The following is a 72,089-nucleotide window of genomic DNA, read 5'->3' on the forward strand; positions in this document are numbered from 1 at the left end:
CAAAGCTCACGGCGTGTCATGCCAGGTGCCGAAGAGGAGCTTATAGCTGGAGACGACAAACCTGAAACCTTTGAAGACTTTTGGCTATCTTAGGAAAGTTACAAAATTCCTTTTGATATTTTGTAAGACTCATATGAAGATTTAAGTTTCACTTGGGATGTAATGTAGTGGATCAAGCTTTTGAAATTAATGACATTCGAGGTTGTTATGTACTTATGTTCTATATATTTATATGTATGAACCTTATCGTTGCTTATGAGACCTTGTGTCAATACCTTTTAAGATCTGTCAAAAGGGTAGTGCGCTGCCTAAGAAAGCCGGACTTAGAAGGGAGGCTAATTTGACTCCTCCGGCAATCTGGGATCTTACTTGGTTATTGACCACAGGACTCACTAGTGACTCTCCCTTGACTGCAACCAATAGTGTAGATTCGGGGCGTCACAGTTTGACTTGCATCTGGGTGAGTCCGTTGATCTGTAGCCTTATTTTCAGTAGTTGTACAACCTATACTTGTGAACCGAGTGTTGGAAGCACATAGGGGTGATTTTGAGGTAGAATCCTTCCAAGAGAAGATTTCAAATGGGAAAGTAGAAAGAGGTTTGACCGTGTATCCTGACCTAAGTGTGAGATACCGTGACCGTTTGTTTGTACTGGAGTCTTGCCGAGAGGAAGTATTCCGAGAGTCTCACCATTTGCGCCTTGCAGTGCGTCCGGGAGGCATAAAGATGTATCATGACCTTAGTCGCCAGTTTTGGTGGAGAGGTATGAAAAAGGATGTAGTTGTGTTTGTATCAAAATGCCTTCCTTGTCAACAAGTGAAGGCCGAGCATCAGAGGCCAGCGAGTTTGGTGATGACGGGCACGTGGCCTTAGGCAACGAGTCAGGGTTTCTTAAATTCTCCCAAAATAAATATTTAGGTGGCGACTCTGTGTCTAGCAAAGCAGCCCATGTTTGGCACTTCTTTCTTAAAAATTAGTTTTCCAAAATGATTTGCCGGATTTGGACTCTTTGGTGATTTATCGGTCTCACATTGCACTTTGCAGGATTAGATTCAGAACCGTGACATTTGAGTCTGAACTGTAGAAGCATAAAGCCCGAGGGCGCGTCTATAGTTTCTGGCGACTCTGCTGGGGATTTAGAGAACTTGACTAGAACTCATGATATCTTGTTTTGATTACACTTATGTGTTTCTTTGCATTGCATGTGCATTGGTGCGCCTAGGACACCGTGTTTGCCGTATGCTATCCCTGAACGGTTTGCCGAAGGCTTGCTTTGAGAAGCGTGCTATAAGGCTGATCGGTTGCGGGCTCTGCCACGACGGGAACACAAACCCCGATTTTTGACCATTCGACCTAGTGCATATCGGAATCCATAGTGACTATTCCAAGTTAGGACATGTTGCTTACCCGATTACAGGTTGTTTGAAACCGCTGTATGCATAGTGAAACCCTAGCTCCTGACAAAATAGGACAGGGAAACCCTACCCAACATAGGGGTGTTTTGGCTCTCACTTGCTTGTTATGTGCTTTTAGAGTCGGCCTCTACAGGAATGCACGTATCAGTCTGCAGGTTTGGGTATCAGGCCTGCGGGTATCAGTACTTGGGAATCAGTGATATCTGTGGGTATCAGATTCAGATTTGGGGCAGTGATTTGGAACAGTGATCAGTGGTTGAGGACGATTCATTCAGCTTGTGTTTGCCAACTGTGTGTTGTCTTTATTTACGATGTTGTGCTGTCCGTTTTTTTTTTTTTTTTTTTCTGTTAATTGTTTCTTTATTATTGCTTTAATTATCTTTTTGCAAGGTAGTTTAGCACCATTGATTCCAACCAGGCAGATATCCCCCGAGCACTCTGGGTTAGAGGTCGTAGACTTAATCGATCTAGGAATCTGATAGACGGACAAGCAGTGTTCCTTTCTTTACCCCCGGTTACCAGGCGGAGGTCAACCAGGCGCAGTGTATCAGTACAGCGATTGCCAGATCAGTGGTCCACGCCATTAGTGAACAGTCAGATTGAGGTCTCAGTTTCTATTGCAGGGACAGATATACCGGTTATTCAGATAGATCCTTACCATATGGCAAGCTTAGAGGAGATGGTGCGTCACCTCCAAGAAAGCATGAAAACTATGCAGCAGGACGCGGCCCGTCAAGCAGAATCTGCCAAACAACAAGCTGCGGTCGTGACCAAACAGGCAGAATTAATCGCTAGGCTACAGCAGCAAACTGGGCATCTGCTTCATACCAAGTTCCTCCCCCACCAAGAGTTCCCATACTTGGGGAGACAACTAACGTCTAGGATGATACGGACATTCCAATCGGGCCAGTTCCGCCCCCGGTTCTACCCCAGCTATCCAAAACACCTACCAACCTACCGGATTCTCCCTTTGAGTTCGAGACGGACCCCACAGCACTGAAAGTAAGCAAGCTTGAAAAGCTGTTCAAGAAGTCTCGAGGGGTTCATTCCATTCCGGATATTGAGGATGGGTACACTGACTCGGCCGTGACGCTGTCGGACCGTTTTAAGATGCCACATATTGACCGCTTTGATGGGTCGGGGGACCCTATGGTGCATTTGCAGCTGTTTTCAGACATTCTAAGGCCGATGCGCCTCTCTAGATTACAGAAGCTTTCCTTGTTTGGCTGGACCTTGTTAGGTGTAGCGGCCATTTGGTATGCAAAATTGGAAGATTCCATCAAGAGGAGTTGGGCGGAGATGGCTGAGGCCTTCATAGCTCAATACTCATACAATACACAGATCAAGATTACGACCCGTGATCTTGAGACAACCAGGCAGGAGCCGAAGGAGAGCTTCTCCGATTTCGTGACCCGATGGCGGGCCAAGGCCTCGATAATGACCATCAGGCCTGTCGACAAAGATCAGATTCGGATGGTTGTGCTCAACCTCCAGCCCAAGCTTATGCAGAAGATGATCGCCCTCCCCCTTCCTACCTTTGCAGATTTACATGAGATAGGGGTGCAGATCGAGGACGCTATGAAGCAAGGCCTCATTGATCATGAGAGAGAACAGCCCATGAGGGCATTCAACCGCAGTACGAATGCAGGCACAAGCAGTGCTACAGCTGCTAGAGCTTCAGATGTGAGTATGGTCACCACCACCACCACCCCAAGAACCTTTTCAGCTACACCATTCACCGGTGCATTTGAAAGTAGTTCACAAACAACCAAGTTTCCACCTAGAGGCCAAAGAACCTTTACCCCACTATACATGCCATTGTCCAAGGCTCTGGGGGTTTTGATCAGGAAAGGGCACTTAAAGCCCCTAGAGTCGCGGCCACTACCAGACAGACTCCCTGCTTCCCATAACCCAGCCAAGTACTGCGCTTTTCATCAGTAACATGGTCATGACACTGATTAGTGCTTTCGGTTGCGTCATGAGATTCAGGATCTCATCGACAATAGGGTGATTGTGCCTTCAGAGAAACCGAATGTCACAACCAACCCTCTCCCACTACATAACCAAGCTCCACCTCCCAAACGCATCAATTTGATCCAAACAGGGGTTGTGTCACACGACCCTAGTATATATATCACCCCTTCTCACCTACCCATGCCGGAGGTGTTCATTCCTGACAGCACTGACTTGTGCGTGTTGGACATCTCCCAAACCCAACCTGAAATTGTGGTGGTAGCTATTGAAGATAGAAGTGGGTCGACTACGGAGGCAGATGGGAGTGCAAATACAGAGCCTGAGAGGTCTGCAAGCTTCATGTACAACCTGAGCGGTTACATTACATTAGCAGGCTAGGCTAGGCCGAATGTGGAATTGCCAGTGGAGGCAGAGTTTTGTGTAGTACGGAAGGATGGACTTAATCGGGGGCTGGATGACCTGGCAGAACTAGAAGAGGACATTGCTAACCTTCAGTTTTTTAACGAGCAAGATCCGAGAGACGTGGCAGTCAACTGGTTTGATTTGAATGGGGTAGCGGAGTCTATTGGGTGGCTTGACGACCAGCTAGATGTTGTTGAACAACCTTAGTTAGAACAGGGTCCATCAGGGACGGGGACATCAACTGTGGCCGGAAGCGCCGGGAATCTGGATGCATCATCGGAGAGCGCCAGTGTTAAGAATTTCGCTTGAGATCCGGACAATTTGAATATAGGAGGTGTTGGACAACAAGCTGTGCTGAAGTAGTCTGAGCGAGAAAGGATTGAGGATTCTGAGAGGGCTAGAAAGGCCAAGGCCCCTATGGGGACAGAACATGCTGTGTACACAGGAGCAGAGTGTGTTGCAAGCACAGGAACGGAAGGTGTTGTGGGCACAGGAATAGTTGTAACCGAGCCGGACAAGTGTCTGTCGGCTGCCGATGGCATGTGGTGGGAAGATGATGATCTATGTCTTGCCCACACAGATGAGGACTGGGGGAGTAACCAGCTGGATGATACTTGGTACATTGGCGAAATTGATCACATGACTAGGAGCGGGCAGTATTTCAAGCCCCCGCAATTAGATCAAGCAGAAGCGTCCGGAAAGGACAGGGAGGCAGACAAGCAGAAGGATAAATCGCTCAAAGAGGAGGCTGTGTTGAAACAACTGAAGAAGATACAGGCATACATCTCCATCTGGGGCTTTCTTATGGCTTCACGAGTCCATAGACAAGCTGTCCTTTCTGCTATGGACAAGGCCAAACTTTTAATAGATACCACGCCTGAGCAGCTGGTAGGACTAGTCTTTCCGGGAGGAGCTTCCCCAACATTGACCTTCACCGACAAGGAACTGCCGCTTGAGGGCGGAAACCATAACAAACCACTCTACATCTTTGTGGAGTGTAGAGACATGTGGGTACCGGTAGTTCTTGTCGACACGGGATCCGCCATTAACGTGTGCCCGTCGAGGACGGCATATGCAATTGGGTTGAAGCCCGTGGACTTTGTGCCAATTGCCCATGTGATAAGGGCTTATGACAATACTACCAGAGAAGTGATGGGGACTGTGCAGATTCAGACCAAGGTTGGTCCAGGACATCACGAGATTGACTTGCATGTCTTGGACGTTCCCGCGACCTTTAATCTACTCTTCGGGCGGCCGTGGCTGCACCAGGTAAAGGCGGTATCTTCCACTTTGTATCAGATGTTGAAATACCCCCATGGGAAGGGGGTGGCTATAGTTTTTGGGAATTCGTCAATCAATCCGCCACCAAAGGTGTCTACATCAGTTTTGGAAATCGAGCATGGCACGGAGGATGTGTTCCTATCAGGATTCACCCTAATCGAGACCCGGGTTATTCAAAATATCTTGGCTGTTGATGGGGGCTATATGTCAGTGCATAGTTAGTGTACCTCATGAACAAGCTCCAGCATATCCCTGGGATGGGATTAGGAAAGAGTGGCTGGAAAGGCATTGCAGTATCGGCCAAAGTGTCGCACAACCCACATACCTTTGGTCTAGGTTACCTGCCTACCAAGGAGGACTGGGTGAGGAAATGCAAAGAAATGGCCGGAAAGGCCAGAGCTAAGCAGGCGGGGAAGCATTTTGAGTTGATGCACCGACCTATTTAGGGTACCCTGAACAGACGCTTTGTCTGGGAGGGGGAAGACTTTTCATTTTGTAGCTTCCCAAAGCCATGGTTGAATGCCGAGAAGAAACGCCTACCGGGTTTTGAGATCTTCTTCGATTTACAATTGTCTGGGGATGATGTTGCCAAGGAGTAGACAGACCCATCAGCTGAGGTTGAGGAGTGTAAGGAAGTGGATTCTGAGAGCACCAAGATTGAAATGGGGGTAGCACTGGCTTGTCTACTATCAGATCCTTCGATCGTACATGAGTGCTTGGGGGATGACCTCTCAATGTCCATGATTGGGAATGAAACGGATGCGAGCCTATCTTCAAGCATTTTGGATGCGTCCATCGCACCCTCCCTCATCTGGCAATACGAGGAGGGATTCTTATCGAGCAGCACTGGGTCAGCTAGTGAGCTGAAATCTGATTCTACCGAGTCTTGTGAATTGGAATCAGATTCCAGCTCGTCTGAGTCTGAGTCCGGTATTCTTGGGGGTGACAACCCGGATACCACAGTCCTGTCTAGATCGTCTTTTTCTTTTTCCTTTGAGTCTGTTGTAACAGAGGAATCAGGCGACTTGGAAGTGATTAATGAGAATGGAATGGCTGTGGCCTTTGAGTATTTTTCTGTGCCTTTGATTTATTGCACTAATTCAGACTTTCAAAACTTCGATGAAAACGACGAGGAAGAAATTCCTCCGGTTTTGAAATATTTGCTAGATCAGGAGCAAGAGAGGTTTGTAAAACCGCTGGTTGATGAAATCATCCAAATTAATGTTGGTACTGAGAAGGACCCGCGACTGGTCCAGATCAGGTCCACGTTGTCTTCGGAAGAGCGCGAGCGCTTAGTCGCTTTATTAAAAGATTTCAAAGATGTTTTCGCGTGGTCCTACAAAGACATGCCTGGAATCGATCCTGAGATTCTACAGCACCGGATCCCTCTTGACCCAGAGGCCTGACCTGTTAAGTAGAAGCTCAGAAGGATTCCCTCGGACTGGGCTATCAAGATCAAAGAAGAGGTCACCAAGCAAAATTGACGCAGGGTTCTTACTGGTATCTGAATACCCAACTTGGTTGGCCAACATCGTTCCAGTGCCGAAGAAGGATGACAGAATCCGGATATGTGTGGATTTCAGAGATTTGAATGCCAGTCCGAAGGACGACTTTCCTCTGTCGCATATCGATGAGTTAGTGGACTTCACAGCGGGGCATGCATTGCTCTCATTTATGGATGGCTTTTCAGGCCCAGATTGTAATGGCACCCGAAGACCGGGAGAAGACTGCTTTTATCACCCCGTGGGGGACCTACTATTATAGAGTGATGCCGTTTGGGCTGAAGAATGCTGGAGCTACATATCAACGGGCTGCGACCACAATATTGCACGACATGATCCACAAAGAGGTTGAGGTGTACGTGGACGACATGATTGTCGAATCCAAGGAAAGAGAGGGCCACTGCATCGCCTTGCAAAAGTTTTTCCAAAGGATCAGAGAATTCCGGTTGCGGCTGAATCCTCAGAAATGTACGTTTGGTGTTACAGCAGGAAAAATGCTGGGGTTCTTGATTACACAGAGAGGTATCGAAGTCAACCCTTCCAAAATTAAGGCCATCTTAGAAATGCCACCACCACTACAACAAAAAAGGTCTATGGTGACGAAAATGCTTGACGAAAAAATATTTAGTCTCCAAATATGCACGTTTTAGTGATGAAAATAAGATTTCGCCTCCAATTATATTATTTTCAGAGACGAAAACCAAATTTCATCACCAAATGCTTAAAATCAAATAAAACAATAGGTGACGAAAATTTTATTCGTCTCTAAATTTTATTTTTTGTCACAAAACAATTTCCCGCCCTTGGAAAATTTGGTGGAAGATTTGGCGCCATTTTGGAGACGAAATTTGTCGTCACCATTGTAAAAAATTTTAGAGAGGAAATAATTTCGTCTCCAAATGTATTATTTTTAGAGAGGAAAACCAAATTTCGTCACCAAATGCTTAAAATCAATAAAAAAATACAAGAAATCTGGGCTATTGTGACAAAATTTGGTGACAAAATTTTTTTTGTCTTAAAATTTAACCCAAAGATGACGAAATATTAATTTTGTCGTTTGTTTTAATTTTTCTCAAAAGTATAGGAGACGAAAACAAAATTTCGTGTGCAAAAATGAGGCGCCAATTTCATTTGCATTGGCGCGAATTATTTTAGCTCATTGGAGACAAACATTTTTGTCACAAAATATAATTTTTTTTGTGACGAACGTAATTCGTCGCCAATAAATTCCATACCTATTAAACGATGTCTTTGCATATTTCCATTTATTAGGTGACAAATATATTTTTGTCTGCGAAGGATAAGTTATGGAAGACGAAAATATTTCGTCACCAATAAACACTCCATCATGTAGATAATGTCATTTCATCTTTCTATTAAATAGGTGACAAATATATTTTTGTTTCAGAAGAATAAGTTGTGGGAGACGAAAATATTTCGTCACTAATAAATTCTAATTGATTGCGTGACGAATATATTTTTCGTCTCATAAGGTTAAGTTGTGGAAGACAAAAATATTTCATCACCAATAATAAATTCTTTGTTCTGGTATTGAAGGATACAAAAATATTTTATCAGTAATTATTTCTCTTTATTAAAATGCCGTGGTTTTGTGTTTCAAAGCATTGGAACTGTGACCCCAAGAGATACACTCTGATGCTTATCACTCATTTTCATGTACACGGACCTTGAAGTCGTGACCCAAGAAAACACTTTCTACAAACCCTCATTTCTCTCTCGCACTTGAGTCTACTCCTCTCTCACAAGTATTGAAGTCGTGACTCAAGAAGACACTCTGCAAACCATTTCTTCTATTTCGCACTAAAGCCTATCTCTTCTGTCTCACACTTAAGCCCTTTGTGCATGCCAACATTGAAGCTATTATCCAAGAAGGCACCCTATGCAAACCCACTATTCTTTCTCACAGTGAAGGCCCCTCTTGCACGCAAGCACTTTTTCTCATTGTTTGAACCAACTCTACCCTTTCCGTCTAGAACACCCATTTCAGAAAAATCGAAGGTCAAAACCTCTCTCCAAAAAAAAAAAAAAAAAAGAAGATAATTAATGTAGCTATTTTTTTTTTGTGAGAAAAAATACAGAGAAACAAATAATAAAAAATTTGTAATTTTCAAAATTAATAGAAAACATTACCTTGTTTAGTATGGAGTTTTCAATAATTAATTTTTAAAATTTGGTGATAAAATTTATTTTCGTTTTAGAATGTAACCCAAACATGACCAATTATTACTTTTGTTGATTCTTTTAATTGTTTTCAAAACTATAGGAGACGAAAAAATAAATTTGTCAGAAAAAAAAAAGGGCACCAATTTTTTTTCTTGTTGGCACCAATTATTTTAGCTCATTGGAGACGAACATTTTTGTCACAAAATTTAAAGTTTTTTGCGACAAAAGGAATTCATCACCAATAAATTCCAAACTTATTAGACGATGTCGTTTCATTTTTTTATTTATTTGGTGACAAATATATTTTTTGTCTGGGAAGGATAAGTTATGGAAGACGAAAATATTTTATCACCAATAAACCCTTCATGCTCGTTTTATCTTTCTATTAATTAGGCGACAAATATATTTTTGTCTCGGAAGGATATGTTTTGGGAGACGAAAATATTTCGTTACTAATAATTCTCCATGTGTCGTGTTGCATTTTGATTGATTGTGGGACGAATATATTTTCGTCTCATAAGGTTAAGTTGAAGGAGACGAAAATATTTCATCACCAATAAATTCTCCATCCCCACACAACATTGTTTTTGTATTTTTGTTGATTAGGCAACGAACATATGAGTTTGAGACGAAAATATTTTCTCACTAATTATTTCTCTTTATTAAAATGTCGTCAGAAACTAAGAGACGCTCTTACCTTAATCACTTACTTTCACACACACACAAATACTAAAGTCGTGACCCGAAAAGACACCCTCTACAAATCCTCATTTCTCTCTCGCACTTGAGTCTTCTCTCTTACAAGTATTGAAGCTGTGACTCGAGAAAACAATCTCTATAAACCATCTCTTCTATTTCGCACTGAAGTTTCTCTATTCTCTCTCACATTTAAGCCGTTTGTGCATGCAAACATTGTTATCCAGGAAGACATTTTGTGCAAAGCTACTATTCTTTCTCACAGTAAATCCCTCTCCACAAAAAGAAAATAATAATAATAATAATTAAACAAGGAAACAAAATATAAGAAATCTAGGCTATTGTGACAAAATTTGGTGACTTAAAATTTAACCGAAAGATGACAAAATATTAATTTTGTCGTTTGTTTTAATTTTTCTCAAACGTATAGGAGACGAAAAAAAATTTCGTCTGCAAAATTCAGGCGCCAATTTCATTTGCATTGGCGCGAATTATTTTAGCTCATTGGAGACGAACATTTTGTCACAAAATATATATATTTTTTGCGACGAACGTAATTCGTCACCAATAAATTCCCTACCTATTAAACAATGTCGTTGCATATTTCCATTTATTAGGCGACAAATATATTTTTGTCTAGGAATGATAAGTTATGGAAGACGAAAATATTTCATCATCAATAAACACTCCATCATGCAAACGATGCCGTTTCATCTTTCTATTAAATGGGCGACAAATATATTTTTGTCTTGGAAGAATAAGCTGTGGGAGATGAAAATATTTCGTCACTAATAAATTCTGATTAATTGCGCGATGAATATATTTTTCATCTCATAAGGTTATGTTGTGGAAGACAAAAGTATTTCGTCACCAATAATAAATTCTCTGTTATTGTATTTAAGGAGACAAAAATATTTTATCACTAATTATTTCTCTTTATTAAAATGCTATGGTTTTGTGTTTCAGAGCACTGAAACCGTCACCCCAAGAGACACACTCTGACCCTTATCATTCATTTTCATGTGCACGGACACTCAAGTCGTGACCCAATAAGACACTTCCTAGAAACCCTCATTTCTCTCTCACACTTGAGCCTACTCCTCTCTCACAAGTATTGAAGTCGTGAAGCAAGAAGACACTCTGTAACCCATTTCTTTTATTTTCGCACTAAAGTCCCTCTCATATGTCTCACACTTAAGCCCTTCATGCATGCCAGTATTGAAGCTATTATCCAAGAAGGCACCCTATGCAAAACCGACTATTCTTTGTCATAGTGAAGGCGCCCCTTGCATAAGCACTTTTTCTCATTGTCTGAACCAATTCTACCCTTTCCGTCTTGAACACTCATTTTAAAAAAATCGCAGGTCAAAACCGCTCTCCACAAAAAAAAAAAAAAAAAAAAGCTTTTTTTTTTGTGAGAAAAAAAGAGAGGAAAATTAATAATAATTTTTTAATTTTCAAAATTAATAGAAAACATTATCTTGTTTAGTATAGAGTTTTCAATAATTAATTTTTAATTTTTAACCTATATTTTTTTAGTGAACATTTTTTAATATTATAATTTTTATTTTTTTTTTACTTTTTAAATCCCTTTAATTTAGATGAGGGCAAATTGCAGCAATTGTCCCGGTACTTTGGTCCTTGTATCATACAAATGGTATGTGCCATATCTATATCTATCTATCTATCTATCTATCTATATGTCTATATCTATCTATCTATCCTATATATTAAGCAAAAGGAGGTTTTTAACCCCAAGCCATGTGGGAGCTCCAATCTCCCAATGTAAATTTCTTGATTTTTTTTATTTAAAAAAAAAAACCTTAGCATTTATTAACTTCTCTCAACCCCCAAGTCTTACCCTCATAATAACTCTTTAATGCATTAAGAACAAACATAAAAAATTCTTTGAAATCCAACACAAGAATTCTTTGAAAAGTCTCAACACATATGATTATCATCCCTCATAATAGCACTTTAATGCATTAAGAACAAGCATAAAAAAAATTTCTTGAAAAGTCTAACACATATGATTATTATCAAAATATTAAACTTTAATATAATATAATAATAAAAAAAGACATTTAATTCCTTGAAAAGTCTAACACATATGATTATTATCAAAATATTAAACTTTAATATAATATAAAAAAGGAAAAAAAGAAGACATTTAAAAAAAAAAGAAAAAAAAAAGACATTTAAAAATCGCAATTCACATATATAGATAATTGTAAACACAATCCATGCATAGCACGGGTGATATGCTAGTCTATACTATATATTAAGCAAAAAGGGGTTTTAACCCCCAAGGCTTGTGAGAGCTCCAATATCCCAATCCTAATTTTCTAATTTTTTGATTTAAAAAAAAAAAAAAACCTCAGCATTTATTAATTTCTCCCAATCCCCATGCCTTTTGGGAGATTTGGTCAAAACCCCCTCATAATTAAACTTTAATGCATTAAAAACTAGCATAAACAAAATTCCTTGAAAATTTCAATACATCTTTCTATGTATATTATATTATCTATATCTATATCTATCTATCTATATCTATACTATATATTAAGTAAAAAGGGGTTTTTAACCCCCAAGGCCCGTGGGAGTTTCAATATCCGAGTCTGAATTTTTTATATTTTTTATTAAAAAAAGAAAAACTCAACATTTATTGATTTGGTCAAAATCCCCTGATCAACATTTATTAACTTTTTTCAATCCACATGTTTTTTCACATGCCTGCATTTATTGATACAATCCCCTAATCAGCATTTGAAATCCACTCATACAAATAATTATAGATACAATCCATGTATAGTTACTGCAGTACCCTTTTTAACTTCTCTCATACATTATGCTTAGTGATAAGATTGTTAAATTATTTTTATAAAAAATCTTAAAAAACATAATTTATATATTAAAAAAAATCTAATACAAATATAAATATTTATAATTATTTCGTGTTAAGCAAAAAGGGGGTTTTGACCTCTAAGGCCTGTGGGAGCTTCAATATTCCAATCTGAATTTTCTAAATTTTTTATTTTTTATTTAAAAAAAAAAACTCAGCATTTATTGATTTGGTCAAAATTCCCTGATCAGCATTTATTAACTTTTTTCAATCTACATATCTTTTCACATGCCTGCATTTATTGATTTGGTCAAAATCTCCTTATCAGCATTTAAAATCCCTTCATACAAATAATTATAGATACAATTCGTGTATAGTTACTGCAGTACCCTTTTCAACTTCTCACGTATATTATGGTTAGTGATCAAATTGTTAAATTATTTTTTATAAAAAATATTAAAAAACATAATTTATATATTAAAAAAAATCTAAAACAAATATAAATATCTAGCAATCCGCCACCACCTCTCAATGTGGAGCCTCAACTTGAGGTGACTGCTGGTAATACTCACTACAAGAAATTGCACTTTTGGTGACTACTTTTGGTGACGACATCAATTTTTCATCGCCAAAAGTATATTTTTGGCGACACAGGATCAATTTTGTTGGTAAAAGTATACCTTTACCAACGCAATTTGTTGCCGTCGCTAAAAAGGCATAACATTATTTTAGCGCCAAATTTTTTGGTTGGCGCCAAAATTTCAAAACTTTTACCTACGAGGCTTATGTTTTAGCAACACAATGAGCGTTGCTATTAGTATGCTTACTTTTGACGACGACAAGTTGGCGTGGGCAAAGAGTTAACCATTTAGCGATGATGACACTATTCGTCAGTAAAAGTTTTAATACTGGAATTTAGTGATTTGTGTTTTTTATTATAATTTTTGAAAGAGTTTTAAATATTTTAGTTACTAAATTGTAAAATTAAAATGATCATTGAATTAGATCACAAAATGAATCCATTAAGCCCAAACACACTCTTAAGTTGAGATGACTAATTTGAGATAATTTAAACTTTTTCAAAGAATGTGGTTAAATTATCAATTTCAATATGTTTGGTTTTATTTTAAAAAATTAGTTTCAAAATTTTTTTCCCTAAAAAACTAAAAAAGAAATTGGGTTTAAAAAAAAAAACTTATTATTTTTGTATAATTTTATCTTTTAAGTCATAAATACTTTTTAAAATTTTAAAAATATAATTTTGATTTTTATTGCTCTCAAATTATTTTTAATTTTTTTTTAAAAAAAAACCTAAAAATTGTATTGAATTGTTTTTTTTGTTTTGTTTTGTTTTGTTTGTTTGGTGACCTACCTCTACAAACATATGAGGCGGTGAAAATTTCCCTCCCAAAATTCCCTCTTTTTTTTCCAGGATAGGTAAATCCCCTCATCAATCTGCACGGTTTTCACTCTTGCACAGGTTTGTCTCACAATTCGTAGTTCTCTCCCCCAACCAAATCGCACACCCGCATTGTTGATCGTTGGGTTTGTGCTGTTTGTTGCTGTGTGCGAGACCATCGATGCTTCAGTCTGCCCCTATAGGTTTGTTCCCTTTTTGCTTTGTATCTCACTTCCCCTGCTTCTCTCTCTCAATTTCTGTTTCGAAAAATTGATACTTGCCTTCTTCCCCAAATTCTTCTACTTTTGGTTTGCTTTTCAATTATTCTTTTGATTTGGATTTCTTTCATAGATTATGTTCCATGATGGTGAGATTGGATTTTTGAGGCAATAAACATAACATCCAATAATACATGCTACAGAGGGAGCATTATTTTATTTTATTTTTTTTCCAGAAAGTTACATCAATTATTTCTTTGGGTTTTTTTTTTTTTTTTTTTTTTTTTTTTTTAAATATACCAATGATTTGGAACAGCTGATATTTGTAATATATTAAGGGATGAATAAGGGCAGTTTCCTATTTTTTATCATTAAAAAAAAAAAGAACAAGAAAATAAACCAACAACTATAGTTAATTGATTTTGTTGGAAAAAAACAGGTTGATAATTAGATGACTTCTATTGTTATAAATTTCAGTGTTTTCTTGGGAGTGATAACAAGATGATCTTCTGCATGTTTTCTTACATTTTACCTATAAAGATATAAAATGGAATCCACAATTTCCAATATGGTCCGTCATTTTTTGGACCTTCTAAAATCATAAACCTAGACTTTGCTTTTTATTTTTTATTTTTAGGATTTTTCACTATTCCTTGAGTCTAATAGTCTTATTCATTGCTATATCCAATCTTGGTTTTGAACTATATAAATTATGTAAATATTCATGAAGTGCTTATGAATTTTAAGTTTGAAGGTGAAAATCCAAAAACTTGGCCAAGTGAGATTACGAGTCCCTCTAGTTAGTAACCTATAAGGCCAGAATTTTACTCAAATTGTGCTGAAGTAAGGTCCAAGGAAGACACAAATCCTGGTTGTGTGAATGTTATTGTGTTGGGTGGTTTTGATGATGAAACTCAATTTGGGATATAAATTTCAAGGAATGGTGTAGGGCGTTACAAATTGGGAATAAGATTTGGAAATGCGAGAGGTTCGTTTAATCCTTGTCTATGTAGTTAAACGAGGTTTATAATTAAATAAATCATCCAGAAAACTTCCCCCCTTTCTCTTTCTCTATCTTCCCATGTTTAAGTAGGCAAAGCATATAGAGTAGTAAAATTGAAACAAAGGCATGGGAAGATTGTAACTGTCTTGGCATCTTATTATCAAAAATATTATTTTTGTTATCTCTGCATATGATTTAATTTTGTCTCACATCATCACTTGTTGGGTTAAGGGTTGTTAATGTCTCTAGTTCTCAACCTTTTATTTTCACTTATATCTGCTAGTTATTATTATTTTTTCCTTTGTTAACTGTAGTCTCCTACTCGATTGGAGAGCCAACTATGCTAAAATCCACTGAAGATGCTGACCAAGGTTTTTCTCATTTAAGGAGAGGTAATCTAGCTTAACATGGATACTAGTTATCATTTATTACTTTTTTGTTTTTACTCCTTAAGCTTCTATGTTTCAAAGTCTAGATGCCATTACTCATGGAGGGATGTAGAGGTTTCGAATGCATTATTTTGTGTACTTTCTAGAGGTTGTCTCGTCTGTGTAATTCCCATATAGTCTATACGTTTTTATTCCTCTGTACTTATTCTTGGTGGTTGGCAGCTGAGGCTTATTAGCTTGACAACGCTTTGAACATGTTAAATGTTTTCAAGAGAATGAATTTGTGATTGTGATCTCTACAGTGAATCCTTTTTTATATTGTTGACATAGCATTTTGTCTTTATGATTAGTTTCTCTTAATCCAATATAGTGTTATGTTACAAGCTTTGACCTCTCATTATAAGTTTTCTCTAATAGGTTTTCTTGGCTACTGATGGTGGTCATTTAGTGTACCTAGAAATTGGTGATGGGATATTGACAGAAGTGAAACATGCACAATTGGAGTATGATATATCATGCCTTGATATAAATCCCATTGGTGAAAATCCCAACTACAGTCAGTTAGCTGCGGTGGGAATGTGGACTGATATGTGTTAGAATATTTTCTCTACCTGACTTGAATCTCATTACAAAGGAAAATTTGGGGGGAGAGATTATACCATGCTCTGTTCTTTTATGTTCGTTTGAAGGGGTATGTTTTATTCGTAAGCTTTATGGGCCTGTGTTCTGTATTTATCTTAATTTGCATGCATGCAGATTGTTTGTGATAGGGAATGTAGGATTTTCTATTATAGATTCAGAATGCTCTACAACTGCAATATATGCAAATGGCACACGTTCTAGACTTGGTCTTCCATTATAAACCACTTAAATTTTTGAATCTTTGATCCCTTTTGTTTTAGCATTGTTTTGAACCATAATAATGTGGACCAATTTGGCATTTAGATTCCTGAAAAATGAAGCTGGATGGCTTTGGAACTGAGCGTGTGCCACTTTCGTTAACATGTTAATTGTAAAATATATCTATGCAGTTTATCCTTACTTCATGCCCCCAATGGTTGATTTCTTTTCAGATATCTTATTTGCTATGTGCACTTGGAGATGGTCATCACTTTTTATTGAACATGAGCACTGGGGAGTTGACAGATAGGAAAAAGGTGTCCCTTGGGACCCCGCCTATAACACTCCGCACTTTCTCATCAAAGATGAAATATCCTGCATTATGATCATTCTCGTGGCTTTCTTCAACTAAGATGCTCTGCTTTTGTTTCATCTGCATTAATCTGTTTTTCATGCTGACTTGGATTTATTTTTCCTTGAAAATTTATTTTGGTGTCAAGAAAGTAAAAACTCAAGTCGCATTGATTGCAAACAATTAGTATTCTGTCAAGTTGCTTTTTTTCTTTTGTTGCAATATTTTATATACCTTGTTCAGTAATACTCTCATTCATGTATTGGTAATACTCATGTATATATCCTAACATATACACTCGCAAATAGCTTTGAAGAGGTGTTTTCTATCGTCTATAATTTATATTAAAAATAACCCACTATAGTGTGCTCTCATTTCTATATGCTATGAAACACTCCATTTTTGTTGCCGTAGTAGTGTGCAACACATGTCGGACAAGACACCACTCAGACATGTGTCGGACATGCCATGTGGCATTTATATTAATTTTTTTAGTGGACATGTTGGAGGACACGTCAAGGACACATGTCCTATTTCTGGACACACCACAGGACATGTTTTGGGATTTATTATAATTCTGGAAAGGTGGTTTGGTAGAGTGATGTACCAATTTGAAAACAAGTGGGTGGGATATGAAAAAAGGAAAAGAAAAGAAAAGAATGATCATAAGGCTGGGCATTTCATCCTGTTCACTTCTTGTGTCTTTAATCTGACCCCTGTTTAGTTCATACTTATTTTTTTTCCCCTCATATATGCTTGTTCATACTTAGTTTTTGGGATGTAAAATCTGGGTGTTTTTTTCATGTTAAAGTAGTGTTATCAGTGTTTGTGTCTGTGCCCGTGCTTTTTAGTCAATGTGGTTATCTCATAAACAAATGCTTATCATTTCATTTTCATGCATTTGAATTGTTCCAGTCGAGAGAGTACACAACAACAGCAACATGTAGACCAGAACAATGCTTCCATGGAATTGATCAATAGTGTGATTGGCACTGATGAGGAGGGTCGGTCTCGGCAACGGATTCTTACATTTGCTGCCAGGAGGTAGTCATTGATTTTGAATTATGAATTATCAACTTGTTTGGCATTACTTGTACCTTTGTTTCTTTTCAAATTTTATAATAAGATATTGAGTTGTATGCTTCTAGAATATCACACAAAAATTATGGCAAAGAAGTAAATTATGACAAAAATACATGTTTATAAGCAAAGCCTATTGAACTCTCTGTACCGTGATAAAATATTTTTTCTACTTTTCAAGTGGTTGAAGGTTCATAAAATTCTGAACTCGTCAAAAATAGTGGATCTACTGTTATTGAAGGTGGTAAGCTTTTTACTTTTAAATTTTAAAATGTAGCTGTTCAGTGTTGATCTTTGCTTCCAAACATAATCTCAAACCTTAACCCGATTGTTTTTGTTGCACTGGATGTGTTTCACAGAGCCTCGTCTTCTGTTGAATTTTTTAATACGCCTTCAGTCATTGTCGTTTTCAAGATTAACGAGTGGGGGACTATTGCCCAACTATCTTTTTGCAAAGATACATCGGCATACCGTTTTCTTTCTTTTCGGCTTTTCTCTGTCGCTTCTTCTTCTTCTTCCTCTTTATAATATGAAACCTTAATTTGGTATATTACTTGGGCTTAAGCTTTTGGGCCATGTTGGTAACTTGGTATACCCATTCTGTTCAATTTGTTTGGCCAGTAGGTTACTTGGGGTGTGACATTAAAATTCTTCAAACTGGACTTGACATGTACAGTGGCAGCACTCTCTTCATTTTGGAGACAAAAAGTTAAATCTCTTCAATGGAAATATTGACTAATAAATTACTTTTGTTTTAAGCTCTATGTTCTTAGTGTTTATACTTACAACTTCGTAACCTATAAAGCCAGAATTTTTTCCTTTGTTAACTGTAGTCTATAGTTAGTAACCTATAGTTAGTAACCTATTAAGCCAGAATTTTTCCCTCTAGCTAGTAACCTATAAAGCCAGAATTTTACTCAAATTGTGCTGAAGTAAGGTTAGAGGAAGACACAAATCCTGGTTGTGTGAAGAATACATGATTTAGTTTAGTTGAACACCTGAATATGGGCACTTTTAGTTGCACACCTAAATAAGGGTACTTAAATTGGTTCCAATCTGTGGGAGAGTCCAATGAGTTATGTTACTTCTGTTAGTGATTTAAAATGAGAATTAACAATATGTCCCCCAATATATATTATATAAGTATATATATCCAAAATTGTTTTTTTTTTTTTTTTTTTTTGTTCCAGATATGTTAGCTACACTTTAAGAATGAAGGTACAGAGTATAATAGTTTCTCCATTTGCAGCAAGTGTAAAGATGTTTATAGAAGGATGCCTATATTGGTGATGGGCTGGTGTTGTTTTGGGTTATTATGGACAACCTTTGCAATATTTGAATGTGTAAGGATGAAGATAATTGTGCTTTGTGCTGAGAAGAACAAGATAATTGGCTATAGCTAATAGGTATCAAGAAGCTTTGATGTGTAAATACAATGAGAGATACATGTTTTTAAAATTAACATGATTTTATTTTCCAAAATCTAAAATTGTAATTCAACTATATATATATGCAGGTTTGTGAGTGAAACTGCACATGCCAAACCAAAAAAGAACTAATAAGGATATACACGTGTTTTTATGAATGTGATTTATCACAAGCTCATAGCTGCATGTCCACGTGAGGACATTTGGGGCAAAAACATTGTTGAATTTCTTTTAATCATTAGTATGCATAATATTAAACAGCAGTCTATGGATTTGCTTAAGCATGATTTATGGTTTTGTAGTTTGAGTCTCTTTATTGTTCTTTACTTATTTGAAGCTTTATGATGTATGGGGTTTCTTCAATTTTATTTACCATCACTTCAACGCATCTCCATTTCCATAACCTCTATTGCTTGCAGATTCGAACTTTAGGAATGCTAAGGTCCAAATTTCAATCATTGCCTGCTGCTTTTAATGCCTGTTTAATTCCGGAGGAAAAGAGTGAGCCAACAAAAAAGAAAGGACTGCTGAAGTCCACTTTTTCTCAGAACTTTGCTCAGGTTATTTCATTTGCTACTCTCTAGAAAATATGGAAATTCCTTTCCTTCAATTTTATTTATCTAATAAATTTTTTCAGATCCCATCAAGCAGTGAAAAAACAGCAGCAAGATTTGCTCAGTTATGGAACACAATAATCAGCAGTTTTAGAGAGAGGATCTTATAAGTGATAGGTAATCATGGGTCTGAAACTTTGCACAATAATACACACCTATTTTTTTTATGTTGTTTGACTCCTACGATCTAACCTTTTTTTGTGTCCTAACATGCGTTGAGAAATTTTTTATTTTTTTTTCTTCTGATTCTTATTGTATTCTGCTATAGTATGTATAACTTTGTATCATTTCCAGGGAAATGGACCTGTTGCTTGTTCCATATTGGGCTGACCATGAGTTGGACCACATACGATGGCCTCCATTTTTGCTTGCTAGCAAGGTTTGTCACATGGTTCAAATTTGTTTAAAATGGAAGTGTTGCGAAATTCCCAATTGGAAGTGTTGCGAAAATGGAAGTATTGTAATAGTATATAACATGATATCCAATTTTATTTATTTATTTATTTTTTCAATAAATTTGACCTAAGAGCAAATAGATATAAGTTAATATTCAAAGAATCAATTGAGAAAATGAAAGCTTGTCAATAAAAAAAAGTAATGAAAGTTTGAAAAAAGAAAAAGACAGAGAGAAGTAAGGTCATTTTAACCTTGAGAGCAACTCAAGTCTTGTAGAACTTGAAAATTGGACGTTCAAAACATGTCAATTTAAGACTTTTGCTAAAGTTTTATTTATTTATTTATTTTTGGGGTGCGAATTTAACAGCTAAAAAAAGAAAATAGAGAAAAATAGCCTAATACAAAATTTATAATATAAAAAAAAAAAACGCAACGGTTGTAATGGTTTTGTAACGGGGACTACGGCCTTTACATAACAGTGGTGGCTGTTACGGCTGTGAATTTCTATCACACCGCTATAGCGGCCATAAGGGGTGGTGGTAACCATTGAAACCATTATGTATGGTTACGGTTGCGTTTTAAAAACATGTTTGAGAATAATTTTGATCATTCGAAGTAGAGAAATTCTACCGGGACAGGCAAGTGTATCATTGGATTGGCTTGCAAAGATAGGGAATTTTTTGCAGAAGGTCTCGAGTAGCTGCTTTCTGATTCACTTAATAAACTTGTTCTCTGATGATCAGTGGGTGGAAGCAACGTGCAAGTCTCTGGTCATAGTAGTTGTGATGGAATCTTTGAGAACATACTAAACTTTGTCTCAAGGGTAACACGATTTAACATAATTTTCTGATGACTATATATGTCTTTTGGCTAGATCCCAATAGCGTTGGACATGGCTAAGGACAGCAATGGAAAGGATAGAGAGCTGAAAAAGAGGATTGAAGCTGACGACCATGTCTTGTGTTGTTCGTGAGTGCTATGCTTCATTTCAAAACATTATTAAGATTTTGGTTCAGGGTGGTTGCGAAAAAGAGTAAGTTTTATTACATTCTTATAATTTTGATTGAGAAATGGATATACATAGTACATATTGATGCTTTGTTATATCATAATGCTTTATTTGTCCAAATGGCCTTTCTAGGGTTATAGAATATATATTAACTGAGGTTGACAAACATATAGAAGAAGGCAAGCTATTAACTGAATACAATATGGGTGGTCTTCCTAGCCTCTATGACCACTTCGTCAAGCTTATCAAGTTCTTGGTATGCATTTGCAATATCATGGCAGTTGTTTTATGTGACTCGTTAATGGGATTTATGAAGTGTTCACACTGATTTAGTTTCATTTCTGCAGTTAGAGAATAAGTAGACAGACAGGGATCAGGTTGTGATTCTTTTCCAAGACATGCCGGAGGTTGTGACAAGAGACATAATGATGGAAGATCATATAAATAGGTGAAGCATTTTGATGTGATTGCTCCTGATTTTATACTAGTGACTTGATGCCATCTGATGTTGGTTACATTTTTTCTTCAACAGCTTGGTAGATTCTATCCATGGTGGATCAGGACATGAGGGGATGGTCCCCCTTGAATATCAATTATTTGCATCTGTTGGAGCAATAAATTTTTCGGTTCAAGAAACAGAAGCTTGGAAAAAGAAGTTGATTGGTGATATCATAATGAAAAATTTTAATTCCAAACTATTTACCTATTGATTCGTCCTCCTGTCTCCCCCCTCCCCCTCTCCAAAAAAAAATAAAATAAAAGTAGTACCTGTTAACTTTGATGCATTTCTGCAGATCAAACGGCTCGATCTATTGCTTACAGTGAAGGAGGCTGCAATGGACGTACCATCAAACCTAGAAGCTCGAAGGCGCATTTCATTTTTCTCAAATTCATTGTTTATGGACATGCCTTCAGCACCTAAAGTCCGCAATATGCTTTCCTTCTCGTAAGTTTTTCGAGTTCTTTTGCATGTGACCTTAGTTTTCCTTGAATGTGTGTGTTGTATATGCTTGATTTGTTGGTCATGTACTTGTTTGTATTTTGTACTCTTATTGTAATTTTCAAAACTAAGCACTGAGGGGTCGTTCGGGAAGTGACTTTTTGTCTAAAATATGTTTGGGAATGACTTTTTGACTTCTTACCAAAAGATATGCAAGAAGTGGAGTGAATTGAAAGAAATCTTTGACGTTTTTGTATGAGTTGAGATTTTTTTAGCTTTTGGGATTTTCTAGTGGCTTTTTTACTTTTAATCTAAAATATTAACTACCCAAACGAGGCCTAAATATTTTCTACAATGTGTGGCCTAGCAGTGAAACCTCTGAAGCCCCTGTAAGAATGCATGTTTCTTCTGTACAAAGACTAGGTGCTGTATGCTATTATCTGCTATTATGAATCTTTTTCTCGTATGTTATTGATAATCAATTTCTTTTGTATGTGTTGCGGTGATGTTTCTCCTAGTGTTTCGACGCCTTATTACTCGGAAGAGGTGCTATTCTCTCTGCATGAATTGGAAGTGCAAAATGAAGATGGGGTTTCCATCCCTTTTTACCTGCAGAAAATTTTTCCTGGTTAGATTTTCATATGGGCAACATTGGTGGATTGTGTTTTTTTAAGAGGCATTTCAAGCATTTTTTGTTTTTTTGGTGGTATCAAATTGATCATGCAGATGAATGGAACAACTTTCTTGAGCGAGTAAAGCACGACAATGAAGAAGAATTTAAAGGATCGGATGAACTTGAAGAAGACAAATTAGAAAAACTACGCCTTTGGGCATCATATAGAGGCCAAATATTGACTAGGACTGGTAAGCTGTTTGTTTTAGTGTGTGGACGTGCTCAGATGCATGTCTGCATGTGTTTTTTCATTGGTTGTGTGTGTATGTGGCGAGAGTGTTCTGTAGCACCAAGATCTTACTATTAGCACATCCTTTCATTTTTCATTGTACTGACACATTATTACAAATGCCAATAAGAGGCATGATGTATTACCGGAAAGCTTTGGAACTTCAGGCCTTCCTTGATATGGCCAAGGATGAAGGTACTTGCTCGTCCATTTGGAGAATTTGGGATCATTGATGTTACGCAGCTTTTCGCTTTGGTGTTAATAAAAATGCTAGTATTCTTTTTATTTGAATGAAAAAATTGTTATACATCAAGATACTCTGAATGCACGTTTGTTACTTGATGACTACCCATGATCAGATTTAATGGAAGGCTACAAGGCTGTTGAATTAGATTAAAGGAGAAAGGTCATTGTGGGCACAATGTCAAGCAGTGGCCGATATGAAGCTTACATACGTGGTCTCATGTCAGCAATATGGGATTGACAAACAATCTGGAAATCCTCGTGCACAAGACATTCTAAGGGTTATGACAACGTATGTGTTCCGGTATAGTCTTTTGTGGATATGGTGATTGTCATAATTTACCATTGTCATATTTCCTTGTCACAGGTATCCATCTCTTCGTGTAGCTTACATTGATGAGGTTGAAGAACCCAACAAAGATGCATCTAAAAAAATTAACCAGAAGGTTTACTATTCTAAGCTAGTGAAGGCTGCTTTGCCTAAGTCTGCTAATTCTTCAGAGGCAGTACAGAATTTGGATCAGGTAAAAAGTAAGGCTTTCTTTTAAAACAGACTTTGGATCAGTAGTTTTAAATTTAATAGGAGATAAGATAGTCTCAACCAAATACTACTCTACTTGATAGTGCTTAGATTGCTTACTAAGGTCATGAGATTTGCTGGAATTGATCGGAGGCATTGTCACCCCTGTAATTGATATTTTCCACATCATTCTTCAACCACACTCTTTGATGTGGTGAAAATGAATTACAAAGTAAATAAACCATGAATTTGTGACAAGTTATTTACTTGAAAGTGTTGCTACCCAAAATCGCTCGGAAGAATCTACTATTGCACATAAATAACTACTATGCTCTCATAAGGCACACTTGAAAATTATATAGATTTCCACATTTAATTAATTTGAGTCTCTTTCCAAAGAATAATGCTTCGTCATCTTTAATTCTGCTGGTTTGCTGCTGCCGCTGCTGCTAGTTTGCTAGTCTTTTGTATAATTGATGAGTTACTAATGTTTTTAATCTTTTGTATAATTGATTTATTACTAAAATTTTTAATTTATTTTTTTGCAGATTGGATTGGGGTGGCATTTTTGACGTGCAACAATGATGTAATTTGTTTGAATGTTCATTTTTGTTTGATAAGGATACACATACAGTTACACTAGTTATTGTTGGATTTTTGGTGGAATTGAACAAGTTATAACTTTTGAATATTTTGTGGATATTTCACTATTTTATTATATCAGGATGAAATTATTTGTAATGATGAATGCATATTTTCATTTTGTTAATTCGTAAATGTGTTGATAACAGGTTAGGTTAAGTTGTGATAGAATTGTTATATTCAACAGGTTTCAACATGAACAGGGTCATATTTGTTGAATTAAAATTTAGATTTTGATAAAATAGGTATATAATGTGGAAAAAAATATTATGAAATTATTGACAAAATTTTTCATCCTTAAAGAAGGTTTTTTTGTCTCTTGTTTGGCTTAGGTGGATGATTAATTTTGTCATAAATTCTTTATTTCGTCGCTAAATGAATTTGTCATGACAAAAAATATTGTCACATTTTGTCACTATTACCCTCAATGTGTGACAAATTTTTTTTGACATTATTTCATCATTTTTAATGATGAATTTGTTTTTATCTCTATTGGTAGCTTCTTTGACAAAAAATTTTCGTCTTCGTTTATATTAAACGTGGCAAAATTATTTTGTCTCCATTTCTTATATTTATGACAAAATACTTTTGTCTCTAATTTCTCCTTTAATGACAAAATATTTTGTCGCTAATTACTTATAAGTATGTTCCCAACAGAGTGTATTGGAGACAAAAAAAATTCGTCACAAATTTATCATTTTTAATGATGAATTTGTTTGTCTCTATTGGTAGCTTCTTTGACAATTTTTTTTTGTCTTCGTTTATATTAAACGTGACAAAATTATTTCGTCTCTATTTCTTATATTTATGACAAAATACTTTTGTCTCTAATGACAAAATATTTTGTCGCTAATTACTTGCAAGTATGTTCCCAACAGAGTATTGGAGACAAAAAAATTCGTCACAAATTTATCATTTTTAATGATGAATTTGTTTGTCTCTATTGGTAGCTTCTTTGACAAAAAATTTTCGTCTTCGTTTTTATTAAACGTGACAAAATTATTTCGTCTCTATTTCTTATATTTATGACGAAATACTTTTGTCTCTAATTTCTTCTTTAATGACAAAATATTTTGTCGCTAATTACTTACAAGTATGTTCCTAACAAAGTGTATTGGAGACAAAAAAATTCGTCACAAATTTATCATTTTCAATGACGAATTTTGTTTTTCGTCTCTAAGACCCTTTAGCGACGACCCTTTGGAGACAAAATGGGTGACGAAAAATGTTCGTCGTAATTAGTTTGGGTGACGAAATATATACATTTTGAGACAAATTTGTTTCGTCTTTAAATCCCAAATTTGTTGTAGTGCACCAAGGACTGAAAAGGAGGTGCGAGGCTTTCTGGGTAAAGTGCAAGTCATAAGACGGTTTATTTCTAAATTAACCTTGACTTGTGAACCACTCTTTGGCCTCCTGAAGAAAGGAAAGAAATTCCAATGGGACGGCTGATGCCAAGCTGCTTTTGAACAGATCAAGCAATATTTACAGAACCCACCCGTGTTGTCACCACCTGAGCCGGGGAAACCAATGATTTTGTACCTTTCAGTAACTGAAACTACAATGGACTACATACTTGCACAGGAGTCTGAGGATAAGATGGAGAAAGCTATCTATTACCTGAGCAAGAAGATGCTGGAATACGAGACCCGTTACACTCCGCTGGAAAAAGGATTGCTTAGCCTTGGCATGGGCTACCAGGAAGCTGCGGCACTACTTGTTAGCTCACTCTGTAATGTTAGTTTCAAGATTAGATCCCATCAAATATCTCTTCGAGAAACCGGCACTTACAGGTAGGCTAGCTCGTTGGTTGCTTCTGATTTCTGAATTCGATCTGAAGTATGTGACGGGCAAGTCAGCGAAGGGAAGAGCGGTAGCAGAATTCCTAGCCGATCACCCAGTTGAAGGGGATGAAGCAGTTGAGTACCTATTCCTAGACGAGGCCATTTTGCACGTCGAAGACGAGTTTTGGATGATGTACTTTGACAGAGCGTCAAACCAATACGGGTATGGGATAGGGGTGTTGTTGATAGCGCCCGACAATTCCCGTATCCCTCTAGCATTCAAACTCCGTTTCAAAGTCTCAAACAATGAAGTAGAATATGAGGCATGTATTGCTGGTTTAGAAGCTACCCTAGAACTAGGGGCAAAACGGTTAGACGTCATCGGGGACTCGAACCGTGTTGTATCTCAAGCTAAAGGAGATTGGAAAGGCAAAGAAGAAAAGATGAGAATATACCACCAGACCTTGGACTTGTTGATTCCTCGGTTTGAGAAGCTGAACTTCGCTCATCTGTTAAGAGAGAACAACAGGTTCGTAGATTCACTAGCAACTCTATTCCCTATGATAGAAATACCTTTTGGAGTCCGGATGCGTTCGATCATCATTGACCAGAAGTTTGTACCGGCTTACGAGCTGATTGCTACCATAGATGAGGTTCAAGATGAGAACCCCTAGTATTACGATGTTTGGAACTTCTTAGAGAAAGAGGCATACCCACCAGGGGCAAATGCCAAAGACAAGAGGGCAATCTGAAGAATGGTTGCTCAGTTCATCGTCTGTGGAGGGGAGCTATACAAGAGAGGTCATCTCGGGATGCATAAGATGTGTGTTGATACCGAAGAGTCCAAGCGCCTAATGGAGGCCATCCATGGAGGAGAGTGCGAAGCGCATATGAACGGGGTGATGCTAGCCCGGAAAATCCTTAGACAGGTTTATTACTGGTCCACCATGGAGGAGGATTGTATTGGCTTTGTTCGGCGATGCCACAAATGCCAGATCCATGCAAACCGCATGAACATTCCGCCGTCGAAGCTGTACAACATAACTTCGCCATGGCCATTTTCTGTCAAGGGGATTGATGTGATTGGGGCTGTCACTCCAAAAGGATCCAATGGGCATGAGTTCATTCTGGTCGCGATAGACTATTTCACAAAATGGGTTGAGGCCCAATCTTATGCGGTGTTGAAGGCTTCACATGTTGCGAAGTTCATCAGGAACAACATCATCTGTCGCTATGGGGTCCCGAACGAGATTATTTCAGATAATGGTTCCCACTTCAAGAAGGAAGTGATCGACTTGTTGGAAAAATACAATGTGGCTTTTTATAAGTCATCTACATATCGGCCACGGACCAACGGAGCAGTTGAGGCCGCCAACAAGAACATCAAGCATATATTACAGAAGATGGTGGAAACCTACCGGGACTGCCAGATAAGCTGCCATTTGCTCTGTGGGGCTACCGGACGTCAATTAGAACTTCTACTGGAGCGACTCCGTATTCATTGGTTTATGGGATGGAGGCCGTTCTACGTATTGAAATTGAAGTTCTGTCATTACGAGTACTGGCTGAGTGTCAGATAGCTGAGGCAGATTGGCAGCAGAGCAGATTCGAAGAACTCATGCTCTTTGATGAGAGAAGGTTGAAAGCATTGTACCATGTTCAAGGTTATCAACGACGAATTGCCAGGGCTTTCAACAAGAAAGTTAAGTCCAGGAATTTGAAGGAAGGAGATTTGGTGCTCAAAGACAACCGAGCTCCCATCCACGACCCTAGGGGTAAGTTTAGACCCAATTGGACTGGCCCTTACATCATCAAGTCTATCTGGTAAGGTAGAGCTGTCGTTCTGATGGACCTAGATGGCCCAGAGTTCTCCCAACCGATCAACATGGATAAGTTGAAGAAATATTTTCCCTGAGTGGCTCGCTAGGCCGAAAACCCGAAAGGGCGACCTAGGCAAAAGTTAGAGCACAGAAAATTTGCAATGATAAAAACTGAGCTCGCAAGGTTAAAAACCCGCAAAGGGCGGCCTTGGCAAAAGTTAGAGCGTAAAAGGTGAGGGTTAATACACGAGTGAACCTGAGCCGAACTACGTAAGGCTTGATTCCCATCTTTGGGATACGTAGGCAACTTCATCCTGAAGTCCAGCCATAAACACTTCCCTGATCAACTTTGTCCATGTGATTGCCTTGGTCATCTTTGTCTATTCAGCATTCAAGAGCTTGGTTGTGATCTCCGGTGCAGTGCTATTCAGACTAGGGGCAACTTTCCAGTTGCTGGGATCCGGGGTTGTGCATCTTAGTGACAGATCTCAGGCGTGTCCAGTTTTGATCCATATCGAAAATGGTTTTGAAAAGTTTTAATAAAAGTTGATTTTGCTCAAATTAATCTTTTTACAACTTAGATCATTTTTGGACCAAACGGAGAATTTTCAGTACCCACAACCTCCAATTTTATTGATTTCAATACAGAGTCCTCCTGCTCTTGAATAAAAAATTGAAATTGCTTTTCATTGCATTCATAAAAAAAAATTAAAAGTTTTGATTAAAAGCCAATAAATCCGGGGCATAGTCAGGTGTTCCTGCGTCCCTTCCCAGAGCCGGTCGAAGCCTCTGATGCCAAGCTGGGCCCGATCTGTGCCTCTTCATTGAGCCAATCTAAGCACTCATCAGAGAGGGTGTAGCTGAAAGTAGGAGCGGGGGCCAGAAGTTCTCTCGTCCTCCAGGCTGCGGCATACCGAGCTAGCTGCGTACCTCGGACCGAAAATGTAGCAGGGTACTCAATCCTCTCTTCTGGGCAAGTCTGATCATGCCCGAACTGGCGTCGAAATCAGAACGGAAAATAGAAGACACAGTGTGTCATGCCAATCAACTGAACCCCGGGCTGACGGGTCATGCTGTAACTCATTGCCGGCAGGTTAAGCCAATGGCAGTGCCAAGTGATGTGGTTTGCGAACAAATTGCACATCCAGCTGTACCACCATCTTTCATCCGGAGCATCGATTAGACGTCGTCAGGAGAAATAGCTGCAAGCTGAATATGCTGGACACGAGTCCACAACTCTCAACTTGTCCATCAACCATACCTGGGGAGGGATAAAAAATGAGAGAATAAAGAATAGAGAGATGTACGTTGAGAGAAAAAGTGAGCAGAAGGTTTTGAGAGAAAAATCGAGCCTGAGGGCCAAGTGATGTGAGCAATATATGTGAGATGGGATGGGAAACATTGCCTGCAATAGTAGTGGACTCCCCGCAAAACTAGCCGTCTCTCGACGATGAAAAGCGTCTAAGCCCATCAATGTCTCGGCCAATGTCATAGCAATGCAGCTTTTGCCCTCTTTCAAGCCCTCGATGGCCTCAATTAAACGAATGCTAAACCTGCCAGAGCCTGGGGCTAGCAAGAAATGAGATAGCATGCATAAGCAGAGCACATGTCGTTGGTAACCCTGCCAATGATGGTTGCCGCGGTTACCAGCATCAGAAAACTAACAAACCAAGCTCGGAATGTCCATCTCTCAGTTGTGAATCAATGACCGAGTGTCATGCACAGTAAAGCCGCACATCCGTCCTAAGGCTTGGACGTGGCCAAACCGGAACTGAGGCAAGATTTCCTTGTCATGCTCGGATTCCATTAAAGCTTGGAAATCCTTGAAAGTGGGACACATCTCTTGATCGCCAAAACTAAAGACGTGTGTTACCGGATTCCAAAACCTTGCCGCGGCATGGAGGAACGGAAAACGCAGCGGGGTGTGGCCCAGCGTGAATAGTGCATTTATGCCGAAATCCCAAAAATTCAGCCTTTCCGGGCTATCCAAGTTGGCAATCCAAGTTATGAGATTTTGGGCAAGAAACTCTTCCATTTTGGTGCAAATCAGTGTTGAAATGAGGAAAACTACGAAGCTGAGGCTTTTGTAGAAGATAAGGTGGTGAGTGGAAGACAGGTGTCAACATTCTGGAGGTGTTTGCCATTTTTGGCCGATCGGCCAAAAATAGTGCCGACCGACCATCTCTTTTGTCCGATTGGCTAAAACTGTAGGCTGATGGCCATTTCTTGTGGCCGATGGCTTTTCCCTTTGGCCGATGGCCTTCCTTCTTGTTCCCTGAGCTGATTATGTATGGAACATGCTGCGAACTTGTAATTGGTTCCACTTTTAATGCCTTTCGGTGATGATTTTGCGAAGTCACGCCTGTTACTGCAATTTGTTTATCGAGTTGTTGTACTCTTGCTTATCGAGTTGTATTTTACATTCTTTAAGTCTCTGCTTTCCTTATCGAGTTGTGTTTACACTTGGTTAGCTTATCTAGTTCTTTGTTTTGATTATCGAGTTGTTTTTGTCGTTACTCGGTTCACTACCTGATTATTACGATGCAAGTGCTTAATTTTCAAACAAAAGTTCAATCTCATTTACATTGTTATGTAATGCGATGCGATGTGATGCATAGAATATACAAATATAACACTTTTTGAACAAAATAGTTGTTTCATTTCATCATGTCTTTTGCAAAAAGTACATAGTTTTGAAGAAAGTAAAACCTGCCTGAGGCAGTACAATGTGCTCAAACTACCAGTAAAAAGAAAAATAAAGCAAAACAAAAAGAGGAGAAAAGCAACAAAGTGTCTGAACAGAGCAAAAAAGAAGAAAAGTAGCAAATGTCTGGATCAGTATTAGTCATCTCGAGCACGGGAGTCCGTCTTGGTCCTCTTCCTGGACGAGGGTCCAGGATCACCGCCGCCAGCTCCGTAGTCTGAATCTGAGCTATCTCTAGCCTCGCCTTGAGATGACTCTACCTCCTCATCTGACTCATCGTCATCTGGAGTAGGCTCTCGCGAACTGCTCTCAGCACGGGCGTGCCTGTGTCTACCTCGGCTGTGGAATGTCATCCCCTACCTGGCTCCCCCTCCTCCTCGAGTAGGAACAGATGGTCCAGCTGGAGCACCTCCCATAGCCGGAATCTGGAATGAGGACTGAAAAGGACAAATAGCGAACGCATCAGTCATGCTACGCAAAACAGTATATAAATGCTATGAGCAGTGTATCAGTACAGAATGCAGTGTATGTGTCCAGTGTATGAATACCGTGAGCAACGCTGTGAGCAGTATGTGGGTTACAGGGTATCAGTGCCGTGTTGATAGTGTGATGCATCAGATTATGTATGAAACAGATTAGGCAGGGTTTGAGACTGCGGTTGAAAGAACTTACCGGGATATTGTAGATGGTCAAAAAGTCAATGTACCGCTGCAGCATCCCTATCGCTGAGGTTGTCAACTCCAGGGACTGGAGAGTGTACTCGACGGAAGCCTGCAAAAGTGTTGAAGTCATTAGTTTTCTGCGGGATATCAAATGAATTGAAATGACTGTACAGAATGCAAAGTCTAGTAGTGCATACCGCGGTCGAGCCATAGACTCCGACAAGCTCATAATCAGCAGGAGAAGGAGCGAAAAGGATCTGATAAGTCTCCCCACCCTGCCCTCGACATGTGATCGTCGTGGGCAGTGCTGGCCACTCAGCACCCCGTCCCCTCCGAGATCCACTCCTACCACGGGCCTGAGTCACCCTTGGTGCCCCTGCTTTTGCTGCCAGGGTTGATGGTCTCTCTCTCTTGACTCGGTGAGCATCGGTCAGAGGCCGCATGAGATAAGCCTGAATGAACCCGGCGTAGTCACTCTCGTCTCTAAAGCGCTCCGAGTCCCAGCCGATCGTATAGTCCATCATCTCCTCAGAGGTATACCTCTCAGTATGCCTCATATGGGTGGGAGGCGGCCTCGGGACTACCTGCTCCGATAAGCCGAGGGTCTACCGCAAGAAGCGCTCACCCAAGTACCACGCTCGGCAGACTGGACCCTCCAGCAAGACCCTAAATCGGGCAGTCTCTCGAGCACCGGTATACTGCTCCCGAACTGCGTCAGGCAACGGGGCCCAAGGCTGCCAGGTGATCTGCAAATAATACACAGTTTGTTATTTACTGTTATTAAGAGTACGATATAAAGCGATGCTTAAATAAACTGTAATGTTTGACATACCTCGGCTGCGGTGATGGTGTCAAAATAGCGACAGAAAAACATGAAGGACTCCCGTGGTCTCCGCTCGCATCTCACATCGAAGCAGTAGGAAAACGAAACCATGGGGGGCATCTCCTCATCCGGCACTGGAGCAAGCCTAGGAAAGTAGGCATACACCCACAACTACAGAATGTAACAGAGCAGATATGAGTATGCTTATCAGATAAAGTAGTAAACAGATAAAGCAGATTGCATGTGTGCAGTGTGTGTGGTATACAGATAATGTAAAGCAGAATCATAAAACAGAAAGGGAAAGTGTACCTCCCAGGCTCGCTAGTAGCCTTCAAACAACTACCCGCTGAGGTGGGAGGATGAGCTCATATATCCGTAAAGGGTGGCCAAGCCCGCGCCACCCCAGTCGTAGCCACAGATCTGCGTCACATCCACAAGTGCGCTCAGTAGGTAGAGGGCGATAGTGTTCGCCCGGTCGGCGAAGAGCGTAGTCCCCAACAGGAACATGATGAAGCCACGGGCATACTGCTCCTCCTCCTCCCGAGTAGTAGGCGCCTGGATCCAGAAGTGATCCTTGAACCATGAATACCTCATAAATCCTAATCGGGCAAGAGGTGGCTGAGTACCAAGCAAGTATAGCTGAGCGGCGTCCCACTTGCCCATATCTGTGTCAAAGGGGATCGGATCACCCCCCACTCCGATGCCTGTGAGCATGGAGAAGTCAAAGGGAGTCATCATCATGTCCCTGGTGGCAGAAAGGTAGAGGGAGTCGGTAGTGTCCCACCACCTCTCCACCAAAGCAACAAGAAGGGACCTGCTCGCAGTGAGGCGCGAGAGTCCCATGCAGAAAGTCCCAAAACTAGCCTGGTCGACAATATGACGGACCGCGTTGGGCAGCCCCATATACCAACCTCGGGTGACAGTGTTCCCATGCCCCCAGAAGGCATGGGAATCTCCTTGTGTTTGAAATATATCAGTTGCGATGCAGTGTTAGAAATATAGTGTTGAACACACTCAGAATTGATAAAAATGCAGTGTGTGTGTATGTGTTTGAATGCATTCAGAGTTGATGAAAATGCAGTGTGGGTGCATGCGTTCAAGTTTATATAAATATCGAGTGTGGGTGTGCTCACAGTGAACTCAGTATATGATGAATCAGTGTGTTTGGGTCACTCAGTTGAAAATACAGTGTGTGTGCATGTGTTTGAATGTGTTCAGAATGGATAAAAATGTAGTGCAGGTGCATGTGTTCAAGACTACACAGACTTTGGGTGTGGATGTGTTCACAGTGAACTACATCATGTGGTGTATCAGTGTGTCTGGGTTAAGCAGTTAAAGAACAGTATTGACTATTGCAGTTATACATTCTACATTGCGGAAAATGAAACAGAGGAGGAGTTTACCTCAGCGGCACTATAGGACAAATGCGACTCAGGCTCGCGCAATAGAAGCTCCAATGGTGCGCCCTGCGCATAGCTCCTAAAGTGGTGGATGCCATCGGGAGGAAGCACATGAATCGCCGGCCTGTAGGTCGTCAGGTCGAATGGTCAGATGCAAAGAGGTAGAAGCTCGACCTCGGGGTCCACGTCCATCTTCGGGGGAGCCCCACTGCCTGGAACGTCGTCTGCCATCTCAAGAAAAGTGCGAAAATGGTCGAAAGTGCGGAAAATGGGTGAGAATACCAAAAATAAACCCAAAAGTCAACCCCGAGAGGGTGAAAAATGGGAGAAAAGGGTTGGAGTGTAGAAAAGGCACAAAGATTGAAGTATAACTTGGGGAAAACAAACCACAAGTACTAGAAACCAAGAAAATGGGACCGAAACCAAGATTTGTTTAGTTCAAAGTGTGTGAAACGGGAAGGGTTTCGCGAATCGGACAACGGAAAAGGGTCGAAAACAAGAGAAAAATGCGGATCAAAGGAAAAAAAATCACCTAGGAAGAGAGAGGACGGATTTTCGAGCTAGGGTGAAGTGGAAATATAAGGTTTGGACCTTATATTTAAAGACCTATGGCCAAAGGACAAAATTGTCCTGACATTGTCATTTTTGGCCGGTCGGCCAAATTGTTAGCCGATCGGCTAAATAGTTGGCCGATGACCTCCTTTTGTGGCCGATGGATGGCCGGTTGCCTCCCCTTGTGGTCAATGCACCTCCCACACCCTTGTTTGGGTCAGTTATGTGGTTTGGGACCTTCATTACTCAAGATAGTGCAAGAAAGTGCACTTTTGAACCTTAACTGGCCTTCGTGTTGACCTTGAGCCGCGTCCTCTGTGTGCAATGCTCGGTGCGCACAAGGAGTATCCTTTCTCGTATCCTTTTGTATCTTGCGAGTTCCGTAAACCGCTTTAAATATGTTGTATCACATTGCTTTGTTTTGACTGCAATAAACGCGCTCATTACGCATCTGGCATAGAACAATGCCTCGTCTTGTTTTGAAGTTGCATTTCAACATCGCGAGTGACATGCCTTCACCATACTTATGTTGAACATGGGTCTTTCTTGCTATACACATTGCTATACGTTATCGCGTATGCTTTACTTACATGTGTTCATGCTTTTCCTGCTATACACATTGCTATACGTTGTCGCGTATGCTTTACTTACATGTGTTCATGCTTTTCCTGCTATACACATTACATGCGTTGTCGCGTATTGCTTTACTTACATGTGTTTATGCCCTCCTTGCATTGTTATGCTTGTTTCAAATTGCATTGTTATGCGCACACTTAGGTTGCATTGTTATGCACCCCTTCCTCCCGCATTGTCATGCACTCTTCACATGCGTTGCCACGCACGTTACTCGCATTGTCATTCACATCTCTCTTGCATTGTTATGCATATCTATCTTGCATTGTTATGCATATCTATCTTGCGTTGTTATGCATATTTATCTCGCATTGTTTGGCCTATTTATCTTGCACTGTTACACATTTTTGTTACTTGCGCTGTTACGCACTTTTGTATCTTGCGCTGTTACGCACTTTACTTGCGCTTTTACGCACTTTTGTATCTTGCACTGTTACGCACGTTACTTGCGCTGTTACGCACTTTTGTATCTTACGCTGTTACGCACTTTACTTGCACTTTTACGCACTTTTGTATCTTGCGCTGTTACGTACGTTACTTGCGCTGTTACGCACTTTTGTATCTTGCACTGTCACGCACTTTACTTGCGCTATTACGCATGTCTTACTTGCGCTGTTACGTATGTCTACTTCTTTAACTTGCGCTGCCACGCATGTTTTATTTCTTCGACTTGCGCTGTTACACATGCTTTACTTGTTTTACTTGCGCTGTTACGCATGTCTTCTTCTTTTATCTGCGCTGTTACGCATGTTTTGTCTGCGCTATTATGCATGTTTTACCTGCGTTGTCTCGCATGTTTTATTTGCGTTGTTTCGCATTCCTATAGTCTGCGTTGCCTCGCATGTTTTATTTGCGTTGTTTTGCATTCCTATAACCTGTGTTGTCTCGCATGTTTTATTTGTGTTGTTTCGCATTTCTATAACATGCGTTGTCTCGCATGTTTTATTTGCGTTGTTACGCACATGTCTCTATCTTGCGCTATTACGCATGTTTTCTTTGCGCTGTTACGCATGTTCTACTCGCGTTGTCTCGCACCCTCGGGATTGCATTGTCTTGCACCCCTTCACTTGCGTTGTCACGCACTTTTCACTTGCATTACTATGCATGTTTCTAACGATGTTGTACCTATTAAGTTTCTTTCTTTTTCAGGCACGATATTGTATGTACGGTTGATTTGAAGCTGGCACGACCAGACGAATCGGACAGGTATTGTATTCTCCACGTGAGACGTAGCGAGAATTATATAATTCTCTTACATCCTTTCTGCATGAGTTGTAGTTCGATTCTTATTCGCTTGCTTAAACTGTTGCATGTTTTGCTTCGTTACAGCTCTCTTTGCATGATTATAAGTTATGTTTAGCTTTGTGCATGTCATTTGCATCTCGCCCCTGCCTGCAGGCACATATCTTTGCTTCTTGTATGCTTGTCTAAGTCTTCGGCCTTGTCAAAAATGGGTCGTCTCTGGGCTTTGACATTTACTCCCGTCATTGTTATGACTTTCGAGTTCTGTCAAAGAGGGGCAACTATAGACACCCCATTTTTGACCGTCCTTAAGACTTGGACGTCATCGTTTGAACACTTGATGATCATCCATGCTTGTGTTCGTTTTGAGTTCCTGGAGGTCTCGGCCGCGCGCCTAGCCTCAAGATCTCTTAACTTGTCCGTCTTGTGCTTGGTTGTGAACCAAAGACTTGTGTTTTTACTTTTGAGGGAAGATGGTGGCTTGTTAGCCATCCCCTCAACCCATCGGCCAAGGCTTGAAGCCATCGGCCCCTTTTTCTTACCATCGGCCAAAGGTGCTAGCCGATCGGCACTGTTTTTGGTTGGTCGGCCACCCTTGTTGGTCGATCGGCCATATTTCCGGCTGACCCCATTTCATCTACTTTTGGCAGATATTTTGTGCCAGCTGGAATAGCTGGCATGCACAATTCCTCCCCTCCATACACGTGTATGGAGGGATTTGAGCCTTGCTTAGCTTCTCCAAGAAGCTTTGCAAAATTGGTTTTCTATAAAAGGAGAGCCTCCTCTCCCTTTCTAGGGGTTCTAGAAATCTGATATACAAGTTAGATATCTCTCTCTCTCTATATCTCCCTCTCCCTAGATTTGTGTGTGTGTTTGAACTCAAAAGTGTGTTTCGTTCTTACTATTGCACACAAACACCTAGAGTTACACCATCCTTGCGTGCTGAGGTACTAGGAGGTTCATTTTAAGGTGCTTGAGCTGGTTTTGATCAGAGAGAGTTGCTGGTCTTGTGTTCTTGAAGTTGTTCTTCAAAGGTGAGATTCTAAACTTTAGATACCCCATTTTGGTTTAAGCTTTTACACATACTTCTATATTGTTTTAAGCTTAACTCTAAACTACAAAAAGTTCTGATTTTATATGCTTGTTGTGGTTGCTTAAGGTCACTTTTTGGTTGGGGGTTGTCTATCCCCTCTTAGGCCTTGTTTGGCCTTGTTTTGTGCCTTTACTTTTGAGCTTTGGGATCATCTTATTTTGACCTTCCCACCACTGAAATCTAGAGGATTTTCAGTGGTGGAGAAGTGGTTTTGGAGTCTTGTATAGGAGGGGGACACCCCTCTCTTCTTATGTCTCATATGCTCGCATTGTTGGCTCATAATAGTAGCATGTTTGCTTAGCATGTTTTGGTCCCATTTCAGCAAGTATTTGGTGTTATCTTAGCATGATATACCTCTGTTTTAAGTTGGTTTGTTGACCCCTTGCATACACCATGTACTTGTCTTACAATCCTCTCATTTGCCTTAACATGCATCATGCATTTGGGCTATCATTCTTGCATATTTTGGCTCAACTTGAAGGAGTTTTTAGTCATGCTTTACCATGATCTAGCTCTGATTTGTATTGTTTTGGTCATAAATGTCATGATTTGTATAGCCTTAGTTCATCATAGCTTGTTAAGCTTTGTGCATCAAGTCACTAGCATGCATTGCTTGGACCCTTTTCACGATTTGGCATCATCTCATATGAGATTTCAGTCCATATAATGTGGCCATGCATTCACATTTGTAACATTTTCCATGCATTGGAAGGTTGGTGTTTTATGCCTCAAGAATGTGTCATTGTGTATGCCATAATGTTAGCCCTTTGGAATGCCATCTAAGTGGGTTTTTGGGCTCATTCTAACTTGCCATAATTCTGATTTTATTGGCCTAAGTCATGCCATGTTTGGTTGTAATAGGTGTAGTGCAATTGCCCCTTTTGGCCTTGTATGCGTCTTATTTTGTGCTTACCTTTCTAGCATGTTTCGGCCTCATTCCATACATGTTTTAGCCTTGTTTTGGTCTACCTTGGGACTGTTTTGGGTCACCTTGGCCCTTTGAGGCTTGATTCTTGTAGCCTTGGTGCAAGTCCCTTAGCTAGCTTTGAGCTTTGAGTTTATTAGCATGCTATGCTTAACCTATTTGAGTGGTTTGACACTACTCCTTAAATGATTTCAGAGCTTATTGCATTGTCACATTCTCATGTTTATCATATCTCGCTCATGTTTGAGGATTGTGCATTGTTGCATAGTTTATGAATCAATGTGTGTACATGTGTGTTTTGCCCTTTCGGTGCCTTAATTCATCACTTTGGCCACTAATTTGGGCATGGCTGAGGTCTGTCCGTCATTAGTTTAAGTCCGTTTACCATGTTGTTCAATGTTGTTACATTACATCACTCTCGCATGCTTGAGTTGTATAACATTCGCATGTTGTTGCATGCTTGTCTTGCATGTTATCACATGCTTGTTGCATACTTGGTATATTGCATGTTGTCGCGTGCTAGTTCCATTGCATATGGTTCGGTGTTGGTACATTGCATTTTGCATGCTTGAGTCCCATTGCATTTGGCATGTTTAGGTTGCATAGCATTGCATTTCCATGTTGCATTGTATTTGGCATACATGCATTGCATTGTGTTTGGTTTGGGGTGTCAAACCAAACACGAGGAGCGAGCGACATTTCGTACTCGAAGTGACGAAACGTGCCTCAATCCTCGGTCGCCGACATTCTTGATCCAACTTGATAGAGTGTGAAGCATTCACATGTGTTTTGTGCCTCCATTTCACATTAATGTGCACACTTGGCTCCTTTGGCCATCATGCATCGAGATGCGTGATTGATGGCCCGAGGGTCGAGGACTACACTCCTTTGAGTCTCAAACATGATAAGGAGGGTGGTCGTGCAAACATTGCCTTGTAAATGCATTGCCATCCTCTGTTTGTCCTCTGCTACAGCAAAATCGCATTCTGCAGGAAGAATTGGCCAGTCGGCTACTTTCAGTGCCGATCGGCTAACCATTGTTGGCCGATAGCATAACATTTGGTCGATGACCATTTTCTATTGGCCGATGGCCACCCCTCTTGGCCGACGACCTCTCAGAGTATCCAAGAGGTGGTTCAGAAGGATCACAGAGATTTGTGCAGTGTGTAGAGGTGCAAAACAGTGCAAACAGAGGAAACATGAGGCATGGCAACAGGTTTCCGAGCGAGGCGATCGAGCATGCATCATTCAATCATTCCGAGGCGGAGCTGTGGCAGCCTCTTTAGTTTCATACTTAGTCTGTTTTGTAAGTTAATTAATTTGCTTAATTAGTTAAGGTTTTGTAATAATTAATTAGTGTAGTGTAGCTAGCTAGTTGATTCATTCAGACCCTCCGTCGAGAGGGCGAACTTTGTAATAAGTGTGCGTGAGTGTGTGGATGTCTTCCAACCCCACGTCTTTCTCCCTTTTACTTACCTGCTTTCAGTGGTTAGTTTTAGGTCATGTTTCAAATAGCATTCCTATGCTTGCATGTTTGCATCATTCATTTGTATTGCATGCACCGGGCTCGGTGCACCATACTAACTGCATAGTATTTCAATTCTGATTTGAATACATGATTATCAAATTGCAACTCATATGCCATTTTAGAATAGCCGAGCCTATTTCTAGTTGCATTATGCATGCGTTGCATTAGCCATCTTAACATGAACTAGGATCATGCATTGATTACTAACTAGTTGTTGTTTTGGCTCGGAGTACAAGGTAAGCTTTTATGCTTTAGCATCTTGCATGAGTGTGAGTGTTGCCATGATAGCATGCTTGCCATAAGGCTATTTGCTTATATGATATAACTGCCTGAATGCCTGTGGGTGAAGGTTGGATTGCTTGAATTGGAACAATTCATCGAAATGCGAGTTTTAAGCCCACTTGAGAGTGGCAAAATCATGTTTTCTAAGACCACTTGAGGGTGGAAAATCCGCGTCTTAGCCTACTTGCGAGTAGCATCTTCAAACCATTTTCAAACAAACATGAGATGTTTCGTTCCAATTTAGGCGATCTAGTCTATACTTGTGTGTTGTGCGCATCACATAGTAATTCTAGGCTAATAAATCGGAATAAGAACACATGTGTTTTCAAAAACAAAATATCATGTTAGTAAAGGCCAATCTTTGATTAGGCGAGCGGGGGTGCTCATAGATGACCTTCCCCAATCGTACCCAAGTTCTCGAGCCGAGGCAACTTTGGTGATGACGGACACGTGGTCTCAGGCAACGAGTCAGGGTTTCCTAAATTTTCCCAAAATAAATATTTAGGTGGTGACTCTGTATCTGGAAAAGCAGTCCATGTTTGGCACTTCTTTCTTAAAAATCAGTTTTCCAAAACGATTTGCCGGATTTGGACTCTTCGGTGATTTATTGGTGTCGCATTGCACTTTGCGGGATTAGATTCAGAACCGTGACATTTGAGTCCGAACTGTAAAAGCATAAAGCCTGAGGGCGCGTCTACAGTTGGCCACGTATTACCGTCGGTTTGTGAAGGATTTCTCTAGACTAGCTTCACCTTTGACTAAGTTAACGAGGAAAGAGATCAAATTTGTGTGGAGTGAGACTTGTGAAAAATCGTTACAAGAGCTTAAGATTAGACTCACCACTGCTCCAGTATTGATTATACTGGTGAGGGGTCTGAGTTATGCAGTATATTGTGATGCTTCACAGGAAGGTTTGGGTTGTGTATTGATGCTAGAGGGTAAAGTGGTAGCCTATGGCTCACGACAATTGAAAATATATGAGAGGAATTATCCTACCCATGACTTAGAATTAGCAGCAGTGATATTTGCCTTGAAAATATGGAGGCACTATCTGTATGGTGAGAGGTTTGAGGTGTTTTTTGATCACAAGAGTCTGAAGTATCTGTTTGCACAGAAAGACTTGAATTTGAGACAGAGAAGGTGAATGGAATTCATAGAGGATTATGATTTCGAGTTACATTATCATCCGGGAAAGGCCAACGTTGTGGCCGATGCTTTGAGTAGGAAGTCAGTTATCAGTGTAGCTTTTATCGCCATCCGAGATTTGGAAATTTTGGGTACTCTTAGTGAGTTTGACTTGCATCTGGGTGAGTCCGTTGATCTGCAGCCTTATTTTCAGTAGTTGCACAACCTATACTTGTGAACCGAGTGTTGGAAGCACATAGGGGTGATTTTGAGGTAGAATCCTTCCAAGAGAAGATTTCAAATGGGAAAGTAGAAAGAGGTTTGACCGTGAATCCTGACCTAAGTGTGAGATACCGTGACCGTATGTTTGTACTGGAGTCTTGCCGAGAGGAAGTACTCCGAGAGTTTCACCATTTGCGCCTTGCAGTGCATCCGGGAGGCATAAAGATGTATCATAACCTTAGTCGCCAGTTTTGGTGGAGACGTATGAAAAAGGATGTAGCTGTGTTTGTATCAAAATGCCTTACTTGTCAACAAGTGAAGGCCGAGCATCAGAGGCCAGCGAGTTTGCTACAACCCTTGCTGATAGCTGAGTGAAAATGGGAGCATGTATATATAACTCAAAAAAAAAATCCTACCTCAAAGCAAGAATATGAGAAGAAACAAGATTTCAAGAAAAACTTGTCACGAAATCAAAATCCAATAAGTGAGAATCACAGTCTCTATGTGGTCTTCGCTTCTTGCAAGGGATCTAAGCTTGATTCTTGGTGAGAAAGGAGATTTCTAGAGAGAGAAGTTAGGGGTTTTCAGAGCTTAGGAGAGGAGAAAGAATGAGGAAAAGAAAAAACAAAAGAAAAGATCAAAAAGGCAACTTTTAAGTTGTTGATATCACATAGACCGCTTGAGCGGTGAACTCAAACTCTCAGCATTTCAATTTGCAAAGCAAAATACTGGATGCTCCTTCCTCACCGCTCGAGCAGGAAACCAACCGCTCCAGCGGTCACCCTGGACACAACTAGTCACATGTTCAACTCCTAAAGCACTCCCAACACATCAATCTTATTTCCATATGTAACCATTTAAGTAAATGCTTTCATTTAGCCTCTTACATTTATATTTCATTTACTTAAGTTTGTAACGTAAATAAAGAAATACCCCCCCCCCATTTGGATTCAAAGAAAAAATACAAAAAAAATCAAAATTTAATTAAATCAAAAAGTGGTTCTCCCATTTTTAGTACAAAAATAATTTTCCAAGAAAAATTTCTAAGTTTGACATTGAAGCAAAGTGATTAATACCTCATAAAAAAATCCCATAAAATTAATTTAGACTATTTAATATATAAGGAATAATTACTGCCAAAAATTATTTTGAAAATCGTAAGTTTTGAAAAATCCAATTCTTACACTTAGAAAATTTTCAGGCTAAGCCCAATATTTTTGATAGAATTTTTTTTTAATACAACCATCTTCATATGAAAAAGAATAAGGGTTGGATCTCAACCTGAGCAGTTAAAATGACCCAAACCACTCAGAACAGTCAAAATCACTCAGAATGACCACATGTCCCAACCCCCTCCCCCCCCCCCCCCCAAAAAAAAAAAGGGTCGGGCACCACACGTGTCATTGCCATAGAAACATTTAAGTCATGCGTATTTTATGCTTAAGATCTTATTATTTAAAATGAATGATTATATTATCATATAACATAAAATAAAAATAAAACTAACTAAGATTTTAAATAGAAAAGTGATGTTATTTTTATTTTATTTTATTTAGTAGCTTCATAATATAAATATTTCTGAAATTTGTAAGTTATTGACACAAAACAAAATTAAAATGAAACTAACTAAGATTTTAAAAAGAAAGGTGAAGCCTTTTTTTTCTATTTATTTAGTAGCTTCAGAATATAGAAATTGCTAAAATTTATAAGTTATTAACACAAAACAAAATTGAGAAATAAAAAGGTAATCTCTTGATTTTGATTTTGATTTTTAATTAACTAGCTTTAAAATACAAAATTGTTAAAATTATTAGTAGTAGACACAAAATAAAGTTAAAATTTGTATAATAAGATATGATAAATGCTTATTTTTAACTACACAAAATTTAAATTTTAAAAAATTAAAGGTGGCATTTAACTCTTATCTAATTTTTAACTTGCTACACCTCACTTCTTATTTTTGACTTTCCTTTTACAAATTTTAAAAAATTATAGGTGGCATTTCACTGTTATCAATTTTTTAAATTACTACCCCCTTCTGTTATTCTATTATTAGAGCTATATTAGATTTTATTTTATTTTTATGTTTACCTTATTTTGTTTTTGAATTTTAAATTTCATTTTGATTTTTTTTTTCAATCTTCATTTGATGTTTACTAAATTTCTCTCTACCTCATTTTTCACATGTAGCATTGTTTATTATCTTTTGTTGCTTGCCTGTGCATAGCATGAGCTTTATACTAGTAATAATTAATATCACTGAGTAAATCTTGATGTGGGAGCCAAATAAATGGACTACGTAATCGGTAAAAAGGGCACATCCAAGTCATTTTGATAGGCCAAATTCAGCTAAGGCCCATTGGACTCAAACAATTCATTGTCGAATAAATCCAAATAGACTGAAGTGTGCCGAGTACAAGAATCCAGAGCTAATGCGTTGGGGCCGAGTATATAAGGGAAGTCGATATGACAATCCATTTTAAATGGGCTCAAATTGTCCCTTTCCAGAGGCATAGTAGGGAGATAGGCTGGCAACGATCAAAAGTTACAAGAGAAAATATATATGGGAACGTCTCTAAAATTTTAAAATTATCACTATTATATTCTTTCAGATTTACTCTATTTGTTTTTCAGCAATTAAGGGAAAGGATAATGTAAAATGTAAAATAAAAATAGGCAAGATAGCCTAGAATCCAAACTTGCAGTAGTCTTTATCAAAAGGTTGTTAGTATTCAATTAAGATAGTGAAATGAAAATAATTATTGTACTGTAATATTCATCAGAATAATAAAATTTTGGTATTTTTTAACCGCACATGAATACAGTAGTTTATTACGAAGAATATAACTTTTAGACTGAAAAAAATTATCAGAACAAAAAGTATCAAACAGTAACAAATAAATTATAACAACAATATACGTCAACTAGACTTTTGAAATTGTTCCATGGTGAAATAGTATATATAAGATTCGTAATTTTGCTACCTTCGAGTCGACTTTCTAATTCTGCCCTTGAATATACTATAGGGCTATTTTTATCTGGAGTCTTAAATTTTAACAATAATACAATAGATAACAACCAACCCAGTAGAGTTGCTATAATAATTAATATCAATGAGTTAATCTTGACAATGCTAACAATTAAATGTTGAGGACATGTAATGTATTAGTGCTCATTTATCCATCAGGTAATGTTGAACGAACAAGAAAAATATAGAAGAAAAAAAAAATTAAAAGGCAAGTTTTTATCTTATCTTCTAAAGCGAAAGATCTATTATAGTGGTCTAAAATTTTAAAATTATCACTGTTATATTTGTTACCCAAAAGGCAACCTAAGAGGGGGATGAATTAGATTTCTACAAATTAAAACTAGCAATTACCCAATAAAAATTATCAACTAATACAACAATTAGAACAACATGTATAACATATAATTATCACAATAATATCAGATAAATATAGCAGTACAAGCAAATTAAAGAAATGAGGGAAGATAATTCAAACAAGATTTATAGTGGTTCGGTTACAACCAAGCTTACGTCCACTCTTCAAGCTTCACTTGAGATTTTCCACTATGCTTCTAGCTTCACAGGGGTGCTAGCAACCTCATGTACATGAAGCAATCCTCTACAAATTTTCTAGCTTCGCAGGGGCTTTTTTGTTAATTTTTTTTTTTTAAAAAAAAATGTGAGGCTGGGGGTTTGGTTGTATGAGTGCAAGTAGCAGTAATAGAAATATTTTGTACTGTCTGAACCTCTCTCGATGCATGGAATCTTTCTGTATCTCAAACTTCATATTTTTAATGAAATTTACACTTTGCTGATCAAAAAATAAAAAACCTCATACACATGGAGCAATCCTATATAGATTTTCTAGCTTTACAGGAGAGCTAGTAACCTCTTACAAGATTTGATAAGTGTTTTTGCTTTCAAAGAAAGAAACAAAGAATAACCTCTCACAGGTAGATACAAAAATCAAACTCTCAAATTTTTCTTTAAAACCTCTCAAAGGCAAATAGGCATAAGGCTTAGGCTTAGTATATGTTTTCTGAAGAAAATGAATTAAACAAGAATGTAGAATACTTCAAATAACTCTAAGGATGAGTTTGAGACTAATAACAGAATCAAAGAAATTTTCTTGGCTCAAGTCTCTCTAATTTTTCTGGTAACCTCTCACAGGCAAATAGGCTTAAGGCTTAGGCCTCAAAGAAATTTTCTTGGCTCAAGTCTCTCTAATTTTTCTGGTAACCTCTCAAAGGCAAATAGGCATAAGGCTTAGCCTTAGTATATGTTTTCTGAAGAAAATGAATTAAACAAGAATGTAGAATACTTCAAATAACTCTAAGGATGAGTTTGAGACTAATAACAGAATCAAAGAAATTTTCTTGGCTCAAGTCTCTCTAATTTTTCTGGTAACCTCTCACAGGCAAATAGGCTTAAGGCTAAAAGCTCAATGTATAATTTACTAAAGAAGGATGATAAACTCAAATGAAGAACACTTCAGGAACTCAGTGTATAGAGAGCATGTGATTGATGAATGATGTGAAAATGTTTGGCTCGTTGTATTAATTTCTTTTATGTATCTCTCTTTATATATTCTTCACTTCACAGAACTTTGTATGTATAGCAGAGCTAAGTGCTATATTCTATCTAACAAGCCCATCTTCTTCTTCCTGTTGAGGAGATGAGATGGTGATGGGTTGAGATGATCTATAATTCATTGCTCAAAAGTTGTCTAAGCCCATGTGCGATTTGCCCGCTGAATGATGGGTGAATAATTCAGAATGAATTCTTTTCTGCTCCCAGCATCTGACAAAATCAGTGAACTTTGCACAAGGCGGTCGTCCACTCGAATTTCCACTGTAAACATTTGTTCTTGATGGTCGTCCGCCGAAACGTTTGCCTGGTTTTCTGGTCAAGTCCCGATCGTGAAAGATAACTACCGCGGTTGTCAAGCATACTGCTGATCTAACAGCCAAAGCAAAGCTAGACTGAACTAGAGCAAAATGGGCAGATTTTTCACTGACTGGTCGACCGCCCAGGGTTGGCTCCAACCTCTTGCTTTTCTTCTCTTTGTTGCTGTGTTCTGATTGGTTCTTGCTTGCTTGAGTTGTAATTTGGGCCTCTAATAAACATAAATAAGATGAATAGAGGATGAATTATGATGTTAAATTTATTAAAAGCTTTCAAACAACTTAGCACTTTGAAATAAATGAAAATATAATCAGAACAAAATTATCAAAGTCCATGTTATTCATGCTATGACTAACAATATTATTTTGATTATAAATTTTATATATTGTATGAATAGAATGTTCATTAATGAATTTATGTTCTTTCAAATTTACTTTATTTGTTTTTCAGCAATTAAGGGAAAGAATAACGTAAAATGTAAAATAAAAATAGGCAAGATAGCCTAGAATCTAAATTTGCGGTAGTCTCTATCAAAAGGTTAGCATTCAATTAAGATGGTGAAATGAAAATAATTATTGTACTATAATATTCGTCAAAATATAAAATTTTAGTATTTTTTAAGTGCTCATGAATATTATAGTTTATTACGAATAATATAACTTTTAGAGTGAAAAAAAAATTATCAGAACAAAAAGTATCAAATAGTAACAAATAAATTATAAGAACTATATACGTCAATTAGACTTTCGAAATTGTTCCATAGTAAAATAATATATAAGATTTGTAATTTTGCCGCCTCCGAGTCAACTTTTTCGTTCCACTTCTGAGTTTATTGTAGAGTTATTTTTTATATCCAGAGTCTTAAATTTTAACAACAATACAATAGATAACAACCCACCCAGTAGAGTTGCTATAATAATTAATTTCAATGAGTTAATCTTGACAATGCTAACAATTAAATGTTGAGGACACGTGACGTATTAGTAATCATTTATCCATCAAGTAATGTTGAACGAACAAGATAAATATAGAAGGAGCAAAAAAATTAAAAAGGAAAGTTTTGATCTTATCATCTAAAGCGAAAGATCTATTATAGTGGTCTAAAATTTTAACAGTATCACTATTATATTATTTTGATCATAAATTTTATATATTGTATAAATGGAATTTTAATTAATGAATTTATGTTCTTTCAAATTTACTCTATTTGTTTTTTAGCAATTAAGGGAAATAATAATTTAAAATATAAAAAAAAAATAGGCAAGATAGCCTAGAATCTGAATTTGAAGTAGTCTTTATCAAAAGGTTGTTAGCATTCAATTAAGATGGTGAAATGAAAATAATTGTTGTACTATAATATTCCTCAGAATAACAAAATTTTGGTATTTTTTAACCGCACATGAATACTATAATTTATTATGAATAATATAACTTTTAGACTTAAAAAAAAAAATTATCAGAACAAAAGTAGTAAGAAATAAATTATAAAAACTATATACGTCAACTAGATTTTTGAAATTGTTCCATAGTAAAATAATATATAAAAAAAATTCTATGAATAATATATAAGATTCGTAATTTTGCTACCTTTGAGTCTACCTTTTGGTTCTGCCCCTGACTATACGGTAGAGTAATTTTTTTATATCCAGAGTATTAAATTTTTACAATAATACAATAGATAACAACCAGCCTAGTAGAGTTGCTGAAAAACCTAAGTGATTCGTGATTAGATCAAGATTAATTGTACCAATTTCCAAACGATTAAAACTGACAATCTAAATCATCTAGCACATACGAAAGTGATTTAGATTGTCGCTTCAAAATTAATAAATCGACACAAACGATTTTTACGTGAAAAAGCCACAATTGGAGCACCTCTAATTGTAATTAAAAAACCATGGGCGAAACGTCACTAATCAATCCATTAAGAAAGAAAGAAAGAAAGAATACAAATACACCAAAACAAATTACCCAAACACAACCAATTTGTCTTCACCAATATGTATCTCTTTCACCACCGCCTTCGTATTGGAATTGATTAGCTTGATGTTGAATCCACAACATCCATGTTGAATTAATGACTGCGCAGAGCTTCGAACTTCTTCGAATATTCTACGCTTGAATCTCCGGATTCCATTGAAGAAGAATACTCTTGAAGTCGAATAATCAAACAATTCTTTGATGTATGCTTGTCAAACCATGAATATAATACTCAATCAAACATCAAAGAAAACTAGCAAAATAGCCCCAGAAGAAAACCCTAGAACCTTCAAAGAATATCTGGAAGCTGTGCCCTAGAATTGGAGCAAACTACAGCTTTATAGCAGTTAGAATCGCGATCTCCACTTGAGCGCAGGAATGGATGCTCGAGTGGTGACATTAATACGCGTGTTCCAAACTAGGGTTCACGTTCGAGTGTAGGAACTTACACTCGAGCGTAAAATCACACCTCACAGTATTTTTGCAGACGAACCAAATTACTGAGAAGGTGGAAACTTCGCTCGAGCACAACTTTCTCCGCTTGAGCGGGAAGACCAAAAATAAAGGAAAAATTTAAACCCAATTAAGCTAAGCTTGTTCACGGAATTGGCAACAAATAGGGACCTAACAATCTCCTATTTTGTCAATTCTCAGACAAAACTTTTCTCACAATTTTTCCTAACAAACACACGCACTAGACACTCTAACTAACACAATCAAAAGCTCCGACCTAACAAAAACAAAAACGGCAGAACCCCATAAGCCGATGTGATGGAGAAACATTTAGAAACAGTTTGAACAATCCACCTACGGAAAATACCATACAAACCAAAACTGTGGAACCAAATAAGATAAACAAAATAAATAGATAGAAGTAATCAATAATTGCCAACAAAATATCTAAAGATATCTATTTCAAGGCATCCCAATAACCATTCCCAAAACTGTCTAAGTGTGTGTAGCAACAGCAAATGTAGCATATTTGTCTAGCAGTCTAAAACAAGAACATATCAAAAAACAAAAAAACTCCCAACTCCCACACCCACCATCATTAATTACTCCCCCTTTTTGTCCGGGAGACAAGGCAAACAAAACAGAAGAAAACACTAGAAGAAACTGTGTAGATAAAAAAATACACTGTCCAAAACACTATCCAAGGAGAGACAAACATGCATCACTGATCCGGTAGCGGTGGAAGCTGCTGCATCTGAAACAAGGACACAAGCTGAACAAGATGTTGGGAAGACTGAGCAACGGACTCCTAAATACCGCCAGAAGATGCCTCCAAGGCAGTAAGTTGGGTGTCTATGGAGATCTCGAGATTGGTGAGCCGAGCATAAAAATGTCCATCCGACTCTCCAACTGATCAAAATGGGAAACCATCGCATACTCAAACTGACATAGCTGGCCTCGAATAGACCGAGCCAAAGAAGGTTGCTCCCCCTCACCGGCAGTAGCAGCGTCATACTCCGTTTCCTTTGCCAAAGAATTATCACCTGTACCAGAACCACCCACCCCAAAAGGACCCCTTGTAGATAAGACTGACTCTGGGAAACAGTTTTTTTGGTGAAAGGGCAGACAAGAAAGGCAAACTCATCATTCTCAAAAGTAGGAACCTCAAATTTGGTGAAAAGACGGTTAAGAAGGCAACCATAAGGGAGACCTAAGGATTTGAGCTCAAACGCGGCTACCATTTTTTGAATAATGAGGGTGGCAAGATTGATAGAGAGATGGTGGTCTATGCAGAAGAGAACAAAACCTTGTTCTTGATTGATTTTCGAACAATGAGTGGTGACAACAATATTGGCACAAACAATTAAGTTGAGCAAATAGAAACGGGGAAGGAATTCATGTTGCTTAATCATGGCCCCCTTCACCTAAGTTCGGGGTAAGCCACACAATGTAGTGGCCACCTCGTTGAAGTCACAGGTGGGTCGGACAGGGAAGGGATAGTGACACGGAAAGACCTGGCCTATGCCTAAGAGCTCACGGATAAGATCGGGGGTAATGGTGATGGACTTAGACCTAACCCAAGACTTGAAATAAGGGCCTATATTATCAATACCTTTGATGTTACAATAAAATTCCTGGACCCAGTCAAGGTTTTGACAACTGGAGAAAGATAGGACCAAGTCACCCCCCAATGTATCAAACAAAGGGCGAATTGGTATGGACTCAAAAGTATTTGGTTGGACATTCCGCTCTAAGTGGATAGTCCTAGAGATGTATGATTCCCTAAATGACTTGGCTTTTTCGGCAAAGGGAAACCGGTTGGAGTTATAAGTAGGACAGTTGGCCGTAGACTTACGGCGTTTAGAAGCAGACATGGCTGAGGCGAGATGGACGACTGGAGGGAGAGAAGAGCATAACATTGAACAGGGAGACCAAGAGGGAATCATGAAAGGTGAGAGTGCACGAAAAGCCCTAGAAGAGAGATTGCACAATTTGGGAAAAATAGACTGAAAGGTCAAGAGTTGGGTTTTTAAAGCAAAGTAGTTTGCTCGAGCAAGCGTTTTGATGCTCGAGCGTGAGAACTTACAAGCTTGGCTACGCTTATGCCAAGACTTATGCACTCGAGCGTGAAAAACACCCTCCCAGAAGTATGGTGCCTCTGCAAAAATGCTGGATGAGTGAAATCTTCGCTCGAACGCTAGAGTTGACACTCGAGTGGGAAAGAAAAAAAAACAACAAAGGCAAAATACACCATTATGAGTAGTTAAAACCAACTTATACTATCAAGTGGGACCTGAAACAAACAGAGGTGAGCACAATAGCAAGCATGTGACACTAAAATGAGATAATCCACAAACCATGAAACCCGCAAACTCGCAATAGTGACAACATGATTCATAGTATCATGAGCAAATCAGGTAAACATCGATCAATAAGCATAAGCTACATGGGAATACACAACTCAAAAACAAACACGAGAGCTCACATAATGAATGTCTGTGTGTGTGCAATCCTTGTGGGCCACAGAGTTAGAGTTAATCCTCGTAGTGATCGGGTGGCTAGACCTCCGGCAAGAGTTACAACACATCACTGAGAAAAGTCAAACCACTAGAAATCAAGGGGTATTTGTTGAGTAAAAGCGGAGGCCCCCCCTCAATCAACGAGTCCCTTTTTTTATTTATTCTTATTTTTTTCATTTGATTTTTGACTTTTCTTGCTTGTGGGCACTCACTAGTGGCATGCATGCTCAAGAGTATGGAGACCAAACCAGAGAAGCATGAAATTAATAAGGATGGCCTGGTTGGTGCCTCTGAGGTAGCCTTTTCCTAATGCCCGGACTTTAATGAATTAAGGAAAGAATTGTGAAAGTGAAAGATGATGATAGATGGTTAAGAGACTAAACATCACCCATGATATGCCAGTATAGGTCAATTCCTCTGAAAATGTATAAGAGACACTGTTAGAGGTCCATAGAGAACTTTGATCACTTGTGTGGAAACCCCTGCAACAGTTTATCTCTCAAGGATGCATACAGAATGAGATCATAAAGTCAATGAGCATGAGCATTAAGAATGAGCTATGAACAATAAAGAATGAAATCTTGCAAGTAGCATTAGAGGTGTTCATATGAGTCTAAATACAGAGATGAGAGGAATCAATGACAATGAGATTATAGTATCTATGTACACATAAAGCCAATCACTCTCATCCACTCAAGGAATAGGTCACACCCTAGTGACTGAGCACTACACCCAAGGTCTTTCTAGGGAACTCAAACCTAAGAAGATCAAGAGGTTTGTAAAAATATCAGCCTTTTGATGCTCAGTGGGTACATGTTCAAGAGCTACAAGGCCCTCTTCAACTAACTCTCAAATGAAATGATAACGAATGTCAATGTGTTTGGTGCGAGAGTGTTGAACTGGACTTTTAGAAATGTTAACGGCACTTGTATTATCATAGAAAATGGTGAGAATGTCCTGGTCTATACCATAATCATGAAGCATTTGCTTCATCCACAACATTTGCGCACAACAACTCCTTGCAGTAATGTACTTAGCCTCGGCGATAGAAAGAGAAATTGGCATTTTGTTTTTTTGCTATGCCAAGCAACCAAATTATTCCCAAGGTAAAAACACCCTCCAGATGTGCTCTCACGATCATCAGCACACCCTGCCCAGTTGGTATAAAAAAAACCAGTAATTTCAGTGGTAGTGTTGGTCATGAACCAAATCCCATACCCCAATGTCCCATTAACATACTTAATGATGCGTTTGACCGCAAGCAGATGAGACTCTTTAGGACAGGCTTGGTAACGGGCACAAACACCTACACTAAATGCAATGTCTGGTCGACTGGTTGTGAGGTACAAAAGACTTTCTATCATACTCCTATAAAGGGTAGGATCAACATCAGTACCATATGAATCTTTGGAAAGGTGAAGACTGGTGCTCATGGGAGTACGTGCATGTTTGGCCAACTCTAGACCGAAATTGCACACAAGATTTTTGGCATACTTGGTCTGAGAGACAAACATACCTTAAGGAGATTGTTTAATTTGAAGACCCAAGAAGTAAGATAACTCCCCCATCATGCTCATTTCAAACTCATGTGTCATGCAATCCGAGAAATATTTCACAAGAGAATCAGAGGGGGATCCAAACACAATATCATCAACATAAATCTGAGCAACAAGTATATGAGACTTAGTATGTTTCACAAATAAGGTTTTGTCCACACTACCCCTTTGAAAGTCATTATCAAGAAGAAAGGTAGTACATCTATCATACTAAGCTCGAGGGGCTTGTTTCAACCCATACAATGACTTGTCTAACTTGTAGCCATCGTGTGGACATTTTGGGTCCTCAAACCCTTTTGGTTGCTCAACATAAGCCTCTTTTTTCAAGTACCCATTCAGAAAGGCACTTTTCACATCTATTTGAAAAAATTTGAACCCAAGAAAGCATTCAACACCAAGTAAAATCCAATTAGATTCGAGACGTGCAATTGGGGCATACGTCTCATCATAGTCAACACCCTCTACTTGCGTATATCCTTCAGCAACCAACCTAGCTTTATTTCTCACCACTGTACCATTCTCATCAGATTTATTTTGAATATCCACTTGGTGCCTATCACATTCATGTCTCTAGGTCTGGGAACAAGAGTCCAAACTTTGTTACGTTCAAATTGACCTAATTCATAATGCATTGAATTAGCCCAACTATCATCTATTAAGGCCTCTTTTACATTTTTAGGTTCAATTAACGAAACATAACACATGTGAGTTATCTCTTCCTGAACTTGTTTTCAGGTTTTCATTCGGTATGAAACACTGCCAATAACCTATTGAACCGGATGGTTCAGTTTTATCCTCGCTGATGGTTTTAACTCTGGACCGGTAGTAACGAGAGCGTCAGAGGTGATGTCTCTTTGTGCACTCTTTGGACTTGGACTTACCATTGAAGTTGGTGTTGGCTCACCTTTTTGAGCTTGGTGTAGTGCTACTCCTTGACTTTGTGGTTTAGTATCCAAGATTGGAGACTCACCATTTTCTTCCTCACGTATCACCGGAGTGGGAGAACCTGTGTCATCTATAACCACTTTGATTGATTCCATTAGAGATAAAGTACACAGGTTATCGACACGAAAAGCTTTACTAGTGGTTGAATACCTTAGAAAAATACCTTCATCACTTCAGGAATCAAATTTGCCCAAAGGCTCTCTATCATTGAAAATGTAACATTTACTCCCAAAAGTTTTGAAGTATTTTACATTAGGTTTCAACCCTTTCCACAATTCATATGGAGTTCGTAAAGTGCCAGGCCTTAAATGCACACAATTCACAACATAAACAACGGTATTTAAGGCTTCAGCCCAGAACTTTGGAGGAACTTTCTTGCTAAGGAGCATGACCCTAGCCATCTCTTGAACAACCCTGTTCTTCCTCTCAACAACTCCATTTTGCTATAAAGTAATTGGTGCAGAAAACTCATGCTTAATTCCATACATGTCACAAAAATCCGAAAACAAACTATTTTCAAACTCACGACCATGATTAGTTTCGATTCTTATGATATGCCCAATAGAAACACACTATTCATTTTGGATTTTAAGGACTAAGGCCTGGAAAGCGTCAAACGTATCAGATTTTTTTCTTAAAAAATTAACCCATGAAAAGTGAGTATAATCATCAACAGTTAAAAAAAATATATCTTTTACCTCTAATGCTTTCAGTGTGAGTGAGACCCATAAGATCCATATGAACCAGTTCAAGAGGATGTTTCGTTGTGAAGCTGTTCACCTTTTTATGAGGGGCACAGGTTTGCTTCCCATGTTGACATGGTCCACACACATGGTTCACATTCTTACCTATTTTGGCTACTCCTCTCACAAGCTCTTTGTTGGCTATCTTGGTTAGGTCTTTGAAATTCATGTGACCTAATCTTTGATGCCACAAGTCAAGGTTACTTATGACGGCCAAGTGGCATGTGAGATCATTAGTGGTAACAATCCCATAACAATTATCAGATGTGCGAACCCTATGCATGACAGTATTTCCCTTCTTATCTAAAATTTCACATTTATTTTTTGAAAATAATACTTCATGATGGGAATCACACATTTGACTAGTACTCAAAAGATAAGCTTTAAGGCCATCAACAAGTAAGGCATTTTCAAGCTTGGGAAGACCGGCCACACTTATAGAGCCCTTATCAATGACTATAGAAGTGCCACCATCTCCAAAGGTAACAATTCCTCCTTCCTATTTTTCAAGAGACGTGAGGTAGGATTTGTCACCAGACATGTGACGAGAGCACCCACTATCAAGATACCACATGTGTGAGTCACGTGCTTTCAGTGCAGTGTGAACAACAGAACAAGTTAAGTCACTCTTTCTCACCTATATCTTTTTGGTCTTAACAGAGGTAGGACTGGAAGTCTGGGTAAACATCTTAGCGTTGTGAACACCCTCATGAATCTTGGTGTTCTGCTTAGACATGTAAGGTTGTCTCTTAACCCATGAAGTATTATAATTTCAACGTTTTTGAGACACTTTACCAAACAACTCATAACAATAAGGACGAATATGGCCATACCTATCACAATGATGACAAACAAAAATAGGTTTTACCTCACTTTTGTTGATCTTACCCCCTTTAGGTTGAAGAAGAGAGGGATCACCCTATTGAACGTTCAGCTTTTCCTTTGTTTGAGTCTTGATGTTATGTAATGTAGAGGTCTATCCCTTTTGAACTGTTGCATTACCATAGCTTAGCCCACTTTTGTCATAACTCATCTGTTGAGACCCGAGGATGTCTTCCAGTGTCTTTCACCCTTTGTTCCACATATCAATTGTGGCTCTAGCATCTTGGAGTTCTTCCTCTTTCTGACAGACCATCTCTTCCAATGCAGCTTGTGACATCTTAAGAATTTCAATCTTCTCTTCATATGTGGCATAGATTTTCAAAAGTTCATTCATTTTGGTTTCACAAGATAGAAGTTTTCCACAAAGGTCCTGCATGTCATTGGAGATCTTGATGACATCCCTTTTTGTTGCTGCAATCTCTCCTTTTAGCTTGACATTCTCACTTTCACATGCTTTGAGCTTAAGAGTGAGTTTGTCATTGGTCTTAGACTGATTTAGAGATTCATTGTAAAGCTTTTCATAAGCTTGTTGTAGGTCATCACAATCAATCTCATCATTTTCTTTCGAGGTTTTATCATCTTCTTTTTGATTCTTTTTCTCCTTGACTTCATCCAGTCGAGCAACTAAGGCATGAAAATTGGTGGATGGTTGGGTAGATGACTCTCATCTTTCATGGATTTGACTAAGAATATCCTAAGCATCTTTGGCCTTTGTGCAATGAACAATCCACTGTTGTTCTTCTTCAGAAAGCGCTTCACGGATGGTAGTCAGAACTCTATGATTGTTCGGATTGTCAGCACTTTTAACCTCCTCTTCAATTACTTGCCAACCTTCAGGGTCATGAGCTCTAAGAAACATACTCATTCAAATCTTCCAAAATAGGTAATTACTCCCATCAAAGGTAGGAGCACAGTGCAGATTCTGAGCACGAGCAAACTCAACTGGCTTTAGAAGAGGTTGAGTGATGGTAGACCAGAATGCCATGTTGGTACTATCTCCGTCTTCACTGGACTTGGTTTCTTTGGGTTCTTGCTCTGACCCGCTTTCATCATCCCAAGTCACTGTATAGACTTTCTTCTGATTCTTTTTCGATGGACATTCAAGAGCAATATGACCAAACCTTTGACATTTGTAACACTTGACACCTTGGCCATTTACAGTCTTTTTTTTCAGTTTTTGGAGTAACTTTTGGTGGAAAATTTTTTGGGTTTTTGATTACCCTTATCTTTTAAACTAGGGTCCTCGAAATTAGGCTTCTTTTTCTTTAATTTTTTTTTTGAACTGTTTGGTACATACAACCATCATTTCGGACTCCAGATCAAACTCAATCTCAGGAGTCTTAGCAGTCTCATAAGCACTAGTAAAAGCCACATTATCTTTTTCTTTTTTCTTAAAAATCTGGTGGGCTTCATAAGTCTGTAAGTTTCCAACCAACTGATCAAGCTTGAGGGTATCAGCATCCTAAGCCTTCTCAATAGCTGTAACTTTTGATTGGAACCTCTCGGATAAAGACCTCAAAATTTTTCCAACAACCTTAGCTTCAGGGATCTTTTCACCGAGTGTGAAATAAGAATTCACAATGTCACTAAGTTTAGCATAAAAATCATCAAATGTCTCATCATCATGCATAAAAAGAGTTTCAAAAGAGGAGGTGAGACGTTGAAGTTTTGACCTTTTAATAGAAGTGGTACCCTCGTGAATAGTTTCAAGAATGTCCCAAGCCTCTTTTTCTACCCCACATATGCAAATACGACGAAACTCTTTAGGTGTGACGGAGAAAAAGAGGGAATTGAGAGCCTTACTATTCCAACTGTAGTTTTGATAGTCGAATGCGTCCCATTTATCAAGAGGTATGGGGATATCAACACCATCAATGGTGACAATAGGTTCACTCCACCCATAGTTCACACAACGTCAAACTTTCTCATCAATAGATTTTAGAAATGCTCTCATACAAGCTTTCCAATAAGAATAGTTTGTACCATCAAGCAACAGAGGTCTATGGGTCGAGTTACCTTTCACGAATTGAATTTATATCACCAATCACACAAAATCACACTACTATAGTTTTGGTAAAAACAAAGAGTGACCTGCTCTGATACCAATTGAAAAACCTAAGTGATTCGTGATTAGATCAAGATTAATTGTACCAATTCCCAAATGACTAAAACTGACAATCTAAATCATCTAGCACATATGAAAGTGATTTAGATTGTCACTTCAAAATTTATAAATCGACACAAATAATTTTTACATGAAAAAATCACAATTGGAGCACCTCCAATTTTGATTAAAAAACTACAGGCGAAACACCACTAATCAATCCACTAAGAAAGAAAGAAAGAAAGAATACAAATATATCGAAACAAATTACCAAAACGCAATTGTAGACACCCTATTTTTGACCTCCCTTAAGACTTGGGCACTACTGATTGCTTACTCAATGGTGCAGGCTATGCAGTGCTAAGGTTCAATTTCTTTGGCAAGGAGAGTGTCAAATCCCAACTCGCACCCCATTTTTTGACCAAAAAATATTTTTAGACCTTAAAACCCTTTCTTTCAAAATATTTTTGAAACAAAGTTCCTATGATGTTCCGAGGTTCGCATTTCGTTAAATGTTGCACTTTTCGGTAAACCGAGCAAGGACAAAGTGGAAATGAATGAAAGAGAGATGAACTCTTTGAAAGAATCTTTAAAACATCTTGTTTAGAGGTTTGGGGTTGAAGAAGAGAGGAGAGGAGAGAAGAAAACTAGTTTGGGAGAAGTTTGGCATCAATTCAGTTAGGACCAAAACTGAGCGGCTTCACTAAAATGAGCATAACGTTTTACACAATTGGAATTTTGATGTGAGGCTGCCACCATTGGAAAACTTACTTCTGGGGCTTCAATTTGGACACAAGAATGACCTAAAAAGGAGTCCATATGAAGGAGATATGCCCATTTGAAGTTTGACCTGCAGAGCAAAATTTTGCTGTTGGCCACTAGTTGTGCTTGCTGGCCACTTAAGGTGGCTGGTCGGCCAGTTTAGTGGCCGGTCGGCCACCACAAGTAGCTGACCGGCCACTTATGTCCAAAAAGCTCAGAAATTGTAGATCTTTTGCTCTAGCTGTCTTCCAAGTGCTCCAGTTGTCTCTAAATCAGATATTTCGACCTTGAGCTCTTGTTTTGCTATATATGGAGGCTATATCTCATATATTGGAAGGTTGGCAAGTTTGGGAGGCTCTCTCTCTAAAATCCCTCTCTCTCTACAAAATTTTGTGAGCAAAATCTCTGCCTCTCTCTCTAGAAGCCTCTCTCTCTTCTTGTTTTGTGCCTTAAGCTTAGAATTTCCTTCACTCTTACAAAGAGACCCTAGACCAAACACCTTTACCTTGTTGCTGAGGTTCTTGGAGGTCCTATTTGAGCTCTCAAAGCTGGTTTAGGCTCAGATTTTGGCTGGTTTTGCTGCTGTGCTTCAAGGGTAAGCACTTCCCCCTTTCAAGCTTATTTTTACACACTTGTTTTGCCACCTTTGTAGACTGTTTTTGGCCTGGTTTTCAACTACAAAAACCTCTATTTTTCAGTCCTAAAAATGGTGGTTTAAAGTCATTTTGTGTTAAGGGCTTGTATCCCCCTTCTTGTTGCTTATTTGTATATGTCTTTACATCATCTCTTAGCGTGTAAAAGTAAAACTTTTTGGGCCTTTTAACCATTGAAAATCAGAGGCATTTCAATGGTAGAAACCCTGTTTTGAAGTCCAAAAATGGAGGGGGTAGCCTCCCCTCCTTGTGTTTTGTCTACTAGCTTAACATGCTCCATGTTTTAGCTTATTTTTCTAACATTTGTTAGCTTGATTCAAGCATGTTTTAGGGATGCTTCAGACCTGTTTGAAGACTTTTTTTAAGTGTTTGTTGTGTTTGAGCTTTGTTTTGCATAGTTGTAGTGTAAGTGCCTTAACTAGCTTTGAGTTTTAGGCCCTCTAGCATACCTTATTTGTGATGTTTGCATGATATGGCATCATTTTACATGTGATTTCAGAGCATGTATCTCTGTCATACTCTCACATATCTTGCTCTTTAATTGCTTTTGAGAGTTGTGCTTCATGCCTTGCTTGCGAGCCAATATGCGAGCATGTTTTTCTTGCCACTTGGGCTTCAATTCCAGCATGTTTGAGCTACTGATTTGGCATGATTAACCTCTATTTTGAGCTGGTTTGATCACATGAGCTTTGCTTTGTATGCTTGTAGTGCAATTGTGCTAAATTGCCTAGCATGTGCTATTGTTTTGGCCTCTTAATATAGCTATTCTTAGCTTGTTTCAAGCATGTTTTAGAACTCTATTTAGGGTGTTTTAGGACTGTTTTGGACTGTTGGTCCCTTTTGAGCTTTGCATTGCATGCCTCTAGTGTTGTGTCCTTCACTAGTTTCAATGCATTGCCCCCTAACACGTTGTGCATGTGTTGCTTGCATGTTATAGTCTTATTTGTCATGCCATTTCAGCACTAAAAGCATCTGCAACCTCCCCAATTTCTTCATTTTTCAATTTGTTTTGAGGGTTATTTGGCCTTAAGTTTGTGTTTAAGCATGAGGTAGGGTTTGTGCTCAAATGGCTTTAACCCTCTTTTGAGGGTTCCTCCTAGTCAAAGGCATAATCCCTCTTATTCCTAAACCCACCCTTTTGGTTGACCCTTCTCATTAGAGGACTTTCACATTGGACTAACTGGTTAAAAGAATGACTTGGCAATGTAAAATGTGTAAACAAAATTGAGCCAAGTAAAACATGACTAAGATAAGCATGTCACTTGCATTCCATGTGTTTGGATCGGACGTTAATCCAAACACAAGAAATGTGGAGCATTTCATACTCATAGTGATGAAACGTGTTACATTTCTTGGTCGCCAACGCCCTTGATCATGCATGATAGAGTGGAGGCTGTTTGAGTCGTATGTGTGTATTCACTAAGCTTGTACAAGCTTGGTTCTTTGGCCATCATGCATTAAAAGTGCTTAGTTGGTGGCTTGAGAGCCAAGTGCCATACTCCTTAGAGCATGGGACATGATAGAGAGTGTAGCAGTACACACATTTCCTTGCAAATACAGTGTTGTGCCTCTGTTGTTCTCTGTTGCAGCAAAACCAGAAGCCTGGAAAAGCAGGTGGCCGACCGGCCAGTTCAAGTAGCCGACTGGCCAGTTAAAGTGGCCGGCAGCCACTTTTGGTGGCCGACCGGCCACTAGTCCAGTTTTGGTGCAAAAATGTTCCTATTTTCAAGCAAAGGCAGTCTAAAGTTGGCACAATGTTCAGAAAACAGAGGCGAGTGCAAATAGAGACAACCGGCGGCAAGGCATTGGATTTCCGGGATGACGCCAACCGGGCATGCATGTCTCCCTCGCCCTCGAGGCCATTTAATTGCTTTAATTAGTTAGAGTAACTAGTTAATCAATCCATTTTGTAATATTTAGATAGCTTAGAATAGTTAGTTAATTTACTTCAATTGTTGTAATTAATTAGCTAAGTTAGTTAATTAATCAGTTTGTAATAATTAGCTTAATTAGTGTAGCTAGTTAGCTGATTTATTCGAACCCTCCTTCGAGAGGGCGCAATGTTGTAATAAGGGTGCATTTGTGTGTGCATGTCTTCCAACCCCACGTCTTTCTCCCTTTTATTTAACTGCTTTTGATGGTTAGTTTTAGGGACATGTTTTGATTAGCATACTTTATGCTTGCATGTTTGCATCATTCATTTGTATTGCATGCACCGGGCTTGGCGCATCATTCAAACTGCATTGTATTTCAATAATTCTTTGAATACATGTTATCAAACTGTTGCATTCATATGCCATCTTAGATAGCCAAGCCTATTAATTACATTATTGCATGTGTTGCATTAGGCATTTTGTATAGTTAGGATCATGCATATTTCTAACTAGCTTTTGTTTTAGCTCAGAGTACACTGTAAGTCTTTACGCTTTAGCATACTTGCATGAGTGTAAGTGTTACCATGTTTAGCATGCTTGCCATGAGGCTATTTGCTTAAGTGATTAACTGCATGAATGCCTATGGATGAAGGCTTGATTGCCTGAATTGGAGCAACTCAATGACTGTGAGTTTTTCTAAGCCCACTTTGCGAGGTGGAAAAATCATGTTTTAAAGCCCACTTGAGGGTGGCAAATCCACGCTTTAGCCCACCTTGAGGGTGGCACTTTCAAACCATTTTTGAAAAACAAACATGAATTGTTTTGTTCTAATTCTCGTCATTGAGTCTATACATGTATGCTCTGCGCATCACATAGTATGTTAGATTAAATAACTGGAATAAGAACGCATATGTTTATAAAACAACATATCATGTTAGTAGAGGCTGATCTTTGATCGGGCGAGCGAGGGTCCTCATTTTAGGACCTTCCCCTCTCATACCCAAGTTCCCGAGCCGAGGCAACTTTGGTGATGACGGACACGTGGCCTTTGGCACGAGTCAGGGTTTCCTAAATTTCCCAAAAACAAAACATTTAGGTGGCGACTTTGTAATCTGGCAAAGCAGTCCATGTTTGGCACTTTTTGATTCAAAATCAATTTTTCAAAACGATTTGCTAGATTTAGACTCTTTGGTGTTTATTAGTCTCACATTGCACTTTGTGAGATTAGATTCAAAATCATGACAGGAGTCCGAACTGTAGGAGACCAATTCGCGCCTTCTCCGAAAGGAGGGGGCGCGCAAAGAAAGTCGGGTCTACAATAACCAACTCATTTTCACCAGTCTGTATCTCTTTCACTATCGCTTTCGTTTCGGAATTGATTAGCTTGATGTTGAATCCACAACATCTATGTCAAATCAATGACTGCGCACATCTTCGAACTCCTTCGAATACTCCACGCTTGAATCTCTGGATTCCACCGAAGAAGAACACTCTTGAAGTCGAATAATCAAACAACTCTTTGATGTATGCTTGTCAAACCATGAGTATAATACTCAATCAAACATCAAAGAAAACTAACAAAATAGCCCTAGAAGAAAACCCTAGAACCCTCAAAGAAGATTTGGAAGTCGTGCCCTAGAGTTGGAGCAAACTGCAGCTTTATAGGAGTTGGGATCGCAATCTCCGCTCAAGCACAAGAATGGATGCTCGAGCAATGACACTAATACGCGTGTTCCAAACTGGGGTTCACGCTAGAGCGTAGGAGCTTACGCTCGAGCGTAAAGTCGCACCTCACAATATTTTTGCAGACGAGCTAAAGTACTGAGAAGGTGGGAACTCTACTCGAGCGTAACTTTCCCTGCTCAAGAGGGAAAACCAAAAATAGAGGAAAAATTACAACTCAATTAAGCTAAGCTTGTTCATGGAATTGGCAACAAGTTGGGACCTAACAGTTGCTATAATAATTAATATCAATGAGTTAATCTTGACAATGCTAACAATTAAATGTTGAGGACATGTAATGTATTAGTGCTCATTTATCCATCAGGTAATGTTGAACGAACAAGAAAAATATAGAAAAAAATTGAAAGGCAAGTTTTGATCTTATCTTCAAAAGCGAATGATCTATTATAGTGGTATAAAATTGTAAAATTATCACTATTACATTATTTTGATCGTAAATTTTATATATTGTATGAATAGAATTTTCATTAATGAATTTATGTTCTTTCAAATTTACTCTATTTTGTTTTTCAACAATCAATGGAAAAAATAATGTAAAATGTAAAATAAAAATAGGCAAGATAGCCTAGAATCTAAATTTGTAGTAGTCTCTATCAAAAGGTTGTTAGCATTCAATTAAGATGGTGAAATGAGAATAGTTATTGTACCATAATATGCATCATGCCATGTTATTTATTTTTCAACTATAGCAATCCCGGTTTTGACCCGTCATTTGTTGTGTTTTGGACTTGGGTCGGTATAGTTTTAAATGGTTATTCATGTCTTGTTTCCCTTGGCCTCCCCTTATTTTGCTTATCAGGTTGTAATTGTGTGTTTGGAACAGGTTGGTTGTTTATTTTTCTAAACCTTAGTTGCCCAGAATTTTGCTCTTACACTCGAGCGGGCTTCATTATTTTGCTCCTCCACTCAAGTGGGCATTCTGATGCTCGAGCGGGAATTGTCAATCCTCAGTATTTTTTGCAGACCTGCAAAATACTGGGAAGGTGCATTCGACGCTCGAGCAGAGCTTTCCACGCTTGAGTGTGAGTCTGTGTTTGACACTCGAGTAGAGATTTCCACGCTCGAGCGGATCGTGTTATATCAGTCTGTAAAGATGATATTCCAGATCACTTTTTCAGCCCTCTCTCTCTCTCTTTAAAACTCCCTAGAATTTCAGATCTTGACCCCATCTCTCTAAAATACACATTCTCTATTTGATTTCATCTAGATCCATTGTGATCTTCACCATAGTGTCTTTGAGAAAAGTTAGAGTATCTCAAGAGCATCATTTTGATCCAAGTAAGAGTTGGTTTCGTCATTTTTGGAGTTTCAACCTTGCTTTGCTCGTCTTCTCTTCTTGAGGTAAGGATTTTCTACACACTCATATGGTTTTTAGCTTAGTTATTTGTTATTTGTGTATAAATGGTGAGATTTGGGAATGGATGGAACAAATCTAGGATTTGGGTATGAAATGAAAAGAGGGATTTTTTATGAATATGAAATAAATGGGTATGAGGTTTGAATACAAGGTTGTGTTGTGCCAAAATAGTTGGTTTTGGTAGTTGGGTTGATATTTGGAAGAAAAGGGTTTTTGCCCTAATTTGATTGAATTGTTATTTTTTATAAATAATTGAGATCCACATTGAAAATGTGAAATTGGATGATTATTGATATAGGTGGTGAAATTGGATATGTATTATCTCACACCTTTGGGAGTTTTGAATAAACTATTTATCTTGAGATTGAATATCTGTTTAGAAATAACTGTATTGGGCTATCGGTGGAGGATATCTATAATTGTTGTAGAAATTGCATGAGGATTAGGTGATTTAATACTAATCTGTTGTTGGTTGTCATTGAATATGACGATGTTTTTTATACATTGTATATGTATGCTTGTTGGGAGAAGAAAGAGGATGTACTCCATATGCATGATTATATTAATAGATACATTATATATGTATACTTGTTTGAGAGGAGAAAGGGGATGTACTCCATATATAATTACGTTTATAAAAACATTGTATATGTACGTTTCTTGGGAGGAGAAATGGGATGAATTCCATTGAAAATAAGTTGGCCGGAGTGTCCTTGGTGAAAGTCCCGAAACCTTATATATACGTGGGTGCCGATTCCGCGGACGAAATATCCGTAAAATGGCAGATTAGAGAAGTTATATGCGTTTTGTATGATTGGGAAAAACCATTGAGTTGTAGTCTCAATTTGGTTATTGAATGATAATGAACTTAACTCATGAATTGAGGAGTATAGATGAACTGGAAATGAATTGAAAGATAATGGACTTAACTCATGAATTGAGAGGTATAGATTAACTGGTTATGAATTGAAGGAAAATGGATTAAGGTTTGAACAACCTAGCATGATATGAATATGGAAGTTGTGGATGTTTAGTACAGGCATTGTTTATGCACATGGTACTTATATCTTTGCTAAATCTCATATATTGTTTTAGATTATTTCTACTAGGCTGTGGCTCACCCTATATGGGAATACCATTTTCAGGTGTAGATGATATGCTTCCGCCAAGGCAATAGCGTGGATGGACTTTTGGGAAGTAAGAGCGTCTTTATTGTGTTTTGTTATATATATAGGCAAGGGCTTTATTTGTAATGAGCTTTGTTCACTTTTGTGTAACCAAGCAATGACATGGGAAGATGTAAGCCAATAGGGCCTTTAATTGTATGTTAAACTTTTATAAACAAACTTTGATGAATGAAAGTATTTTATTTTTGTTATATCTTCCGCATAACAGTTGGATTTATTGTATAATTTTGGGGGCATTACAACTTGGTATCGGAACGTACCAGGTTTGAAAACTTTGGGTATGCGGGAAGTGGTTAGTACCACAATGGGTTTGTCTCGCTTGATTAAGACGTTTGTATGTGTCGTATGCTTATGTGATAACATGCTTGTATGATTATGTGAATATGGGATTTAGTTCCTAAGATGATGATTGAGCCTACCAGTTTTTGGAAGTCCTATTAGAAGAGCACTTGATCACTACTATTTCAAATTGGAACTCTAGCAACGCCGCGGGACATTCATTATCTAGGAAGGAAATTCGTATGTGTTTATGCGATTACATGCCTATGTGGAGTGATTTACTGTTGTCCATTGCATTAGGACATGAATGAGTTAGCTTCGGCACACTTGAAAATGTGCTAATACCTGTTGTTACCTTTATTAGGATGTCAGGACATGGATGTGGTGGTGGTAGGCGTGGTAGGCCTAGGAGGCATGAGATGCCTTTACCGGATGATATTCCGACACAGGAAGAATGAGTTAGTCAGGCAAATATTGCCAAACCGGTTGGTCAACAGGCCATGGGCGCCTTAGTTCGTGAAATGGCCAGAGCCTTGAGGGAATCTATGGACATTCTCAGGACTGAGAATCAAGTCCAGACCCAAATAGCTGAAGTAGGGTAATCTTTCTTGAAGAGAGAGTTTTTTCGGTCGAATCCGGATGAGTTTTTAGGTGATCCCAAGGAGCCACTGAAGGAAGATGAGTGACTAGAATAGTTAGTGAAGACATTCGAGATGCTTGGCATCGAGGATGACTAGTTGAAAGTGACCTTGACGTCTTTCCAGTTGAAGAAGGTTGCGGGTCAGTGGTAGAAGTATGCACATGGACGCATTGGGGTGACTTGGAAGGCTTTTGTCAGTGCTTTCCAGGACAAGTTTCCACCTCCCACATTTAGGGAGAAGTTGAGAGATCAGTTCTCTAAGTTGATGCAATTGAACACACCAGTGGCTGAGTTTGAGGCCACTTTTACTATCTTCTTGCTAGCCTTTTGAGTAGTGAGTGTGATGAAATTTGGGTTGAGTTGCCAAGGGTAGTTTGTGAATAACCATACGTCTTTCCCAAGGATCTTATTTGTTTTCCACCTCACCGAGAGATTGAGTTCTCTATTGATTTAGTGTCTGGTACGTCATCGATTTCTATGGCTCCATATAGATTTGCACCTGCTGAATTGAGTGAGTTGAAGATTCAACTCCAGGAATTACTAGATAAGAGTTTTATTTTCCCTAGTTCTTCACCTTGGGGAGCACCGACTCTCTTTGCTAAAAAGAAAGATGGAGTGTTGCGACTTTGTATCGATTACTGGAAGTTGAACCGGGTTATTGTTAAGAAAAAGTACCTAATGCCTCGTATAGATGATATGTTTGATCAGTTGAAGGGGTCTTGTTGTTTCTCTAAGATAGACCTGACCTCAGGTTATTACCAGTTGAGGGTGAGGGAGGAGGATATCCCGAAGATGGCATTCCGTTCGCGGTATGGCCATTACGAGTTTCTAGTGATGCCTTTTGGGCTAACCAATGCTCCAACAGTGTTTATGGATTTAATGAATTGGATTTTTCGTGAGTTCTTAGATCGTTTTGTAGTCGTCTTTGTGGATGACATCTTGATTTATTCACCCTCTGAGGAGGAACACGAGGAGCATCTGCGAGTAGTACTTGAGTTACTTAGAGCCCACAAGCTGTATGCTAAGTTTGGGAAATGTGAGTTCTGGCTGAGGGAAGTTAAGCTCTTAGGCCACGTGGTATCTGTGGAGGGGGTGACTATAGATTCATCCAAGATAGAGGCAGTGCAAGATTGGGCACAACCTAAGAATGCTTTCGAGATTCGTAGTTTCTTGGGGTTGGCCGGTATTACCATCGGTTTGTGAAGGATTTCTCTAGACTAGCTTCACCTTTGACTAAGTTAACGAGGAGAGAGATCAAATTTGTGTGGAGTGAGACTTGTGAAAAATCGTTCCAAGAGCTTAAGGTTAGACTCACCACTACTCCAGTATTGATTATATCGGAGAGGGGTTTGAGTTATGCAGTTTATTGTGATGTTTCATAGGAAGGTTTAGGTTGTATATTGATGCAAGAGGGTAAAGTGGTAGCCTATGGCTCACAGTAGTTGAAAATACATGAGAGGAATTATCTTACCCATGACTTAGAATTAGCAGCAGTGATATTTGCCTTGAAAATAAGGAGGCACTATCTATATGGTGAGAGGTTTGAGGTATTTTCTGATCATATGAGTCTGAAGTATCTGTTTATACAAAAAGACTTGAATTTGAGATAGAGGAGGTGGATGAAATTCATAGAGGATTTTGATTTCGAGTTGTATTATCATCTGGGAAAGGCCAACGTTGTGGCCGATGCTTTGAGTAGGAAGTCAGTTAGCAGTGTAGCTTCTATCGTCATTCAAGAATGGGAAATGTTGGGTACCCTTAGTGAGTTTGACTTGTATCTGGGAAAGTTTGTTGAGTCTGCAGCCTTGTTTTCAGTAGTTGCACAACCTACACTTGTGAATCGAGTGTTAGAATCGCAGAGGGGTGACCATGAGGTAGAATCCCTCTGAGAGAAGATTTCCAATGGGAAAGTAGAAAGATGTTTGACTGTGTATCTCGACCAGAGTGTGAGATACCGTGACCGTTTGTTTGTACTGGAGTTTTTCCATGAGGAGGTACTCCGAGAGTTTCACCATTCGCGCCTTGCGGTGCATCTGGGATGCACAAAAATGTATCATGATCTTAGTCGCCAGTTTTGACAGAGAGGTATGAAAAATGATATAGCTGTGTTTGTATCGAAATGCCTTACTTGTCAACAAGTAAAGGCCGAGTATCAGAGGCCAGCGGGTTTGTTGCAACCCTTGCCTATAGCTGAGGGGAAATGGAAGCATGTTACGATGGACTTTGTTATGGGTCTTCTAAGAACTCAACGGGGTAGTGATACCATTTGGGTGGTAGTTGACCGGTTGTCTAAGTTGGCACATTTCATTCTTATGCGCATAAGCGATTCGGTAGATTACCTTGTTGACCTTTTTATCAAGGACATAGTGAGGTTGCACAAAGTCTTTGTGACGATTGTTTCGGATAGAGATCAGCATTTTACGGCTCGGTTGTGCCAGAGTTTGCAGAATGCCTTGGACACTAAATTTACCTTTAGTGCTGTGTATCATCCTCAGACTGACGGGCAGTCAGAGCATACTATTCAGATCTTTGAGGATATGCTCCGAGGTTGTGTCCTTGACTTTAAGGGTTCGTGGAAGAGGCATTTGCCTTTAGTGGAGTTTTCCTATAACAATAGCTTCCAATCGAGTATTGGCATGACACCATTTGAGGCCTTGTACGGTCGACCGTATAAATCCCCTGTGTGTTGGGCCGAGGTGGGTGATGCACCTTTGTTAGGTCCAGAGTTGGTTTAGGAAACAACGGAGAAAGTGGTACTTATCCGTAAGAGGCTAGCTACGGCTTAGAGTCACCAGAAAAGTTATGCCGACCGTAGGAGGAGACCTTTGTCTTTTGAGGTGAGAGATCATGCCTTTTTGAAGATATCACCTAGACGGGGTTTGATAAGGTTTGGAAAGAGTGAGAAGTTGTCCTCTCGGTTTATTGGCCCTTTTGAGATCCTTGAGCAGATTGGGGAGGTTGCTTACCGTTTGACATTACCGCCACAGCTTTCCGGTGTTCATGATGAGTTTCATATTATTATGCTTCGGAAGTATGAGCTGGATCCATCGCACGTGCTGGATTGGACCAACTTGCAGGTAGGAGAGGATGCCTCGTATGAGGAGAGACCGGTGAGATTCTTGGATAGACAGGACCAAGTCTTGCGAGGCAAGACAATTCCCTTGGTAAAGGTATTATGGAAACATCACAAAGTCGAGGAAGTGACTTGGGAACGTGAATTAGAAATCTGAGAGAAATATCCAGATTTGTTTGTTGATGCATAAACATGTATTGAGATTTTGATTTCGTTAATAAAAAGTATAAGCATTGTATATGTTTTAACTTATAAGAACATTGTATATGTTATGAGCATTTTGGAAGCATGGATTCAATATAAACATTGCATATGTTATGAGAATATGGAATATTATGGGTGTGGTATCACTTTTGGAAGCATTGTATATGCTGTATAATTTTTTTTTTGAAAAACTTGGATTTTGATTTAAACATTGCAAATGTTTGGAAAATTACAAAATGTACTTTTAAAATAGGACTTGTGTATTGAGTCGATGAGAATGGATGACTGGAGAATGGGTCATGGTGTTGAGCTTCTGAAAATAACATTGTTGTGAATGGTTTGACCATGTTCAAGCTTGATTTATAATTTCAGGAATGAAATTCTTTAAGGGAGGGAGGTTATAGCGATCCTGGTTTTGATCCATTATTTGTTGTGTTCCGGACTTGGGTCGATATGGTTTTAAATGGTTATTCATGTCTTGTTTCCCTTGTCTTCCCCTTATGTTGCTTATCGTGTGGTAATTGTGTGTTTGGAATAGGTTGGTTGCTTGTTTTTCTGAACGATAGTTGCCTAGAATTTTGCTCTTACACTCGAGCAGGCATTCTTGTGCTCGAGCGGGTTACATTATTTTGCTCCTCCACTTGAGTGGGCATTCTGGCGCTCGAGCGGGATTGGTCAATCCTCAGTACTTTTTGCAGACCTGCAAAATACTGGAAAGGTGCATTCGATGCTTGAGCAGAGCCTTCCACGCTCGAGTGGATCGTGTTATATCAATCCATAAAGATGATATTCCAGATCACTTTTTCAGCCCTCTCTCTCTTTAAAACTCCCCAGAATTTCAGATCTTGACCCTCTCTCTCTAAAATACACCTTCTTTCTTTGATTTCATCTAGATCCATTATGATCTTCACCCTAGTGTCTTTGAGAAAAAGGTAGAGTATCTCAAGAGCTTCATTTTGATCCAAATAAGAGTTGGTTTCATTATTTTTGGAGTTTCAACCTTGCTTTGCTCGTCTTCTCTTCTTGAGGTAGGTATTTTCTACACACTCATGGTTTTTAGCTTAGTTATTTGTTATTTGTGTATAAATGGTGAGATTTGGGAATGGATGGAACAAATCTAGGATTTGGGTATGAAATGAAAAGAGGGATTTTTGATGAATATGAAATAAATGGGTATGAGGTTTGAATACAAGGTTGTGTTGTGCCAAAATAGTTGGTTTTGGTAGTTGGGTTGATATTTGGAAGAAATGGGATTTTGCCCTAATTTGATTAAATTGTTATTTTGTATAAATAATTAAGATCCACATTGAAAATGTGAAATTGAATGATTATTGATATAGGTGGTGAAATTGAATATGTATTATCTCACACCTTTGGGAGTTTTGAATAAACTATTTATCTCGAGATTGAATATCTGTTTAGAAATAACTGTATTGGGTTATCGGTGGAGGATATCTATAATTGTTGTAGAAATTGCATGAGGATTAAGTGATTTAATACTAATCTGTTATTGGTTGCCATTGAATATGACCACGCTTTTTATATATTGTATATGTATGCTTGTTGGGAGAAGAAAGGGGATGTACTCCATATGTATGATTACGTATATAGATACATTGTATATGTGTACTTGTTTGGGAGGAGAAAGTTAATGTACTCTATATATAATTATGTTTATAAATGTGACATTTTGTTCAAGGTTACTAGGGCGAGGAAACCGTCGCTCGAGTGTAGAATTGTTCCGCCCAGAATTGTTTGCAGGCGTGCTCGCTCGAGCTAGGAAAGCCTCGCTCGAGTGTGAAATGTTAGCTTCTAGTAGTTTCACTGTAGCGCAGCAAAACGTCTGAGGCTTCTCTTTCTCCGCTTGAGCGAAGAAGTGGTCACTCGAGCGAGCCCTCTCGATTACATTTGGTCACTCGAGCGTAGGAGCTCGAGCGAGAATTGCGATATCAGCTTTTTAAATATGGTGATTCTAGATCATTCTTTCACTTCTCTTTTTCTTTCGTCTATATCCTCTTCCTCTCTTTTTGAAACCCTAAATTTCCACCATCAAATACCTTTCATACCCTTGAATTCAACCAAAATCGTTTGCAAGGGGTGAAGAACACTTGAAGATTAGCATTTTCTCCTAATTTGATCGTGGATTTGCAATAGATTCGAGTAGGAGCTCGAGTTTTTGGTTTGATTGTTGCGGTAGGGATACTTTTACCCTTGTATTTCTTTATTTTTGAAAGGATTTCATGGTATTGTGTGTGATTTGTGAACTAATTGAAGATTTGTTAGAGTAAACCCTCATTTCACATGAAAGATTATTTTGCTTAATATTTTGTTTGAAATTCCCCAATTACTTCTTTGAAATATCGATGTAAATGTTGTTAAAACCTAGATTGAAGCATAACTGGATGATCTAGAGGTGGAGGCCATAAAAGGGAGAATTCACTATGGGAAGGAGGAAATGGGTTTATGTGTTCATGTTGACTCTAGTGTTCTCTACCTTGACCGGTTGTTTCTACCCAAATCTATGAGAAATGAAGCATTGAAGGACTTCCATCATTCTTGTCTAGTTGTGCACCCGGGAAGCACCAAAATGTATCATGATCTAAGCCGCTAATTTTGGTGGAGGGGTATGAAGAAAGATGTCGCCTCTTTCGTGTCCAAATGTTTGACGTGTCAACAAGTTAAGGCGGAACACTGAAGGCTAGCTGGATTATTACAGCCCCTTCCAGTTGCTGAATGGAAGTGGGAATACATTAACATGGATTTTGTTTCTGGTCTCCCTAGGACTCAACGGAGTTACGATGTGGTGTGGGTGATTGTTGACAGACTCATTAAATCGGCTCGTTTCCTCGCTATGAGTATGGGGGACTCCATAGAAGTTTTAGCTGAAGTTTATGTTCGTGAGATTTTCGCCTCCATGGAGTACTAGTAAGTATAATGTCTAACAGAGACGCCCGCTTTATGGCCAGGTTATGGCAGGGTCTTCAAAGCGCCTTGGGTACTCAATTGAACTTTAGTACTGCATACCACCCACAAATCGATGGGCAATCTGAGCGTGCTATCTAGATTTTAGAAGATATGCTAAGGGCTTGTGTATTAGATTTTAAAGGGTCTTGGGAGAAGCACCTACCCTTAGCTGAATTTGCGTATAATAATAGCTTT

General features: G+C 38.8%; 1 pseudogene; it reads left to right on the forward strand.

Moving 5' to 3' along the window:
* Positions 1-18,788: 18,788 nt before the first annotated feature.
* On the forward strand, positions 18,789-55,129 carry LOC114264244 (callose synthase 3-like; annotated as a pseudogene).
* Positions 55,130-72,089: the final 16,960 nt, after the last annotated feature.

This window comes from Camellia sinensis, chromosome 10, assembly GCF_055761805.1.
Source record: "Camellia sinensis isolate YWXY chromosome 10, ASM5576180v1, whole genome shotgun sequence".
NCBI classification, from domain to species: Eukaryota; Viridiplantae; Streptophyta; class Magnoliopsida; order Ericales; family Theaceae; genus Camellia; species Camellia sinensis.